General features: G+C 37.6%; 2 protein-coding genes across 2 annotated transcripts; both read left to right on the forward strand.

Moving 5' to 3' along the window:
• Positions 1-7,544: 7,544 nt before the first annotated feature.
• On the forward strand, positions 7,545-37,849 carry ANKUB1 (ankyrin repeat and ubiquitin domain containing 1). The gene is made up of 6 exons (XM_031957783.1): positions 7,545-8,296; positions 16,104-16,247; positions 24,478-24,694; positions 29,620-29,734; positions 34,155-35,093; positions 37,685-37,849. Exons 1-6 carry the CDS (start codon positions 8,207-8,209, stop codon positions 37,785-37,787), a joined length of 1,608 nt encoding a protein of 535 aa, XP_031813643.1. The 5' UTR covers positions 7,545-8,206; the 3' UTR covers positions 37,788-37,849.
• An 11,406-nt stretch (positions 37,850-49,255) lies between these two features.
• Positions 49,256-63,525, forward strand: COMMD2 (COMM domain containing 2). Its single transcript, XM_003766060.4, has 5 exons — positions 49,256-49,472; positions 50,165-50,242; positions 53,666-53,748; positions 55,129-55,302; positions 63,266-63,525. Exons 1-5 carry the CDS (start codon positions 49,406-49,408, stop codon positions 63,461-63,463), a joined length of 600 nt encoding a protein of 199 aa, XP_003766108.1. The 5' UTR covers positions 49,256-49,405; the 3' UTR covers positions 63,464-63,525.
• The last annotated feature ends 8,564 nt before the right edge of the window (positions 63,526-72,089 follow it).

Genomic DNA, 72,089 nt, shown 5'->3' on the forward strand with positions numbered 1-72,089 from the left:
GTTTTAAATCCCTGATGAAAAGGAACTCCCTTGACAAGTAAAAATCAACACTGACTGGTGGACATTTAATAAAAGATAACAGCTTCAACTCTTCCAGCTTGATCGTGAACTCTGCAGTCTCAAAGGCTCTGGATAAGAAGAAGCCAATTTCAATCCACAGCTTTCTGGATAGTTTTCTCCAACCAGAGCTTAGTAGCCCTAAACTCTAAAGGAGGGGATTAAACACAGGGAGTTCCTGCTCTAGGCAAAGGCTGGTCCAAACTGGATTCTGTTTATACTCTAACATAAATTAGATCTCTAATTGGGTGGGGTGCACTCATGTCCATTGTGGGCTAGAAGCAATCTCACCACTCAGCCAATACCCTTCAGAGCTGACTAACCTGTTCTGGATGAAAATAAGAGGAAAAAGGATAGATAATAAATTAATAATTAGTTATCAATATAATAGCATGATATTAATTTCTCTCAAGCATTATATAAATGTGAGCTACCAAGTAACTCAAATGAGATAGTATTGGTAAAGATTTGAGCACAGTCCCCAGCACATCGTAAATGTTTAATAAATACTTGTTCCTTTCTCTTCTCTTGCCCAAAGTTACTGAATTAATAAGTGCCAGAGCCTGGATTGCAAATTCTATGTGAAATGAGCATAAGGAGAATTTTCTATTTAATATCTAAAAGGTTTATATGCGATTTTTAAAGAAAAGCACAACGTTAAACATTTAGAATGCTGAAGGAAAATACTGGTTTAAGTTTTGATATCAAACCAAGCATGATATATTTATGATCTACTCCTATGACCTATAGGAATAAACCAATGTATTTTCCATCATTAAAGAGATATTTTTTTTTGGTCTTTTTCCAATCTTTGGGTACTATGGGAGAAAACAAAAAGCCAAAAGATTGTATATATTTATTTTTACTGTTACCATGTCTTTATTTTTTTAACTCATATTTTAGTAGTATTTTAATTTTCCAAATACATTCAAAGATCATTTTCAACATTTGCCTTTGCAAAACCTAGGATTCTAAATTTTTCTCCTTCTCCCTCTTCCCCCCCTCCTCAAGATAGCAGGCAATACAATATAGGTTAAACATGTGTAGTTCTTCTAACCGTATTTTCATATTTATCATGTTGTACCAAAAAAAATCTGATCAAAACAGAAAAAAACACAAGAAAGGAGAAAAAAAAAGCAAACAACATGATGAAAATGCTATACTTTGAGCCACATTCAATCTCCATAGTTCTCTTTTTTTATGTGGATGGCACTTTCTACCATAAATCTATTGGAAATGACTTCTATCATCTCATTATTACAAAGAACCACTTCCTATAATGCTGGAGAAACTTGAGACAGGGTAGAGATTAGAGAATAATTTGATTATTAATTTATTGGAGAGTAAATCAATTGACTGGATGGGACTCTCCTCTCAAAGTATCTAGCCCTGAATATCAGATAACAAGACTCTTTTATAGGATAACAAGAACAATGACATAATGAGGGAGGTACCTGGATGGGAATAACCTAATGGGAGGAGGCATCTAGGATAACATAATGGAGAGAGGTACTGGAGAGGTTACTGATATTCTAAGGACATCTAAAATGGATAGACCTTTATCCTGTCAGACATTAAGAAAGAATGATTATAGCCTAAAGACCTTTATCTCATTAAACATTAAGAGGGAATGATTACAGCCTGGGGTTTGGGGGCAGAGTAACTGAGGTAGGAGGACCTCAAGGAGACTATGACATAACGGTCCATCACAATTGATCATCTCATAATCTAGTTGTTGCCATATACAATGATCTCCTGGTTCTGCTCATTTCACTTAATAGTAGTTCTCTCCAGGCCTCTCTGAGATCATCCTGCTTGTTGCTTCTTACAGAACATTAATATTCCATAGCATTCAGATACCAACATTTATTCAGTCATTCTCCAACTGTTGGGGTTCCATTCAGTTTCTGGTTTCTTGCCACTACAAAGAGGGCTGCCACAAACATTTTTGCACATGTGGGTCCCTTTCCCTCCTTTAAGATCTCTTTGGGATACAAAACCAGTAGAAACACTGCTGGGATCAAAGAGTATGTGCAATTTGATCGGCTTTTGGGCATAATTCCATTCTCCAGAATGGCTGGATCAATTCACAACTCCAGTAACAATGTATCAGTGTCCCAATTTTCCAACATTCCTCATTCCTCATTATCTTTTCTAGTCATTTTAGCCAATCTGAGAAGTGTGAAGTGGTATCTCAGAGTTGTCTTAATTTTCATTTCTCTAATAAATAGTAATTTAGAGCATTTTTTAATATGAATAAAAATGACTTTAATTTCTTTGTCTGAAAATTGTCTGTTCATATCCTTTGACTAGCAAAAGAACTTTTTAAAATTAGTATAGTGGGGAGCAAGATGTCAGAGTAGATAGGACTTTGTCTCAATTCTTCCTGGCTTCCCTCAGAATCAACACTAGATCGAGCCTCTGGCTAGATTTTGAAGTAACAGAACCCTCAAATATTTGAATTGTAACAAATTTCCAACATAAGATATGTCAGAAAGACTTCAGAAAGATCTATTTCAATGGTGCAAGGGGAGACTCGGCCTAGTAAAAGTACAGCTAAGGATGCCCAGGATGGAGGGATCCTGCCCAGAGATATTCTAGTGGGAGGCTCTTAGCCAAAACACAGCAGCATTTGCTATTCTAGCCTAATTCAGAAAGCCAGTGGGTTAGCAAACTAATTGTGAGACCTCAAGTGCAAGTATAGAAGGCAAATAGTGAGCCCCTAAACCCCAGCATGTATGGCCTACCCAGGACAGTGAGAAAACCTACAGCACTACTGACCTCAGGTCAGTGGAAAGCCTCTCTAGTCCTGTAAAAGAAGCTTGGGAAAATCTCCCCTTGTGTCCTAGAAGCAGAACTCAGTCTTTAAAAATGAACAAAAAAGGCAAAAATTACTCTTTCCATAGATAGCTACTATGGAGACAGGGAAGAACAAAATCCAAACTCTGAGGAAACAAAGGGAAAAATGCCTCCAGATGAAGCCTCAAAGGGCAGTAAAAACTGGTCTCTAACTCAAAAGACTCTTTGAAAAACTCAAGAATCTTAAAAGAGTTAGAAGAAAAATGGAAAAAGGAAATAAGAGCTTTGCAGGAGAGTTTGGAAAAGAAAACACAGAAATTGACTGAAGAAAACAACCCCTTAAAAAAAAAAAAGAACAACTTCTTAAAAAACAGAATTGGTGAAATGAGAAAAAAATTCCAGTGAACAAAACAATTCCTTTCAAAGTACAATTAGCCAAATGCAAAAGGAGGTAAAAAAGCTAACTGAAGAAAATAATTCACTAAAAATTAAAATTGGACAAATGAAAGTGAATGACTCAATGAGACATCAAGAACCATTTAAACAAAACAAAAAAGAAAAAAAATAGCAGAAAATGTAAAATACTTCATTGGAAAAATGACTCTCCTCAAAAACAGATCCAGGAGAGACAATTTATCACCAGAATAATAATACTATGACCAAGTAGGATTTAAAACAGGAATGCAAATCTGATTCAATATCAGAAAAGCTGTTAGCATAATTGACTATATCAATAACCAAACAAATGAAAATATGATTATATCAATAAAGGCAGAAAAAAATTTGACAAAAAGCAGCATCCATTCCTATTAAAAACACAAGAGACCATATGAATAAATGGAGTTTTTCTTAAAATGGTAAGTGGTATCTATCTAAAATCATCAGCAAGCATTATATGTAATAGGAAAAACTAGAAGTATTCACAATAAGAGCAGGGGTGAAATAAGGTTGCCTACTATCTTCATTAGTATTCACTATTGTATTAGAAATATTAGCTTTAATAGTAAGAAAAGAAAAAGAAATTGAAGGAATTAGAGTAGGTAATGAGGAAACAAAATTATCACTTTGTAGATGATATAATGGTATGCTTACAGAATCCTAGAGAATCAACTAAAAAACTACTAGAGATAATTAACAACTTAAGCAAAGTGGAAGGATATAAAATATATGCACATAAATCTTCAGCATTTCTTTGTTACCAAGAAAATCCAACAGCAAGAGACAGAAAGAGAAATTCCATTTAAAATAAATGTTAATAATATAAAATATTTGGGAGCTTACCTGACAAGACAAAGTCAGGAACTATGTATAAACACAATTACAGAATATTTTTAACAAATAAAATTAGATCTAAACAATTGGAAGAATATCAAGTGCTCATGGGTCGACCCAGCTAATATGACAAAGATGACAAGTATACCTAAATTAATCTACTTATTCAGTGCATACTAATCAAACTGCCAAGAAATTACTTTATAGAGCTAGAAAAAATAATAACAAAATTCATCTGAAAGAAGAAAAGGTTAAGAATTTCAAGGGAATTAATGAAAAAAAAAAAATGCAAATGAAGGTGGCCTAGCTGTACCAGATCTAAAACTACATTATAAAGAGATGGTCAGCAAAACCATTTATTGGCTAAGAAATAGAACAGTGGATCAGTGGAACAGGTTAGGTTCACAAGACACAGTAGTCAATGACTATAGTAATCTAATGGTTGATAAACTCAAAGACTAGCTTCTGGGATAAGAACTCACTATTTGTCAAAAATTGCTGGGAAAATTGGGACAATATCATGACAGAACTAATTCAACACCTTATGCCAAGATAAGATTGAAATGGGTTCATGATTTAGACATAAATGGGGATACTATAAGCAAATAAGACCAAGAGATAATCAACTTCTTAGATCTGTGGAGAAGGAAAGCATTTATGGCCAAAGAACTAGAGAACATTATGAAATACAAAATGGATAATTTTTATTATATTTAAAAGTTTTTTTGTACAAACAAAACTAATGCTGCCAAGATTAGAAGAGAAGCAGAAAACTAGGGGAAAAATTTTTTACATCCAAGGTTTCTGATAATGTCTAAATATATTTCTAAAACATATAGAGAATTGACTCAAATTTCCAAAATAGAAAATTGACTCAAATTTATAAGAGTACAAGCCATCCCCAACTGACAAATGGTCAAAGGATATGAAGAGGAAATGTTCAGATGAAGAAATTAAAGCCAATTTTAGTCATATGAAAAAATGCTCTAAGTCACTATTCAATAGAGAAATGTAAACTAAGACAACTCTGCAGTACCACTTTATATCTCTCAGATTGGCCAAGATGACAGGAAAAAATAATATAGTATTGGAGGTGATATAGGAAAACTGAGACACTAATACATTGTTGGTGGAATTGTGAACTGATCCAACCATTCTGAAAAGCAATTTGAAACACAAGGTTTTGCAAAGGTAAACATTGAAAACTATCTTTGCAAAATAAAAAATAAAAAGCTATTATTATAAAAAATTAGTAAAACAATGCATAGATTGTTGGAAACTTTAGGATGATTTTGATGTGGTAAGGTCCCCTGACCTTGGGAGTGATGAAGTTGTTAATGATAAATTTCTTCCCATAGGTCATCTTGTCCCACTTTATTCTAAATGACCAGGATGCTATGGCTACATATATTGTTAGCTGTCAGATAAAGAGCCTGTTGGTTAGTGATAACAGTTACTGAGACTAATGAGAAATAATAATGAGGTGTTTAAAGTTGACACAGGCGCAGAACAAAATTGAGTGTCCACCACTTGACACAGTGACATTTCAGGCCTAAAAACATACCTTCAGTTGGTTTCCTCCTTGAGCTCTGTCAAGAGAATTATGAATATTGCTCCTACAAACAAAGTCAGAACCAGACCACTCCTCAGCTCTATCTCTAAGTCAAAATTAGCATTTCAATGACATGAAGTACCAGGTTTCTCTAACTTTTTTAAACATAATTTTATCTTTTTTGCCCTTGGTTCTTTGCTAACATATTTTGGAATTTAGCACACTTTAATTGGTGTTACAATTATAATAAACTTTGCCCCTTGATTTGGAGATAGGTCCAAGCCTGCAAATTCTTTTGAGACATCTCATGGCATTGGTCTGGAACCCCAACCTTTTTGGGGTCCCCCTTGCCTCCAACAATTTTATCTTCTTTATTGTGACTTTAAGACCCCAAAAGTGAAGTTTCCATCCAGACAATAAATCTATGTATATAATTGTATGCATATGTATCTATGTATATAATATTTATGTATATAATTCTTTTTTAAAAACATATGCATAATTTTCAACATTCATGCTTGCAAAGCTTTGTGTTCACAATTTTTTTTTCTCCCTCCCTTCCCTCCATTCCCTTCCCTCGAGGGCAAGTAATCCAATATATGTTTAAACAGGTGCAATTCTTCTCTACATATTTCCACAATTATTATGCTGCACAAGAAAATCAGATCAAAAAGGGAAAAAATGAGAAAGAAAACAAAATGCAAGTAAACAACAATAAAAAATGAAAACACTATGTTGTGATCCACACTATGTTCCCATAGTCCTCTCTTTGGGTGTAGATGGCTCTCTCCATCACAAGATCATTGGAACTGGCCTGGATCATGTCATTGTTGAAGAGACCCACATCCGTCAGAATTGATCATCGTATAATCTTGTTGTTGCTGTATTATGTATATAATTATTTTTTAAATTAAAGCTTTTTATTTTCAAAACATACGCATGGATAATTTTTCAACATTCACTCTTGCAAAACCTTGTGTTACAAATTTTTTCCCTCCCTTTCCCCCACATTTATTTCCACAATTATTGTGCTGCTATGTAGATAATTCTTAAGAGTAAATTCCCTGTTTCCAACAATGAAATGATTGAGGCCATTTTCAATGATCTTGTGACGAAGAGAACCATCTATACCCAGAGAAACGACTGTGGGAACTGACTGTGGATCACAACATAGCATTTCCCTGTTTTTATTGTTATTGATTTGCATTTTTTTCTTTCTCATTTTCTTTCCTTTTTTGATCTGATCTTTCTTGTGCAGCAAGATGATTGTACAAATATATTTACATATATTAGATTTAACATATAACTTAACATATATAACATATATTGGATTACTTGCCATCTAGAGGAGGGAATGGGAGAAAGGAGGGGAAAATTTGGAACACAGGCTATGAAAAATTATCGGTGCATGTGTTTTGAAAATAAAAGGCTTTAATTAAAAAAAAAAAAAAAAGAGTAAACTCCCTGAAAATAGGCAGCTCTCAAATGATTAATGGACACTACTTATGCACTCCATCCACCTGAGATCCAGATCTCCACTTTCTAACTTTCTCTCAAAATTAACCCTCTCCTTTCCCTCACAGGAATGTGACAGGTCCAAGAGTTAATTCTAACAAATAGTGTTTATTTACTGAATATAAGACTGCAAACTCTCCAACTTTGCTTTGTTTCTTGCTTCTTTATACGAGAGAGTTGAACATACTTTCTATTAACACCACAGCGGGGTTCTGAAGATGAATGAGATAACAATGTTGCTGTGTTCTAAGTCTTATAAATACTGAACCCTCCAGAAAAGAGCCAGAGGAAACAGAGTAATATTGTGTTATTAAATGGCAGCTCCCATTGTGCAGAGATGGGCAGAGGAAACAATAGAATCATTTGCCCACACATTCATCTCCTTGGTGTAAGGCGTCACTGTTCTGCCCTCTGCAAAAAAAACAAGCTTAGAAATGCCATCAGGGAACGAAGTGTGCAAAGTTGTTATGGAAACTAGAATACTTTGGCTCAGAGTTATTAACAGAGCACTTTAAGGATTACCCCAGTCCACAAAATCAACTGAGGATTATCCCGGAGGTGAGCACGTACTCCGGCATCCCGGGGCGTTCTCATCCCCTCTCTGCTGTCCACGAGCTCTGCAGGAGCCAGCGGGAAGCCAAGGCCGAGGAGGGGTCACTTTTTAAAAATATCCGTGAGATCCAGGCTGGCAGAACTCGGGTCTGGGTCCTGGAAGGTAGTTCCGACTTGCGTCGGTTTCCTTCCTGCGAGCCCAGGGCGGTGCGAGCCCGCTCTAGTTGGTCCCCACAGCACAATGTAACTACTGTCTGCAGTCGCCTGGTACTGTGGCACTTTCCCTGGCACATCAGTCCTCCTCCTGGAAGAGAAGCTGGGCTTTGTGGGGAGATATTTATAGCTGCAGCTGGCTAGCGTTTTTGCCCTCGATTGTGCAAATGAGGACTTTTGCAAGTGCGTTTTGTTAGCTCAGCAAGATCTTTTGGAATTTTTTTTTTTTAAACAGGCAATTATAAAATGAAGATTTTTATCTCTTTTGAGGAATCTTTTGAACCTTTTGATGTTTCCCCAGGGGACACAGTAGGAGCTATAAAGCTGATGATAAAGGTAAGTGCTTCATCAGTTGACCAATGAGACACTGATTCATTTGCCTTTTTCTAAGACTCTTAAAGGTGGTCTATGAACATACTCTTAAAAATAAGGACCACTGATGTTTCTACAATACTTTAAAATTTGTAGCTCACTTTACAAGCGTCATCTCATTTCAATTTCTATAAAACCCTGAAAGAGACCCACAATAGAGATGGCCATCATCTCATTTTCAATTTCTCTACACTCCTGAGAGAAATATGCTAGAGATGGCCATCATCTCATTTCAATTTCTATACAATCCTGAGAGAAACATGACAGAGATGGCCATCATCTCATTTTAGCTTCTATACAACCCTGAGAGACCCACATTAAAGATGGTCATGTGAAGAACTAGAAGGGCCCTTACAGACATCCCTGAATCCAACGCTTCTCATTACATACATCAAGAAACTTAAAGAATTTAAGTGACTTGCCCAGAGTTTCACAGCTCATGATGTAGGGAGACAGGATTTTAATTCAGGTCTTCCAGATTCTAATCTCAGCACTCCCATCTATGGTACCACCTAGTTGCCTTCCAAGTTGAAAACATGAGAAATTCAAATTCTCTACTTGCCATATACTTTTCATGACATTCTATTTCTCCTTCCCACATCCCCTTTTGGACTGGACGTGGTCTGAAGGCCAATTGCAATTGCTGGCTGTGGTAAAACTGTTTTGATAGTTCTCCTGGTGTCCATGGGGATACCAAACTGATTATTTCTCATATTGAATCACCCATTTGTTGACATAGCTTATGTTTGTGGAAGCTCCAGTGGGAGGTCCTGACCAGTCAAACTAAGGCTAAGGTGGAAGAAAGGAAATTGCTTGGGTAGAATTCCCCTGCTGCCCAGTTTGAGTACTTAAATCTTGCTGTCACTAAATTGTGGGCAACTAGCTGACTTCAGAGTGCCAGACTGGGAGACAGAAGACTGGAATTAAAATACAGCCTCAGATACTCACTACCTGTGTGATCCTGGTCACTTCACTCTGCCTCAGTTTCCTCATCTGTACAATGAGCTGAAGGAAATGGCAAACCACTCCAGTATCTTTATAAAAACAAAAAAACAAATGGGATCATGAAGGGCCAGGCATGACTGGAACAACTGAAGAACAACAATCAAGTGATGGCCAGGGTGTAGAGTCTCAGTGAAGATAGGCCCAGAGCTGGGAGGAGACAGGGGAAGCTGGTCTCCCAGAGCCCCTCAGAGAAGAGGGGCTGGACTAAAGCTCTCCTGTTCCTGGTCACAGCACAATTCTGAAACCTCCGGCAGCCAGGATTCCATCATAGGTGCTCCTTTCCCCAAACCTGGGGTGGAAAGTTGTGTCCCTAACCTTATTTCCCCCAAAAGCCCGGTGAGTTTTCCTGTGCAGGGTAGCATGATGAAGTGATTTTTAGGAACATGTACGTCGTATCTGCTGAGGCAGAACCGAGGGAAGAGTTCCTTGTTGCTGGGAGGTCTCATGAAAGGTTTCCTTGAAATCAACTCTAAAGAAAGCTGGCTGTTCCAAAAAGGCAGAGGGGAGGAGAGTGCACTCTATGTGCTTGAAAGGATACAGAAGAACAAACACCTAGATTCATTTCCCCACTGCTTTCCTCACATCACCCTCCTGACTCTTTTCTCAGCTCCCTGAATGCTCTAAATTTCCTTTGCTGCCGCTTTTGGCTCAGGATGACCCCCAGATTTAAGGTGTCTCTCTCAGTCTCTCCCCCATCATCAACTTCCTGTTGGGCATCTTGACCAGGATGCTCCCTAAGCCCCTCAAACTCAAAATATCCAAAAGAGAATTTCGCTAACTTTGATCCTAAACCCAGCCTTCTTCCTCACTGTTTACAATTTTTCTAGTTATTCATGTATAATACTCAGAGTCATTCATGACCCTTCCTTCTCCCTGACTTCCATTTACAATTTTGGGGAGGCAAGTGAGGGTAAATGACTTGTCCAGGGTATATAGCTAGTAAGCATCTGAGGCTGGATTTGAATTCAGGTCCTCCTGCCTCTAGGGCTGGTGTCTATGCACTGCTCCATCCTATTTACAGTTATTTACCACATTTTGTCACTTCCACCTTCCCAACATCTCTTCTATCCATTCTTATTTTTGGGGAGGGGGGAAGGGAAGGCAATCAGGGTTAAGTGACTTGCCCAGGTTCACACAAATAGGAAATGCTAAGTGTCTGAGGCCACATTTAAACTCAGGTCCTCCTGATGGTCAGGGCCGGTGCTCTACCCACTGCACCATCTAGCTGCCCCCCTTCCCATCTCTTCTCTGACAATCACTGTTGAATTTGAGGCTCATTTCACTTCTCACCTAAACTATTGCAATTGCCTCCTAACTAGTCTGACTGGCTCCACCTCTCCTTTCTCCCATACATCTTCTACACAGCTAAAATATTGATTGATATTCTTAAAGTACCAGTCAGAACACATTAATGCCCTGCTCAAGGACTTTTGATGGGTTCCTATTTAGCGTCCTTCCTCTCTCTTTACTCCCTCCCCTCTCCTTCTGTTCACCTAGGGAATCATATCTGAATATACATTTTGATTGCTGAAACCTTGTAAGATAGCTTGGGGTTCACAGGCTAGATTTCTTTTTTTAAGAGCCATACCTTAAACCCAAATCACTCTGGCTTTCATTGGCCAACAACAGGTCTCAGCCCAAACTCAACTGGGTCACTGCTTGAGTTCTGATAGCACAAAGTGAAGGGGAATAGCAGTTGTTTTTGTTTTGATCAGAAACCCTGAGTCTTCCCCACCTAGACTGATTTTTTTTTTTAAGCTAGCTAAAAAAGGCCATTTTTTGGACTCATTTCTTACCTAACTTTAATCACTGAATGGGCATTGACTCGGAAGAACTGAGACCTGAGAAAACCTTTAGACCAAGGTCTCCCACTGCAAAAGGGGCCATCTACAGTCATATTCATCTATATCTTGCCACTGGACCTAGATGGCTCTGGAGGAGAGAGTGAGCTAGCCCTATCTCATTTTAATCCTAGTTCACTTGCAAGTCATGATATCACCTTTCTGATGTCATGTACTTCTTTGAGAATGAAGGACCAATAACAACATTCGGCTTCTGGGATTAAATACAAACTCCTCTACTTGACATTTAAAATCCTTCAGTTTATCTTTCTGGAAAATTTTTACATCCTCAAGTTTTCAACTTTCTCAGGCTTACTTGCTCTTCCCTATGTATAATAATTTTCTTCTGCTTCTCACACCTTTGCATAAATTGTTCCAGAAGTATTTTTTCCTCGCCATTACACCTTAAACTCTCTAACTTCTTTCAGGCTTGAATTCAAGTGCCACTTTTATACCTGAGACTTTCTCTGATCTCCATCCACCAGTGTTTTCTCTCTTATATGCAAAGCCTTCCAAAATTTAGTGCTGTTCTCTATCCAACTCTCACAGGTGGATACTTGGCTACTTTGATGGTCTACAATTTCAGTGACTCATCAAATGGAATCACAAGATCTCTGAGTTGGAAAGAATCTCAGAAACCAATCAGTCTAACACATATCTAAATAAAAATCCTCTCTACCATATTCAATGGTCTTCTATTATTTTCTGGAAGCCTTCTTGTAAGGGTTTACTAACTCTCATTTTGGGGAATAATTTTGTTTTACCAAACCAAAATTTTTCTCTTTACACCCACTGCCTGTTGCTACTTACTAGTTATCCTCTCTTTATCAAACAAAAGTTTTTTTTTTTTCCTTTTCCATAGATACTAGAACTGAAGCAAGTCTTTTAAATACTTAAAGAAATAATTCCAATTTCACTCTGATCTTTTTTTTTTACATGTTAAACATCCCCAGTTTCTTCAACTGATCTTTATATGACATAATTTATAGTCTTGTTGCCCTGATCAACCACCTTTGGTTTGTCATTATCTTTTCTAAAATGTGGTGCCTTTAACTGAACTGAAGATGTCAGATGTACTGTAACTGATGCTGAGTGGAGCAGAATTATCCCTCATTCTAAACTTTATACTTCTATTAATGAAGCACAAGATGTCATTAGCTTTTGAAGCCACCATATTGCACAGTCACCTATATGGAGATTATGATCCGTTGAACTCTCCAATATTTTTAGATTGTAATATAGGAGAACTAACTAGAATTTCAAAATAGGTAGTTCAAAGGGTCAAACATTTCTTCTTAGATATAAAAGAGATTTGGACTATGATGATATTTGATCTGGGAGGTGGACTTGAGTCACACCCAAGAGTTTTGAAAAAGGAATTAAGTCTGAAGGAAATGGATACTATGAAAAAGGACCTGGGACTAAATGAGATGACCAGAAGAGATGATGAGAAAGGTAGTGTTTTCACTTGTCTGCCAGTTACCTAATGAGCTGAGCTGAGGAGAAAAATTGTGGTGGAAGAATTATGGGAGATCAAATAGAAAAAGAAGATATCCATTATAAGAAAATGGATTTACATTACAAGGATGTTTTGACATTAAGAAAACAACCAATATAATCATAATAATATAAAATAAATATAAATATAAACAATATTTAAAAATATAGGTACAGGGAGGATTTTTTTAATCATAAAAAAGCCTGAGAGAGGGAAACTGAACTGTGGCAAAGAGGGAAGAGGTAACAATATGTGGTTGGCTTCCTAATTTTAAGATTAGGATTAGGACTGAAGGACTGATAATAAATAAATAATATTAATAAATGCTTATTAGTAAGAAAAAAAGAAAAGAAAAACAATGTTAATAAGCACATAATACTTACTCCTTTCCTTTATAATCATCTCTTAAAGGTCTGAAGATAATTCCAAAATTTAACATGTCCTACCTCTCCATGTTTATCTGATAATAGGAACTGTTATAGATTTTTTTTCCCTCATTTCTTTTCATCCAAACTATTTTCTTCACATTAACTTTGTTTTATGAAAATATTTATGCAACGTCATGAAGGCTTGTATCACATGCTGTCTGGATATTTAACATAATAATATTAGTGCTATTTCCTATCCAACTACTTCAAGTAGACACTTGGCTATTTTGAGGGTTTGCAGTCTCAGTGACTCATCAAATCATGGAATCAAAGGATCTTTCATGAATTGGAAAGAACCTCAGAAATCATAGCATAGCACTTGGTACATAATAAGTACTATATAAATTCTTAATCTTCCCTCCTCTTCTCCCTCCATCCCAGTCTGTGTTGGGAAAGGAAGAATGGAAGAAGCCTGGGAATAGTTAAAAATACATATAATTTAAATAGTAGGTCAGAATGTAGGAATTAGTCTAACTGGGGGTTTTGCAGTATTACAATTCTGTTCATTACTTTTCATTGAATAGGAAAGGAAGGAGCCACATGGACTTTAGGGCCATAATATTGCTCCTAAATTAAAAGCAAACTAATTGTTGTAACATGGTTGGCTGATTAAATCTCCTACCTTGAACTTGAAAGGGGAACTGGGAAGAAAAAGTGATGACCAAAGATAGTCACACCCTGAACTAGCCCTGTGGAAAATATGGGAATGAGCTAGGAGGTATTACTCCAGCTCCTTCCAAAAGAGGTAGAAGGAGCAGAAAGGAGCAAGTACTAAGTGAGCAACTTGACTATTTACAGCCAACATAAATTGGTTATAATATGAAATGTTATTTAGCCCCAAATCCTGCACATGACTGTGCTCATGGAAAGTGCAAATTACACTTCTTCCTGAGAGACAGCATGTTATACTTAGCATAATATTTGGCACATAGTAGGCACAAAATAATATATGTTTATTATATCATGTTATGTGATGGAAATAACAAGGGACTTGAAATAAGGAGACCTGAATAATAATCTCATCTTGGACATCACTATATTAGAGTTGAGTTACAGTATGTCCTCATCTATAAAATGAGCTGGAAAAGGTAACAGCAAATTACTCCAGTATCTCATGACCCCATTTTTCATGACTGAAAAAATAACTGAACAACAGCAGATTATTATGGTCATTTACAATTGTGTATTGTGTATCTACTCTATTCATTCTACTGATTTACCACTCTGTTTCTATTTACAGTACCAAATTGCTTTTGATCATCACCACTTTGCAATATATTTTGAAATCTGGTACTGCCAGGATACATTCCTTCATAATTTAAAAAATCGATTCCCTTGACATTCTTGACATTTTGTTCTTTCAAATAAATTGTTGTTATTTTTTTCTGGCTCTATAAAATAATTCTTTGTAGTTTGATTGATATGACACAAAATAGATAAATTAATTATATGATAGACTTGGCATTTTTATTATATTGCCTCAATCTATCATGAGCAATTAATGTCTCCAGATGTTTAGATCTTTCTTTGTCTGAAAAGTATTTTATGATTGCGTTTAAAGAGTTCCCAGATTTATCTTGGCAAGTAGACTCCAAAGTATTTTCTGTTGTCTTCAGTAAACTTAAATAAAATATCTCTTTCTGTCTCTTCCTACTGGGATTTGTTGGTAACTTATGGAAATGCTGATGATTTATTTGTCAGTAATTTGTGGAAATGCTAATGATTTATATAAATTTATTTTATGTTCTGCAACTTTACTGAAAGTTGTTAATTGTTTGAACTAGTTTTTCACTTGATTCTCTGGATTTCTCTAAATATACCATTTTATCATCTACAGAGTACTAGTTTTCTCCTTGCCTATTCTTATTCCTTTAATTCTTTTTCTTATTCTTTAAAAAGTATTTCTCAAGTGCTTAGACTGCCTCTGGCCTGGTAAATCCTTTGTTTAGCTTTCTAAATACTATACAATCTAGCCCTAATCTATCTTTCCATCACTATTGGATATACTCTCCCTCCCACATTCTGTGATCCAGGTAAGCTGACTTTCTTTTTCCTTATTAAGGTACTTCATTTCTGATCTCTTGAGTCTTTGCACTGACCATCCCTCATGCCCTCCCTCTTTCTCTTACCTATTTTTCTTAAAGTACCTCTCTTATTTTAAGGTCAGTTTAGCCACCATCTTCTGTCTGAAACCTTTGCTACTCACTATAACCACTAGAGACCTCCTCCCCAAACTATCTTGTATTTAACTATGTATGCATCTATATCTGTGTGTACATTTGTATATCTGTATTTGGATTATCAAAACTAATTCTTCTTGAAATTCTCTCAGCATTTTAACACAAGTATTCTGTCATCTTGGGTGGGTGAGGGTCAGAGAATACTGTAGATGCTAAAGATTTGAAAATGAGTATCACATATAAGAGAACTGCAGGGATTCCTGGTGATTGCAAACAGGACATAGCAGATTACAAAACTGGGAATTATGGAAAAAAAACATAATAAAGGATGTTGTCAAGATCATAGCTGAGTAAATAAAGATGATCTGTCAGATAGTGAAAGAGATGAACAGATAGCCTGTGTGGTTTACTGGTACCCTCCCAGGACCAAGAGAAAGTGAGGGAAGTCCAGCACAACGAGGACTTCCTTTTGTCCAATTTATGGACATGGACAAGTCATACAGTGCAAGTAAACATGGATGATTCACTGAAGGAAATAGACATATGAATGGGATTCCAGATCCGCTAGAATATTTGAGTCTAAGTATTAATTCAGAGAAAATATATTTGCTATTTCACATTGCTACAGATTTCACCATAACTATCACAAATTTTGTTTTTCCTAGCTGTAAACTGTCTGAATGATTAAAAAAAAAAAAATCTTTGTTCTATTTAAGGGTTTTTTGTTGTTGTTGTTTAATGTCTATTTTTTACTTAAGATTTTATTAGAAATTTCTTTGAGTGTCCTGTTTTTCACAATCTCTTATTATTCATTTAAAGGATTATTTCCATATTCCACTCTCTGAAGATAAACAAGGCAAGATGTACCTACAACTGATGTATGCTGGTGCTGTGCTAGATGATAACTGGAGTCTTGCTGATGTAGGAATATCACTTGGCTCAAATCTCAAGTGCTTGGTCAAGGTATGCTCAGAGCAGTAGTTATTGAAGTTGTCTGCATTATGGTTTCCCTAAATCACAGCTTATTTGCTTCAGCTAAGCTCAGTGTCAGAATTATTAACTAAATATATCTCCACACCTAGGAGGTACCTAATCATGAGAAAGAATAACAAGGTCATTTGAAAGAAACTCCATGAGTAGAAAAGGCCTTTGAAGAGTTTCTTTGCAAGATAATTGCAAAGTAGAAGGATAAGTTGTTTTTGTTCTAATTTAATTTGGGCAGTTCCTAACTTAGGAAGAGCTTTATAAATGATGGTTAGTTTTATAGGCCAGACCATAAAAATCTTTTCAACAAATGTCCATCTCAATGTTTCAATGATCTGCTATGTCTTTGATGTGAACAATTGGACTGAAAGCCTTTATGCATTTGTAGATGTTTCTGGAGAATTAATATAACTGAAAATTTCATCACCCTGTAACCCAGTGGTCCTCAAACTTCTGTTCTCAATATCTTTATCCTATTAAAAATGATTGAGGATCTGTCCAAAGAGTTTTTATGTGATTTGTAGTTATATATATTGATCACATTAAAAATAAAAACTAATTATGAATTTGTAGACTCTCTGAAAGGATTTCAGAGATTCCCAGGGTGCTCTGGACCAGACTTTGAGAACAACTTTGAGAACCACAGTGTAACCAATTTGGTGATACCCTCTCCAAACTTGGATTATTTATATACAATATGTCACTGGGCCATATTCAAGATCTTTCATTCATGGAAGGGCCTTCCAGAGCTTAGACTTCTCTTGTAGAGCTTTTAAGAACCCAAGTCAATCTTCAACAAAAGGAAGAAATATCAGAGAACTTTAGGGAAAGTTTTAATTAATAATGTACTTGAAATACAATATTACTGATGATGTAGAACTTAATCACCATTGATAGAATGCTTCTTCACAATCTGGGCTCCTTCTCCACCCATGTGAGTGCTCAGAAAAGGTACTCTAAGTTTAAGACATACTATGGGCCTTTTTTATTACTTTTTTACTATTTTTAAAATTTTTATCTTATTTTTTATTTCTTTATTTTTATTTTTTAGATTTTATTTATTTTATTACGATTACCTCATTTTTATTAGCAGACCAGAGGACTGATTAAATCAAAACAAGATATTTAATCACATATCACAGTAAATAAGATGAAAAGAAAAGATAGCCCATGTCCACATGGGACATATTGTCCCCTCCCCACGAGTGGAGAGAGTCATAGAGAACATATTTGATCAGCACATGAGAAACTCACAGACATCTAGAATATCGTATAGTCAAGGAACACATATGGCCAGGGAATGTTGCAACGCCAGTGCTCCAGAGCTGCTGTTGTACTCTGATGGTATCACTTTGTTGCTCCTTGCTGCATTTAGTTAAATATTGTGTTTCTATCCCTCAGCACATTGTCTCTGCCAAGAAGCACTGAGCTAGTCTCTGATACCATCTACTAGTCAATTCCTCAAGGTCACCTTCTGCTCTCTGCCGAGTGGGTCACGGGGAGAGTCCCGAGACACGGAACAGAATGAATGAGTCTCCTGGAATTCCTGCTGCTCTCGGTCATCAGCCTAACCCCAGTTCTGGTTAGACTTGCCCCTAACTAACAAATACTGGTCACCCAACGTTTCAGTCTGGATTGAGCCCTTGCTGAGGCTCTGGAACTACGCAAGCCAGGGCTTGAATGCAGGGAAATCTCACAGATCTGTGGCTGTAGTCCAAGATGGGCAAACAGAAACTACTGCTTCAAAAACAGGACCCACAAACCATCCAGGACTCAGAGAATGCCGCTGTGCCAGCTGCCCGCTGCCTAATCTTCCTCAGGTGACTGGAGGCATTCGCCTTCTCAAGGCCCCTTCTTGCATTGCACAATTGTATGAACAAACATCACCAGAGATCCAAGTGGTATTTACCCAATCAGATATAAGTTCCCCCAGGAGGCTGGTCACACCTTCCAAGATCCCTTCTGAGACTCAGGGAAACAACACTTTCCTGTATTATTATTATTATTATTGGCAGGGCTAGGAATCATTAGGCAGCTGATAAATAAAATATCCTTCTAAGTGCCCCAAATGCTTATGGGTAAGAACCTGTCCTTAGTCCTTTCATTAAATGCTGAATACAGGCAGCAATTAGGTAGTGAGATAGACTTGAAAAACATTCCATTTCGCTTGCCGTCTTTGTTTTCATATTGTGATTGTGTGAAGAACTGGTCAGCCTTTAGACAATTACTTAAAATTAGGTAGTGGTTCTACCAGTTTTACAAGCATTGTTCTATCCCTATAGGTATTGCATGAACAGTTTCAAATATCCTTATTATGAAAGGTACTTTATAAATATGTTGGGCTTTTGTAAAAGCTTTTTTTTTTTTTTTTTTTTGGAAGGGGGGTTGAGTTCCTTTTAAAAAAATATCAATTTTTAAGAAAAGAATTATACTATGCATATATTGGATTTAACATATATTTCTACCATGTTTAACATATATTGGATGACTTGCCAACTAGGGGAGGAAATGGGGGCTGGGGTTTAATGTTGAAAAATTATTCATGCATATGTTTTGAAAATAAAAAGCTTTGAACTAAAAATAAAAAAAGAAAGAAAAGAATCATAGGTCCAGAATCATACATCATCTGATTCTGAAGAAGGGACCCTGAAACTCTAAAACTCCTTGAAGGAGAAATTCTCCTTGAACTCTGCCTCAGTGAGGGACCCTACCCGAGTGAAACAAGATAAACAGCTTCATTCTGTAATCTAGGTGGGATTGGTTCAATCCTGAACTAAAAGAATTCCAATCCAATTGAATTAAAGATTTTCTATTCAATTCAACTCCACCTATCAGTGTCATTGGGAGGAGGAGGAGCAGGCCTCCCTTGCAGCCAAAGACCTCCTTATAAAAATGGCAATTAAAAACTCATTTCTTTGCAGAGGTTCTAAAAATGCCATGCTATGCCAAGGAGGCATCTGCCCACTGGAATAATATTCTTTTCCAGTATCACATTCTCTTTACCCTCAGCTATTTCCCTAAGGAGACTTTATGCTTCTCTGTCAGGATTTCTAACCTTACTTCCCAAATGCCTCCCCACACCCAAACCCCATAATAAACCTCTTTTATCAATCTAGGTTTTGGGGTTTGTAAATTCCTTTACAGAGAACCTCTGTGCCTCCAGAAGAGGGTTCCCTAAAACTCCCTACCCTGGTGCCGAAACCCAAGGGGGTGCAGGGGAGCCAAACCTCTCCATTTGATTCCCTGAACCCCAAACCTGCCACTAGACCTTATCATTTAACTCCCTGACCACTAGAAACCCTAATCTCATTTTGGTTCCCTGACCAGGAACCCTGAAAACTTGACTTTTCCTCATCAATTCCACTCCCTCATTTCTAATAGAAAACAAAAGTGAGATTAGGTGATTTAGCTTGCACAGGCAGAAGGAAGTATCAAGAGGGTTTGAACCCAGATCCTTGATGCTCAAGACTAGCCCATTTTCTTCATTTTCTGTTTATTCTTTTTTTTTTTTTAGAGTAGCCCATTTCCACACTGTCTCTCATAACAATGGTCTATTAACAATGGGGGGGATTCCATAGGAGAAAAATAACAGAAAAAAGGAAAAATAAATGTGATTTTTTGAGGGGATAGGCAAGTACACAATGAGATAGTTTGAGCTATTCTATTCCAGGAAGAATAGGGTTCTTGGGAATTATACTTTTAAATTCATGCTTCTATATCAAGAGACGCCCTAAGGTGAGTGGATAAAGCCAATCTTAGAGTCAGGAAAATCTGCTTCTGCCACATACTTTGTTGTTATTTTCTCTTCCAACTTTCAGTTTATTATTTATTTATTTACTTATTCATTATCCATTGATGACAAATTTTATTTTAGAATTTTGATTTTCAAATTCTTTTCCTCCCTTCCTCATTAAGGTCAGCAATAATGATACCTAATTATACATGTGACACATAATTTTGAAGAGGCAACATGGTACAGTGGAAAGAATGCTGGTTTGGAATCAGAAGTCCAGGTTTAAACACTGCTTCTGCTGCTCTGTATACAGGAAGAAAGAGCCACAGAAGGAAGGTTCAGGGAGAGCTGGCCAGGGAATTGATTCAGTCCCACAAACATTAACTATATTGTTTGTTGAACTTAAGTGACAGGTAAACAGGGATAGGCCATTACTTATGGGGACTTATATAAATGCAGTCAATCTGCAGCCTCCCAGTAGCCAAAGCTTTCCCATCTAGTGCCAAGATAAGCAGAAGACAAGACTAATTGCCCCTTGTCTCTGTTTCAGGAAATGGGCTTAGGTGACCCTCCCCAAAAGAAACTGTTAGCAATTAAAATGGAAAGAATGAATTCCCAGAGGTCTAATTTTTAAATCACTTCTGACACTACCTGGATGAAATTGGTTTGGGAAGGCTTGTGTTAAAAGGAAAATTCTTTTTTCCAGGTTTCTCCTTGATTAGGGAGGCAAAACTCAGAACAAAGAGAATTAAAAGGATTTTATGAGAAGTGTGTCAAGGTATAAAACATTGACGGGCTGATCAATGAAGATCAGCAAGGTTTTCAAGGTGGAGCCAACTTTTGTTCTTTTGGAATCCTTTCATAATGAGATGAAAACAATTGCGACAGATCTGGCCAGATCAGCAAAAGGGGAAAGGCCTCTGCACCCCAGTGCTTCCCCAGTTGCTGGGACTTGCAGGCTAACCAGAAAGCTCCTATGTGATATACAACAGGTGACACATTAATTCTTTCTCTGCAGATGGATAGCGTTTTTCATCATAAGTCCTTCAGAGCTGTCTTATATCACTGTGTGGTTGAGAACAGCTAAATCATTCAGTTGATCATACAATTCTGCTGTTCTATATACAGTATTCTCTTGGTTCTGCTCATTTCACTTTGAATCAGATCATATAAGTGTTTTCAAGTTTTTCTGAGAGCATCCTGGTCCTTTCTTACAGCACACAATCATATACAACAAATACAACAACTTGTTCAGTCATTGCCCAATTGATGGGCAGTCCATCAATTTCTAGTTCTTTGCTACTACTAAAAGAGTTTCTATAGATATATTTTTGTATATTATGGATGCATTTCCTTTTTTTCCCTTTGGGAAACAGATCTAGTAGTGGTATTGCATGGTTTTTAACCCTCTGAACATAGTACCAAATTGCTCTAGAGACTGAACGACATGAGGTGAGATTTTTCAAGACAGCTGTGAAAATTGAGTAAGGCGTCATTTTTTCAAAGTTTGAGTAGGCCTGAAAGACTTTAAGCATTAAGTCAAGGGCACACTTAAGCCCCCTCCCTGCTATGGGCATACTTCTTGTTCTCCTCCTATGACATCAGTGTCTTTCTGTTTAGGTCAAATATGGGCAACTATGTACTTATTGGTCAAGTTCAATTTCTTGGGTAGTTCCCGCATTTAGAATATAAGATCCTCAGCCAATTAGGATGAGGGTCAGTGGTGGGAGGGGGTATTTGCATTAAGGATTAAAAGTGTTGACCCTGCCCCACTATGGAGCTTCTTCCCTTCGTTTGTCTGCTCGATGGGTGGGACACCCAATTCTCTCCATAACGTATGATAAACTTTGCTTTGCTTCTAGAGATCTCTCCAGCTTTTTTTTTTATTAAATGCTTTCTGAACTACACAAGATGGTTTATTCAGTATATGACTTCACCAACAATGCATAACTGGTTCAGTTTTCCCACATTCTCTCCAACATTTGTTATTTTTCTTTTTTGTCTTATTAGCTATTCTGATGGGCAAAGGTGGTAGCTTAAAGTTATTTTAATTTCCATTTTTCTAGTCAATACATTTTTTCATGACAATAGCTTTGACTACTTTTCCTAAAAACTGTCGGTTCATAGCCTGCAACCATTTATCATTTGAGGAATGGCTCTTATTTTATAAATTTGACTATAAATTTGAGAAATGAGGCTTTTATCAGGGAAACTTTAAGCAGGATTTAAGTCTGCAAAGACTGCAGAGGGGATGCAGCAGCCTGCCCCAGCACTGATTTACAAGTAGGAATGAGAATAACAAGTCACTGAGTCAGCATAACTTTCAAAAATTGAACTGGATGACCTCTGAGGTCCTGGCTAGCTCTAGGGTTATTATAGGATCTAGAGTATAAACGATCTGAGAGAACAGAAAAATGATGTCTGCTTTCTGCCATAGCCTTAATAAAAGGACCAGCCTTCTAAGCTTACCCCATTAGATCTCAGTTACAGAGTTGTTCCCTTTTCTCCCCACCGTGTGTGTGTGTGTGTGTGTGTGTGTGTGTGTGTGTGTGTGTGTATTCTTGTGCTGTGAGACTTTTAAGGATAGCTCCAAGCTGCAAGATGCCTAAGGTCATGAGAACATTGATCACTGAAGGATTTGGCAATGTATCATCAAAGCAGGAATAACTCTGCCTCCACATCACCTTCTGAACCCTCCCTATTGCCTATAAAAAGTCACAAGTTCCTCCTCAGCAGAAGTCACAGGACCTTGACAGATTCAATCTTGGATCCTCTGAAATCATCCCCCAACCAAAAATATTTTCCTGAGATCTACTCTTGGGCCTAAAGCTTCTACTATTACCATATTTTAATGGCGTCTTTATTGGACAAAAGACAATATTTTTGTTTTTTGTTATCTCTTAGGGGTAAGAATTAGCTAAGTAGTATTGAAATCAGGGAATTTTTTTTCTGATTAATCTACTACCACCTACTTGTCCTATACTTGAAATCTAGACTGTGATACAAAAGAGGGTTAAATTTTTTATATAGAAGAAAAAGGTCTATAACAGGGAGGAAAGTCAGGGATACAAGGAGATTTTCAGTGCCTAGGAACTATATGAAAACTGCTTTAGGAAGTAGAATATAAAGTAAAGACTTTTTTTTTTTTTTTTTTAAATAGAGATTTTGAAAGGAATTATATATTTGAAGGACAAACTACCTATTTCAAAGTTTTGCCAGAAAACCTTTTCCTTCCAAATATAATTAAAGTGTTTCTACTTTTAGGGAGGTTGAGGGAGATTTACTGATTCCTCCAGGTTTGGTATTCTGTCACAAACCATCATCACTTGAAATAATTTCATATTTATTCCACATACATTTTTGTATTTACTTATTCACTTTTATGTTCTTTTCTCCCTAACAGAATGTAAGCTCCCGAGGGCAGGTTTTTGTTTTAGGTTTTGTTGTTATATCCTCAGCTCATAACACAGTACTTCCATTCACTTTTATGTTCTTTTCTCCCTAACAGAATGTAAGCTCCCGAGGGCAGGTTTTTGTTTTAGGTTTTGTTGTTATATCCTCAGCTCATAACACAGTACTTCCAACATTAGAATATTTATTCAAGTGAAGTGAAATAAACTGAAGGTGACTCACATGATTTGGAAAGTACTGTATTACCATGATGAGAGTAAAATGTTCAATTTTGAGGATTTTGAGGAACTTGTCTTGGGTTCCCCTTTCTTTAAAAAAATCAAATCATAATAGCTTCCTGCTTACTAACTTTAGGAATTTTTAAGGGTGTGTGTGTGTGTGTGTGTGTGTGTGTATGTGTGTATGTTTTATGAGTAAAGAAACTGGGGTAGTTTGCCCCCAAATGTATAGTTTTCCAGTAATCTTTTTTTCTGTTCAAGAACCTTAACTACACTCATATTGTTTTTTTGAAAACAATAGGGAACAAAGCCAGAAATTTTTATGAAACTAAATGAAAGATTAGGAGTAAACAACATTTCCAATCAAACTGGAAAGAAGTAGGGCCATTTCCCAAACAAAATGACACAAAGTTATTTAAGCTCCTTATCCCCTTGGTTCAGCAACAAGTGAAACCTAATTACTCTTAATCCTAAATAAATCACTTAGATGGAATAGTGGAAGGAACATTGTTCGAATCCTTCTTTGTCACTAGAATAACTATGGGCAAATCACTTAACCCCTCTAAGTCTCAACTTTTCTCCTTCCTGAAATGATAGATAGCATCTAGCTCCCTGGATTGTTGGGAAAACCAAATGAGATAACATGTAAAGTTCTTTGTAAAGCTTAAGGTACTACATAAGTATTAGCTATTATCATTATTAAAATTAAAAAGAACAAACATCTCAATGGTGGAACAGACTAGAGTTCAATGGAACTTGAATCTTTTCTTCCCATCCCTGCCTCTTGGACAGCAGCACTAACATACTTTAAGATGAATACTCTCTTTACTTTTTTCTCTCTGCTTAGAAAGAAAACAAACCAACCCTCTACGTTTACAATGCAGTAACTCAAGAAACAATGCCGATAAAGGGAAGCATTTGCCTTCTTGGAAAAAAAGTATCCTATCTGAAAACACTGATAAGTCTGAGATGTGGCTTTCCAGTGAGTATCTTCTGTCTCAGGACTCCTCAAGGAAAGGAGATGTATGACTGCAACACACTGATGGATTATCAAACAGACATAGGTACAGTATATGATTTTATTTTTTTACTTTGGAAATTCTTTCTAAACTTGTCCATCATAGGTTAATTTTCAATACAAAAAACTCTAAGGTTCTGTGTGAATTCTTTTTTGGTTCAGAAATTTGGCTTTAAATTAACGTTAGAAATTATAACTGATTCTTATATAGTAAATGCTAATATCTCCATTTTATGGGTGAGCAAACTGTGGCTTGGAGAAGCAATACTGAATATTGCCTGAAGTAAATTATTTGAGGATTGGAGAAAGAAATTAGAGGGAAGACTTTTAGTTATACTATATAAAGATACTCATTTATAGTACATAGTTATATAGTTATACCTTATAAAGATACTTGTTATAATGAGCTTTGTGCTATGTCTACCATCCACATGGGTAGCTCTTTGCTTCAATTTTTCCTATAGAATTCATATAATAATAACATATTAAGATAGGGAACATTTATAGTTCTTTAAGATCTGCAAAGTGTTTCACAAATATGATTTCATTTTATCCTCACAATAACCCTGGGAGGTAGATGCTATAAATTATCCTCATTTTACAAAAGAGGAAACTCAGACAGAGAGAGATTAAGTGATTTGCTTGGCTCACATTACAAGTAGCTAATATTCGAAGCCAGATTTGATTTTCTCATTCTAAATGTAGCCATTGCATCACATAGCTGTCTCCTATCCAATGAAATCTCCAAACAATTATGAAGACTTAACATTTCTCCTTTCTGTAACTTGTTCTTGTTTCAGGACCTCAAAGTCTTTTGAGATGTATTAATCTAAGTTAACTAAACATCACCAAGCTCTGTAACAAAATTGTTTTGTAACAAGGCAACTGAAAGACAGAGAAGTTACACGATTCGCCTCTTTTCCCTCGATGCATTGTGCAAGTTTTGTTTGCCCAGCATTGTGCTAAATATTAGGAAGCATTAGAAAAGTCATCCAGCTTGCCTTGTGCTAAAGGAACGCACAAGCTGCTTTCTTACACCAAACATGAGAACATCAATAACAAGCCGAGAATAGACCCTGCTCTGCTAGCTTTCAGGTGATCCTCCAGAGAGTTTAATATGACAACTCCTCTCACTACCTGTATAGCAACATTCAAGCAATACACTTTCATTGAATGACTACTGTAATCCTTGCTTTTGTTATGTGGTTGGGAGAAATGTTTCCTAAAAATTGAAAACAAGTATCAGCCAGAGAGGCAAGGAAGAGGCCTTTACGCCTATGAGCAGGTTGAAATATGTTTTTAAAAAATGAGGAATTATTAAGAAATAAAGTACAGATTATTAGGAAGCAGCTAGGTGATTTAGTGGATGGAATTCTGGGCCCAAATTGACTCCAGAGTCAGGAAGACCTTCAGTCTCATATTTACTAGCTGCCTGAATCTATGCAAGTTTGCTTTTATCCACTGGAGAAGGAAATGACAAACTACTACACTATCTTTGCCCAAAAAACTGTTTAAACAATAAAGGGTCTTGGAGAGTTGAACATGCTCAATAATAGAAACAACAGATTATTAACAAAAAAGTTTAAGAGCAAAAGAGATTTCATATTCATGTGGCAAGAAGAGATGATAACCAATGGAAAACCTGTGGACTCATTTGGTGTCCAAGAGAAGTGACTACAAGTGACTTTTTAACATATTGGGGTAGATCCCCTGTGAGGAGCTTATGGGAGGATTTAGATAAGAATGACATGGGAATCCTAAGACTCCTCCATCCTGAGAGGCAACACGATACAGTAGACCAGTGCTGCCCTTTGCAGAGCATGATGGGTATGTCCCCCCATTGTTCTTGCGATCTGTGTTCCCTGCAAGCAGCTTTGGGACCTATCTCTTCAGGGTCTCCTGGTTATCTTATAGGTAATGACTAGAAAGCTTCTCCCTGATGAGGGTAGGTTGACAGGTTTTAGCACCTTAGGTTAGCCAGAAAAAAACCCCCCAAACCACAGCACTCAGTTTCCTCCACAATAACAAGGAGACAATAATAGCACCTCCCTTCCAGGTTGCAGAAGGATCAGATGAGATAATATTTGTAAAGCACTAAGCATAGCACTCTATCAATGCTTGTTATGGTTACACAATTAGTAGGTATCAGAGGTTGAGTCCAAGTTGAGCACTTATCCATTGTCCTATGCTGACCCTCCTGCAAAAGGAAGCAAAACAGCTAATTGGTCTTTATTTTCAAACCAGAAAAAATAGAGAACCATAAAATTTTAGAGGGAAAAAGGACACTGCAAGTCATCTGTTCTACATCAATAGCCAACTTGAGAATTCCCTTCATGTCTTCCCTGGTAGGTGATGATCATAGCCTCTGTAATAGAAAATGCAGACTTTGTTTCTTTAAGATTTTCCTATGTACTGATATTTTCTAATGAGAAAGTCCAAATATCTCACAAAGTGTCTCATTCTGTTTCTGAAACTCAATTATCAAGTTCTTTATATATGAGAATTGCCCTATACACCTAAACCCCAATTAATACAACTGATTAGATACTTCAGCCCAGATACCTTTTTGGTAAAAACTTCTTTTTGATTGATTTACAGAATCTAAATAAACAAAAGAGATAAATTAGGCGTGAATGACCCCTGAACAACTTTATTGAATCAACCAATCAATCAATTTATTACCTAACACTATAAAGTAGATATGACTTGAATAAAAGCTGATGAACCACACAGGAAACATCTTGTAATTGGTTGAAGAGATTCAGTCAACCTGGGGCATGGGTAAAATGGCATGCCAGTTTGAAATCTGGCAATCCAATAGCAGGTCTGCCACATTTTTGAGAGGGAATTATTTGGGAAGAGAATCTCTGTCTCTTTCCCACTTTTTTTTTTTTTTTTTTTTGAGAAGATGATGTCCCTGTGAAATTTGAAAAGTTAGAAAATTTGGATTTCCCATGAGATGTTGGTATCAGTATCCACAAAACAGTAGCATCTGTACTGGCAGTCAAGGACAAACTGAACCCATAGAAGAAGCAGCTTCAGGATTTTACAAAGACTTCAACTTTAAAAGCCTATTAGAGAGCTACAAATCCTAAAGGGAGTCTTCAAGGGATTCTAGAAAAGGAGAGAAAGACTTCCAGAATTGTACCTTTACCACTTGATGTTTCCAGCCAAGAACCCAGAAGAAAGAGCTAACCAGTCAGTGCCTTTCTGTGTGACTAAAACTAGACCTATCCTGGTTTCTCCTGCAGGTTCAGGTGGCAAACAAAAGGATGTAAATAGTACATAGTAATAGGTAGATAATAGGTCTACCACAAATGTTAATGAAAAGCAAAACAGCAATTTATAAAATACAACTTTTATAACAACAAATCAACAGTCTCAGATCTGGGTTCCAGCTGCACTGAGCCCAAGTAGGACAATGGGAAGGGAATGAAGCCCTTCAGTTCTTACACGTTGCCAATAGCAGCCCTACAGCCACTGTAGTGAGAAGCTAGTCTTACATCTTTTCATTTAGCACGTTAGCTTTCCCTTCTTCCTGTGGGATTGGGGAGAGACTACTGCCTGGCAATCACAAAATGGCTGCTGCTGCTCTACTCTGGGTGCACATCTTCTATCCCCTCTTAGTTTCTCCTCCTCTTTGTGGGCTCTCTCAAGTTTCACCCCCTTCCCAATGTACTAATTCCTTGCATAGTGAAAACTCAAAATCCCAGGCAATCTTTGTGGGTCATTTCTCCCCTTGCAGAGGAATTATTACACATAGGAAGGGAATAGAATTAAAATATGTGTAATCTCACAATAAATTAGTATTTTATAGATAATCAAGTATCAGTAAATGAAAAATTTAATTCAGAATAGACTGTTAAAACTCTCCTTTCCTATGCCTTTCTCTAGGGAAATTAAATGTCTTAGAAAAAAAAAAATCAGGAGAATTAGCTGCCCTTTTATAAACAAATTTGAATTTCCAATTATGGAATCTTTGATAAGTGCTTTAGTTAAAATATTATTAAAGAACTGTTGTAAAAGTACATTTTTCTAGATAAGAAATCACCATATATGTCAGGGGACCTTCTTACCATGATGGTAGAGCTGATCTGAGTCAGAGTCAGATCATAGTAAATTGGGACCAGAAACAAAAGCTCAACAGCTATGGAGAAATAAATACAGCAAATAAGAAGGAAGATCAAGGATACTTGATATCTAAACTGGGTATGAAGTCAAGGCAATCTCTGGATATTGTCAAGTTCTGCTAAGCCAAAATCAAGACCACTTGGGAGCAGGACCAGTCACATTAGGTTCAGTCACATAATCTGGAACAATCAGATAGGCTTTATGGGTCTAGTAGGATCCCTTCCTTGCTTATACATTAAGTCCTACATGCTCAGTTGCACGTATTCATTTGAAAAGGGGAAGAAAATGCAAATAGCAAAGAATGAGGAAAAGGGGGGGAAAAAAGGCAAATAACTAAATGGCAAAAGGGAAGAGAAGGCAAGGAGAAAAAAAAATAGAAAATGGAAGATAATGCTTAGGTCAAATGAAAGGTCTCATATAGACTAAAATAGAGCAGTACTTTTTGTTTCTTATATGGTATCAAGCATTCTTGGTCTCCAAGATCAAAAACAGTACAAAAGAGCATTTAAAAAAAATTTTTTTTCATATAGATGTTTATAGTATGCATTTTGTTTTTTTTTGAAAGCTGTTTATGTCCTTTGACTATGCACATGTAAGGGAAACTTAATCAATATTATAGAAGAAGAAAAAGAAATACTCTGAAGTCCAAATAAATGACAGCCAGAAGCAGAATGCCTTCAGACTAATACAGAGGCCAGTTCTACTCTCCTAGCAAAAACGCACTTTCTTGTCACATCCATAATAGCAAGTCACTTTCATTTTGGTCGAGCAAACTTTGTGTACTATAAATCACAGTCAAAGACAAGGGTGATATAAAATGTTATTTTTCCTCACCTACAGGAACAGAACTTCGCTTAGATGTATGGGATGGATGGAAAGAATTTCTGACTGGTTGTCTCCAAGGACAAATGCTTAAAGTCCAACGGTATCTATCAGAAGAGGAACCAGTGCTCAAGTATGGATGCTAAAAATAAATGTTAACTATATTAACAAAGTTTATCTCCCCCCGTCCCCCCACAATACTCATAAGAACAGCTATTCCTTATAATCCTTGACACAGATCTGCAATGCTGCAATAAATGGTGACCCTACTATACTCCATAAAGTGATAGGAAATGCAGAATTGGAAAGAATTGCAGAGGACATTTTTTTTTGCATTTTTAAAAATATCTTTTTATTTACAGGTTATATGTATGGGTAATTTTACAGCATTGATAATTGCAGAACCTTTTGTTCCAATTTTTCCCCTCCGTTCCCCCATCTCCTCCCCCATATGGCAGATAGACCAATACGTGTTAAATATGTTAACGTATAAGTTAAATACAAGTATACATGTCCAAACAGTTATTTTGCTGTACAAAAAGAATAGGACTCTCAAATATTGTACAATTAGCCTGTGAAGGAAATCCAAAATGCAGGCAGACAAAAATATAGGGATTGGGAATTCAATGTAATGGTTCTTGGTCATCTCCCAGAGTTCTTTCGCTGGGTGTAGCTGGTTCAGTTCATTACTGCTCTATTGGAACTGGTTTTATTCATCTCATTGTTGAAGAGGGCCACGTCCATCAGAACTGGTCATCATATAGTATTGTTGTTGAAGTATATAATGATCTCTTGGTCCTGCTCGTTTCACTCAGCATCAGTTCGTGTAAGTCTCTCCAGGCCTTTCTGAAATCCTCCTGCTGGTCATTTCTTACAGAACAATAATATTCCATAATATTTATATACCACAATTTATTCAGCCATTCTCCAATTGATGGACATCCACTCAGTTTCCAGTTTCTGGCCACTACAATCTGCCTAGATTTTTATTGACCTTCTTGGATATCTGCTAGCGCTCCCTCTCAGTGACTTATTCCCCCCAAAAGCTATGTTTTCTCCCTCCAGGTCTGTCGATTGCAACTAGACTCAAGGAAAAGTGAAAGCTGTTCAAGCTCTTCCACTCAGTTGGGCTCCTGGACTCCTCCATTATCCTACTGCCCTCTGCTGGAGCTGTTTTCCATTGCTAGGGCATCTTCCTCAAAGCAAGGGGGCTTATCTTTAGTCATGTCCATAGCCTCGCCAACTAGAACAGAAAAGAACCTCCCTTTTGACTTCCTTATAGCATGTAAGAAAATTCTTCCCAACTCCCATTATGCCCTGGTAGAGAGTGACTAGAGTATGAGCATTATAAAGGCAAATAACAGAATTAGGATGAATGTTGGAAACTCTTTATGTTTTGCAAATTTGAAATTAAAAAGTATTATTTAAAATTTTTTAAAAGTGATGCATTTACACATAAAAAAAGAGTGAAGATTAGCAGATTGGACAGCTTAGATATGGCACTAAAATCCCTTAAGTTTTAAAAATGTAAAAAAAGGTCTTCAGTATTGTCTTTTAAGAGTACATGGACAGGGGCAGCTAGATGGCACAGTGGATAGAGCCCCAGCCCTGAAGTCAGGAGGACCTGAGTTCAAACTGGGCCTTACACTTAATACTTACTGACTGTATGATCCTGGGCAAGTCACCTAATCCCAATTGCCTTAGGGGAAAAAGAGTACATGGACAGAATTATACAGGATCAAACATATAGATAGATTGCTATCTGTACCTGTGAAGGAAGGGAATGCTCACACTGATGAGCTCATCGATTCATTTAAATGCTGGAGTATACTAAATGAATCTCTTGAGGAGTTTTTCCATTAATATAATCCTTATTATATTACTTAACTTTTCCCTTTTTGAATTATTTTTAATTGAAAAGACAAATAATTATCTCCTTTGAATTATCAATAATTAGATAAATAACTACCTTAATAAAACCATGGTCTCAGGAATATGGGTATTCCTTCCAATGATTCAGATTAAATCCTGTCTACTTTGTGCGACTTTCATCTATGTCTTCCCATAAATTTTTCCCAGGGATCTACACAAAGTATTAATAACTATACTTAAATTCTTTAGACGTTGTTGGAGAATACTAGAGCTGTTCATTGGTGTCTCACTCCAATTACAATTATGTAATGGATAATGTACTGAGAATTGGAAATCAAAAACCCAAATTCTGTCTTAGATACTTATTTGTTTGTTTGGGCCAAGGCAATCAGGGTTAAGTGAGTTCCCCAGGGTCACACAGCTAGAAAACATTAAATGTTTGAGGTTACATTTTATGAGGGATGTAGAAGACCCTTACCCAAAATGACTACTCAGAGATTACTCAGTAGAAAGCAGAAAAGTTGTTTATTGAAAACCTCCAGAGGATGAGCCATCCCATCACGAGATAAGAAAGAGAAAGCTCTCAGTAGGAGGGATAAAGAAGTAGTAAAGATACATAGCTTTTATACAAGAAATTACATCACAAGTAAGAGGGGATTGAGAAGGGGAGGGGAAGGCATCTAATTGGTTGTTGCTATTTGGGGAGATTGGAATGGAAGGTTTCTGTTTCCCCGAAATCTCCTGATTTCAAAGAAACAGAAAGTCAGGCCTTCAGGCTTAATCAAGCAGATAGTGGTCCAGCTAATAGATTAAATATCGATAAATGTCAAATACCAATAAATGGCATCAGCTCAGGTTAAGTAAATATGCTCAAGTAGATATGAGCCTGCACATATTATACAAGTCGTAGGGGAAACAGAAATAATAAAATACAGAAAAAGAATTCATACATTCCTAAGTTCTGCACCTTATCTATTCCCCACAATTTGAACTCAAGTTCTCTTGACAAACATATATTAGCTGTGTGACTAAGAAAATCTTGCCACCTCTTTGTCTCAGTTTCCTTATCCATAAAAATGAAGGAATTCCATGTCCTTAAAGGTCCATCCTGACCCTAAATCTATGATTCTAGGATCCTTTTTATTGTTCCTGTATTTCCCTGAGGAGCTTCTTTAAACTCCTTTTCCTGTATAATACCTTATTTATATTTTGCCTTCTCTTGTATCCAATATATTGACTTTGGAGCTATATAATATCACTGAAAGAACATTGTGCATAGTATAATATTTACAAATGGGTCTTGTATGAGTCAAATGACCCATTACTACTCATTTTACCAATAGTTGCTATAGTACTTAAGAGAAATATTTTTGGCACACTTCTACCTAGCAAAGGGAAAGAACCACAATACAATATCTAATAATGTGCTTGAGTAACTAATGTTATCAGTTTTTTTTTTTATTTCACTATATTTTAGACACAAGATTTTATTTATTTGTGCAAGATATAAAATATAAACATAGCAAAATAAATAGTAAAACAACTGATGCAGGATCCCATTTCATGCTCATGATCCCATTAAAAAATTATTATTATTATTATTGTTTGCTGAGGCAACTGGGGTTAAGTGACTTGCCCAGGGTCACACAACTAGGAAGTGTCAAGTATCTGAGATCACATTTGAACTCAGGTCCTCCTGACTTCAGGGCTAGTGTTCTATCCACTGCACCACCTAGCTGCCCCTAAAGAATTATTTTCTAAAATCCATTCAGTTGCAAATTCAAGTGCAAAAGCATGATGGTGAATATCTATTATTCAAGTAACATAAATAATATTGATAATACAAATAAACTATTTAAAAGGTGGTAATTTTTCCAATTTTACAAAATGTACATTATATTTCAATTTAATATGTGATATATTGATAGTTCTATAGGTTCATTTTAGTTCTCTGTAATGCAGAGCCTTGCATTTTCATTCAGTTGGAAAGGAAATGACTGCACACCATCAGCATAGGTCAGCACCATCAGTTGGAGGTTATGTCACTTCCAAAGCTACTTGTTTCTGCAATTACATTTTTTTATTTTTTAATTTATTATTATAGCTTTTTATTTACAAAACATATGCATGGGTAATTTTTCAACATTGACCTTTGCAAAAACTTCTGTTCCAACTTTTCCCCTCCTTCCCCCCAACCCCTCCCCTAGATGGCAGGTAGTCCCATATATATTAAATATGTTAAAGTATCTGTCAAATACAATAGATGTATACATATTTATATAGTTATCTTGTTGCACAAGAAAAATAGGCTTTAGAAAGAAGGTAAAAAATAACCTGGGAAGAAAAACAAAAATTCTGCAATTACATTTAAGCCCAATCCTTCTGACTGATGGTTCTTCTCTCTGGCTATGATGCTGATGGTACTGCTAGGAGCTACCTTTGTCACTCTGTCCATCCTGGCAGCAATTGGCAAGTTTTAAGGCTGTTGGCAATAGAGCGGAAATCCTTGTATTGATATGCACATCGACTGGAGAAACAACACTGACATTGTTGAGGTGTATTTCTCAGGCAGGAATTGTTCCTATGAATCAGTCTCTGAGGGCTGCTGGTGCACTACACTGGGACTGAATGGTTTCCTTACAAGTTGTCTGTTCACTTTCCTATTTTATGCATTTATTCAGGTACCAAAAGAGAGTAGCACTTTATATGGCTGCATTTTATGGATATATTGAACTCACAGAGTGGACTCTACAACAAGGAGTAAGGCCCAACGAAGCAGTTGGGGTACATCCCTATCGAGAATGGTGTCAAGAAACGTATCATCCAGATATCATTAAATGTCCCATTCATGCAGCCTCCGAAACAGGACAATTATTGATCCTTAAGGCCTTCATCAATTACAATGTCTTATGTCTAGACTGTAAAAATGCAGTGGGACAAATACCACTGACAATCGCCCTTAAACACAGGCATAAAGACTGTGTATTATACTTGGTGGCTAAAATGTGGTCCATGGTTTCTTATTCTAAAATTTCAATCCCCATGAAGATCTATATTAAAATCAAACAATGGCTTCTCAGAGCTCAGCGTCACATCCGTCAGAGAAGACGCCACACAGGGACACGGAGGTTCAGAACGCGAGTTGGAGATTTTGTCATGGTGGATGGCTTCACCCAGCCAAAAATGACCTCCAGAGAATGGAGTAAAGCTGGGAACAAGAGTATAAAAAACAAACTTTCCAAACTGCCAAATTTCCACGAAAAAACCCAGAGCAGGAAAACTCTGGATCCTTTAACAGTTTCACAACAGCAGAAATGTCTAAGCAGCATAAAATTGCCTCCAATAAAAGAAACAAATGGGTTCTCAAGATTACAAGAGTATCATCCAAACAATCAGAAAAAAAAGACAGCAACATCTAGGAAGAAGGAATTGATGACAACAAATCTGTACTCAGCCCAAGTTCCTCTTCCTTCACTTGCTGCTGGGGGCTATTCACATCCTCCTTTTTACTATGTGACCCCTAAGGCAGCCTGTTTCCTCACTTCATCCCTTCAGTCTTTTTTGGAATACAGTGGGAAGACTACAAGAGAGAATGCAATCTACTGCTTAGCTACCGCAAGGTATTTTTTTCTTTTATCATTCATGTAAGCCAATATTAAATTGTACATCCTGAGTCAAAAATTTTCATCACTATCATTAGTAGTATATGCTCTGAGACATTTATGATTAAATTATTAATTTAATTTTTATTTTAATAAATTGATATTAAATATAATAATATATTATATAATAATATAAAAATAAATTAATTTAATAATTAATGATTAAATAAATGAAAAATTAAATCTGAGACATTATGATTAAAAGTGTTTCTGCAAATGAGAACAGAGCAAAGACTTTGAAAAATAAGGGGAAGAAAATATATTTAAAAAGCACAGGTCTGGAGTAAACTATAACCCTGGGCCAAATAATCCAGAAACTGCCTACTTTTGTATAGCCGAAAACTAAGATGGTTTTTTCATTTTAAGATATATTTTTTTTTGTATTTTAAAATGTAAAAATTATTAGCTTGAGGGGCATGTAAAACAGGATACAAAGGACTGTGTTTTGCCAACTCTTGGAATCATTAATTGGACAATGCTGAAAATGGAAGTAAATAGGTAAGTAATTGAGTAATAAAGTAAGCCAAAATGAATTAAGAGATGAAGCTCTTGGAGATAAAGATTGGACAGGATAAGAAAGCTGAAATGAAATCGATAGTAATTTGGGATAAGTAAAATTATTTGAACCATCTGCTTCTGACACATTTATTATCTTTTTAAAAATTATTATAGCTTTTTATTTACAAGATATATGCATGGGTAATTTTTCAGCATTGACAATTGCAAATCCTTTTGTTCCAACTTTTTCCCTCCTTTTCCCCACCCCCTCCCCCAGATGGCAGGTAGACCAATACATGTTAAATATGTTAAAGTATATGTTAAACATAATATATGTATACATGTCCATATAGTTATTTTGCTGCACAAGAAAAACAGGACTTAGACATAAGGTAAAAATAACCTGAGAAGGAAATTAAAAATTCAGGTGGACAAAAACAGAGGGATTGGAGATGCTATGTTGCGGTTCATACTCATTTCCCAAAGTTCTTTCTCTGGGTGTAGCTGGTTCTATTCATTATTGAACAAATGGAGCTGATTTGGTTCATCTCACTGCTGAAGAGGGCCACTTCCATCAAAATTGATCATCATATCGTATTGTTGTTGAAGTATATAATGACTGACACATTTATTATCATAAATACTCACCATTGGTGACATACTAGGATTCTGTCAGTTCCATGTCATGTAACATTTTGTGCACCCACTTTATCACATTTGATTTTTTGAGGACCTGCTCCTTCCTTACTATTTGGCAAACTGCTACCACCTAGTGGTGGCAATCTGGGCATCTACTGGACAAAATTGAGGATAACCTAGTGACATTAATAATTCATTGGGTCACAAGTTGTAGAGTTGAAAGAACCTTAAAGAGTAGATGCCTGTTAGTTGGAGAAAGGCTGAATTAGTTGTATTTGGATAGAATGGAACACTATGGTTCCACAAGAAATGATGAACAGGTGGATTTCAGAAAAACCTGGAAAGACTTCCATGGCAAGCTGAGTGAAGTAAGCAGAACCAGGAGAACATAGTGCACAATAGCAACAAGATTATGTGATGATCCACTATAACAGACTTAGCTCTTCTCAGCAATACAGTGATCTGAGACTTCCAATTCCAATTAGATTTGGGATGGAAAATGCCTTCTGCATCCAGAGGAAGACCTAAAGAGACTGAATGCAGATCAAAGTATACTATTTTCATTTTTTTTTTTCTTTCTTCTGGTTTTCCCCTTTGGTTCTGATTTTTCTTTCACAACATGACTTTTTTTTTTAATCTTTCTTACTGCTTTCATTTAATTATCTTCAGGCTTCAACAAGCTTTAAAGTTAGCATATTAATATTTAAAGCTTTTTTTTTTTAATAATAACTTTTTATTGACAGAACTCATGCCAGGGTAATTTTTTACAACACTATCCCTTGCACTCACTTCTGTTCCGATTTTTCCCCTCCCTCCCTCCAACCCCTCCCCCAGATGGCAAGCAGTCCTATATATGTTAAATATGTCCCAGTATTTCCTAGATACAATATTTGTGTGCAGAACCAAACAGATCTCTTGTTGCACAGGAAGAATTGGATTCAGAAGGTAGAAATAACCTGGGAAGAAAAACAAAAATGCATACAGTTTACATTCATTTCCCAGTGTTCTTTCTTTGGGTGTAGCTGCTTCTGTCCATCATTGATCAGCACAACATGACTAATACAGAAATATGCTTAAAATGATTGTGCATGTATAACCTCTATCAGATTGCTTATTGTCTTAGGGAGGGAGGGAAAAAATGAATGTTGAAAACTATCTTTACATATAATTGGAAAAAATAAAATACTAATAAATAAAAAAATAACAAAAACAAAAACATAAAAACAATAAAGGACTTAAAGATGATCATCTATTCCAGCCTTTTGTTTTATAGATGAGGAAACTGAGGCTCAGACATTTCAGTAATTTATCCCAGACTAATGGATAGCTAAAAGTGCAGAATGATGAATGTCCCCAGATCTAAACAGGAAAAAATTAGGTTTTAAGATAAATTATTTGTTATTTTCTTGCAGTGCATTTAAAGAAAAACGGTGGCTTCAGCAATTAGAAATTGCAAAGGCTATGGCAAAGAAGAGCATTTATAATCTAACTACAGAAGGCCCGACTTCAAAATGAAGATATCTTCAGGAGGCTTTCCTTTGATTTCCTCTTTGCTTTATTTATTTATTTTGCAAGACACTCGGAGTTAAGTGACTTGCTCAGGATCACACACCTAGGAAGTATTAAATGTCTAAGGTGGTTCCAGGGCCAGTGCTCTATCCACTTTGCCATCTAACTACCCTGAGTCTTTCTTTGAGAAGGCAAGACCCCCATTCATTTGTGACTAACAAAGTGCAGACATAATTTCTCATTTCTAATGTCAACAATCCTCATATACCAGCAGGAAGGAAGGGCTCATAAATGGACTTTAACACTGAGTTTTGTGATCTCTAAATGTTAGCAATTTGGATCACCAAGTCGCCGACTGTCAGAGGTAGAGAGGACCTGAGAAGCCTTCTTAATTCAACCAATTGAACAAAATCTCCAATTATTGCCAGACAGACTGTTCAGTCTAAAGAATTTCAGAAACAAGGAATTCACTAGTCTCTGAATCAATTCCACTTTTAGCTATCTCTTGTTAACAAGTTTTTTTTTTTTCTTATGTTAAGCTCAAATCTGTCTCTTTACTCCTTCAAATAATTGTTATATAGTTCTGACTTCTGAAACAAAATAGAGAAAATGTAGTCCCTTTTCCACATTATATTCTTTTAATACTTGAAGACAGCTATCATCCCTCCAGTCTTTTCAATTAATAGTTTTTTTTTTAATTATAGCTTTTTATTTACAAGATATATGCATGGGTAATTTTTCAACATTGACCCTTGCAAAATCTTTTGTTCCAATTTTTCCCCTCCTTCCCCCCACTCCTTCCCCCAGATGGCAGGTAAACCAATACATGTTAAATATATTAAAGTATATGTTCAATTAATAGTTATATGCAGCTGATTTTGCCTGACTCCAGAGCTAAGAATTACCTGAAAAAATTAAAAGAGGAACATCAAACTCGTTTAAAAAAAGAAAATCGAATGCAGAAGTCAGAAGCGACTACCTGACTTTAATCCCAACTGACCCAGTGACAAGTAGATTCAAACAGGTTTCACCCATTGATGCACCAGGAGCCTGAGCTAGCAATTCTGACCAGATTTCACACCTCCACCTGTCTTTCTGCCCTAACTCATGAATTTTTGTTATGCAAAACAATTTATTAATAGCTTCTTAGGGCTGAGCCCCCCCCCCCAGCCCTCTCTGTACCCCAATTTGGGCACTCCAATACTCTGGTATTATGTAGTAATCCCAAATTGCAATACCTTGTCTCTATTAAAGAGTTTAGTTTTTGCTGTTTTAGTAATCTTATTTCAGGTTGATATATTTGGTGCCAGGAAATGGAATTTGAAGATTCCTGCCCAGATGACCACTGTTTTTAACCTCAGAAACCTGGTACTAGCCTGGACTCCTTGTGTTTCAGGCCAGATTTGATTCAGTGTTTCAGCCTGGGCAAGTCTTTCAAATTTCTGAATTCCTGTCTTTTTGGTTGAGTTCTTGACTCTTTAATCAAGTTTTTGTTAAAAAACAAAACAAAACAAAACAAAAAGAAGACCTATGGGTGGGGGCAAGGAAAGGAGAAAATAACAAAATAAAATTGCACAGCAGAAAACAAAAGAAAATCTAGAAGGAACACAGAAAAGCTGAATAGTTCTGAAAACAATATGTAAGCTTTATTACATAGATTTTTGTGAAATGTTAATTTATTGTTTTGTATTAAATCTCTTATGATGTGCTATATATATAAAAAAAAAAGTTTTTTTTTCCTTTCCTCATTTTGTATTTAAGTTTCAAATGAATTTTTTAAATTAAAAGGAAAAACTTCAAAACAAGGCTTAAAAAAAAGCCCATGGACAATTTGGGTTCCCTTTCAGCAGGTTCCCCTAAAAAGGAAGAGCTGCTAGGTTTGTAATTATGGATCATGTGTGTCTATTCTGACAGATCTGCCTAAAAGGAGAGCTTCTGGCTATGTATTTTGTACTTTTGTTTTTCTTTGTGGAATACCAAATGTGCCATTGTGCGTGTATGTATGTGTCCTTCAGTAAAAAGCTACATTTTTTCCTTCTTTTTGATTGGAGTACTAGAGAAGGGAAAGAATGCAGTCATAACTTACTGTACACTTGTTTTTGTTTCTAGATGTAGTGGAAACTGAAAAATTTAAGCCCAGGTTACCTATAGAATTTTTACAGATAATCAGAGCCAAAGTAGCAAAAACAGCAATGAGAAGAAAAAAAAGTTTGAAACAAGCATTAGATGGCTTTTTCAGGGAATTACAGGAGAAAGATTCTCCTCCTTCACCAATTAATTTGAACAATTCCCTTTCTTTTGACAATGTGAGCTTTCTGCCACAGAAAGCAGAATTGACCAAAAGATAATATTGGCAGAGATGCAGTTAGAGAGTTATTTTTCCCCTTGTTTTTAAGTAATTTATTTCTAACTAATAAAAACTTATTTGGGAATTGAATAATAGAAATTATAAATGCAGGTTTAATTAAACCCTGAAATTAAGGTTTGTAAATTATGTTTAATTTTAATCTGGTTTCTCCCTCATCACACTTGAGTATTAACTCATAGAAAAGAGAAAAGTTTGTGTGAATTGGAGATCAACCAAAAGAGAGAATTTGATTAGAATATCTAATTAGATACTTGATTGTTGAAGTAGAAATCAACTTAGAAATAATTTTTGAATTGATGTGAGTTTTGAACTTAGAAATTTTGCTGTGATTGTGAGACTCTTACCCACTTTTATAATAGACTATTGAGTTTTTGAATTTCGGTTTACTTCTTGCTCCCCAAAAGAAAAAGTTATTTAAGAAAACAATTTGAAATTTACATGGAATTTTTTAGGATAATTGCTTTAGGTTACTTCTCTGAATAATATACCAGAACTTAATTGCTACTTGAATAGACCAACTTTTTGTAAGTTTTTATCATTGCTAAAAACATCTTAAAGTATTTTTGCTGCTTCCATTTCTTAGAGAATAACAGATTTGTAACTAATTAGATTCTAAGTAAAAGTCTTTAATAAAGTCATTGGTTTTGAGGGAATTCAGTAAAGATTAGAGAATAATGTTTAGTCATTTTTCAGTTGTGTCTGAATTTTCCTGACCTCATCTGGGGTTTTCTTGACAAAGCTACTGGAATGGTTTGCCATTTCTCTTTCCAGCTTATTTTACAGATGAAGAAACTGAGGCAAACAGGATTAAGTTACTTCCCCAGGGTTATAAAGCTAGTAAGTTTCTGAGGCCAGATTTGAACTCAGAAGGTTGAGTTTTTCTGACTCCGGGCCTAATACTCTATCCACTGTGCCTAGTCTGAAATGTTGTTTGAATAAATAAGAAAGGCATGGGATTTCATACTACAGGAGAAAAGTATACACAAGAAAAGGTTGAACGAAAGATTTGAAGGATGTTATGACTTAAAATGGGAAAATTATGTGACCATTTGGGAAATAATTCAACTATAACTGAATTTATTCCCCTCTCATTTTAAGTGAAATATGTCTCCTCTAATAAGATGCTTTTTGCTAAGTCAGAATTTATTATACCATTTAGTATTAAGACAAAGTATTTTAAAAAATACATGGACCTAGAAATGTGTCAATTGTGTGATCCTAAAACAAGTTACCTCAGTTTACAAATCTGTAATATGATTTAAGAAAATAGCTCACATTGATTTGATAGTTCTTTGTATTAGGACTATTGGTAAAATGGAAAATTCTTTTTAGACCAGTATTCTTTTTGATTTTATATATATATATATATATATATATATATATATATACGCACACATATACATAAATTACTATATACTTTGGATAGTAGTTTCAATTGTTATAAATTCAATTGCTAAACAAATGCTGTTATATATATTTTTAAATGTTCATTGAGAAGTGCAATAGGTACTTGTAATGTTTTTTAATTTTGGTTGAGAACTAGAAATTACAAAAGGAAAAAATTCTCATGCTTTGACTTATTAGCTTGTTATTAGTAAGGTCAGATAAATTTCTAGTAGAGTTTAAAGTAGAGAAGTAGAATAAGCTGCAGAAAAGGATGTTGTGGGACTTTTGGAAAGATAAGCACTTTTTCCTTGCAAGCTAATTTGTTATAACAATGTGAGAGTCATTTATGTCCAGCCCTAAGAACGCTTAGTAAAACTTGCTGTTTAAGGTGAAATTTTAGGGGATTATAATTAATGTTCCTCTAAGTTTGATTACAGGTACAATCATAAGGAAATGCTACTGAGCCAATGATCTAGAATACCAGAAGCCCTACAGGGGGTGACATCTGGGAACTGTTGGTGGAGTTATGTCTAATGAGAAATCTGGGAGAGCCACTTTTGTCATGAGCTGATTCAGTTTCCCCAGAATGATATTTCCTCTTTATTGGAAAAATTTCCCACCTAGCTTATTCTAATCCCAGCTATGACATTCTGTCAATGCCATTGGTTGCTTATATTATTCTTGCCTGGAAGCAACATCAAGCTAGGGGAGCTTTTTATTTTCCCTACTAATTATGTCCTTTTTTTCTTTTATGACAACTTTCTATAACCATGGTAGATAATCAATAAAAGATATGAACACAATGCTGAATCTTTATGGACTAAGATGGGAACATACCTAAGTTAGCATAACAAGATGTAAGTATGTTAGATCATAGCTATTCAACTTGCAATTACAGTTCTTTCTATAACCCCAAACAACTGAGTAGATAAGTACTTGGGCTTGTCATCTGCCCTGCTGGTTGTTCTGTATTTTTGTGTAAAATAAGATCAAATATCTTACATTGGTAAGGGAAAAATTAGACAATGATGTAAGAATTTGCAAAACCAGGATATAATTGTGTTATTTAGTGAGATTGATATAAATGTTTTCTGTTCTGTATTAGAGAAAAGAATTTCAACTCAATTGGTTAAATTGGAAGAGAGTGAGTTATGGTTTATCTTAAGTTGCCTCAAAGAGACATTAAATTTTGCTTAGATTTTTTAATATGAAATTCACACACATATGACGTATTCTATAAAATGAAAGCAAATTACAAGATTGAAGAGGATTTGTGTGTTTTGGCCTATATGGCTGTGTTATCCATTTCATCTGAAGATGACATTTTTTCATCTTTTAAATAAATTCATATATCTGCTCATTAAACTTACTCAAAGGTTAGCTACTTGCAAAGAGTGTTGTTATCTATGTGACCATATATAGCATTAGATCTTTAGTAGCAATTTACCCTCCTAAGGGGGAAATGAGCAGTGTAAAAGTAAATAACTAGTGTATATAAATGTTTTTAAAAGGGACACAAAATCTTGAAGATTTTTAAAAACAAGTTGTAAAAAATTGTTAGAATTTTCTGATTTCTCAGTTATTATTTGGATTTCCTGAATATATCAGCATAACAATTTGCCAATTTACATCACAAGTAATCATCATAATAGATCATAAGTAATAAACTGAAATTCTTCCCTTTCTGGAACTTAAATCCGAGGTAAAGAATGAAATACATGAAAACCAGAAGTTAAATGATAAGAGAGTTACTGTCACTTTTTAAAGTACTTTTAAACCTTATCTAACTAACATCAAAGAGTATGGAAAAAATGTAAATTTTTGGTCTAGAAGTTCCTAATTTGATGTTCTTATTAGAGCTATAAGGTTTGAGCTAGTTCTTAACAAATGACCTAGTTATTGGCAAAGCATATTTAAAATGAGATCTATTTTGTAAGAAATTTTAACAGAAAGGGGATCTTTACAAGTGACCTTAACAAGAAAAGCAGATCTGCTAGAATAAGCAGCTCTCAGAACTCACCTATTTTAGAATGCTTAGGAAGGGTGATTTTCTGAGATCAGATGACCGCAGCAGTACATGACCTCAGAAACCAAACAACTGCCGACTTCTGAGCCCCAAGTTGTAAGAGCCTGAAGAAATGTACAGTGGGAGTGGGTTACTCTTCCCTTTTACTTCTTCCCCATGGACCATTGTTTTTTGTAAGGCTTGCTTCCCTTAATGGTGATTGCCCCCAATAGCTCCCGTCAATGCATTGGTCAATCTCTTTTACTCTTTACCTAAGACTATCATGGTAAGTCTCATAGTTAAAAACCCTTGATAAAGTGCTTAATACCTTATGATCTTGTATACCCTGGTGAATCTGATTCTCTCCTACATCTTTGTGGACCTTTTTAGTTGGCTCCCTTTTCACTTTGGGGATGTTGTATGCCCTCTCTCACAGAGCTCTTCTTGTGGCTATCTTGCTCCTTTGGCAGGGGAGGTAGGATTAAGTGTTGCCTACATGTCCCTTCTCATATTGGGATGTTTTTACTGATATCATCTTGGCCCATTAGCTCATAGAACTTTTTGATGCTTCCCTTGGTCAGCAATGGAATTTATCTTGACCGAGAAGGTGGAATGTTGAATATAACTGACATTGTATGATGGATAAAAAGTTTGAGAGACATAGTTTCAGGGTAGTTAATAATTTTATAAATTATGGCTAACTCATAAGGAAAAAAAAGGAGTCATTTGGCTTTTTCTTATAAACCAAAGATAAATCATGGAGGCTGCTCATGTTTATATACCTTTGGAAGAATGGGTGTTCACAACAGATGGAAATGAACTCTGCTTGGTTAACAATGAGAGAATAAATATTATGAGAGGTGGACATATTCTAATGAAGAGCTGAGGGGTCCTGACTTTGATTATATCACTCTTCTCTCTATTCCAACCACCTCAGGTAGACTAGATAAAGGGATCCACCTCAAACTCAAATGGGCTGGAATTGACAGAAATTAGATTCTCTTTGAAAGGTTTTCTAGTTCGGTAGGATAAGAATTCCACCTAAATAAGATGATCTAAGTGGGGTAAATTTTTTGAGCAAGATCAGAAATCTCCTTGAGAGATTAGACTTTGAATAAGGAAATAGGAAAGAAAAAAAAATCTGATTTGCACTCCCCTCCATATTAATTGGTTCTTAATATGATAGAAATAATCATTGCCCAACCCCAGTGCAATGAATTTCCTTTTTTTTTTTTTTAATTTTATTTTTTTTTATTTAATAGCCTTTTATTTACAGGTTATATGCATGGGTAACTTTACAGCATTAACAATTACCAAACCTCTTGTTCCAATTTTTCACCTCTTACCCCTCACCCCCTCCCCCAGATGGCAAGATGACCAGTAGATGTTAAATACATTAAAATATAAATTAGGTACACAATAAGTATACATGACCAAAACGTTATTTTGCTGTACAAAAAGAATCAGACTCTGAAATATTGTACAATTATATTGTACAATTAGCTTGTGAAGGAAATCAAAAATGCAGGTGGGCAATCCCAATAGGGATTGGGAGTTCAATGTAATGGTTTTTAGTCATCTCCCAGAGTTCTTTCTCTGGGCGTAGCTGGTTCAGTTCATTACTGCTCCATTGGAAATGATTTGGTTGATCTCGTTGCTGAGGATGGCCAGGTCCATCAGAACTGGTCATCATATAGTATTGTTGTTGAAGTATATAATGATCTCCTGGTCCTGCTCATTTCACTCAGCATCAGTTCGTGTAAGTCTCTCCAGGCCTTTCTGAAATCATCCTGTTGGTCATTTCTTACAGAACAGTAATATTCCATAATATTCATATACCACAATTTATTCAGCCATTCTCCAACTGATGGACGGACATTCATTCAGTTTCCAGTTTCTGGCCACTACAAAAAGGGCTGCCACAAACATTCGTGCACATACAGGTCCCTTTCCCTTCTTTACGATCTCTTTGGGATATAATCCCAGTAGTAACACTGCTGGATCAAAGGGTATAGTGCAATGAATTTCCTAAGAACAATTGAAAGCATTTAAAAGAGGTCTATTAAGACAGCTTTAAAAAATGTTGATAACCCAGAAGGGATTACTTGACTTTGATCCCAACTGACCCAGTGACTTGAAGAGATCCAAAATGGTTTCTTCCTTATTAAAATGTATCTAATCCTGCCCCTTCCTACACTTCTCGGGCACTCTTGTACCTGGGTTTGCATGGTGATGTTGAATTGAAATTCCTTTGCCTCAATTAAAGATTCACATTTTTGCTACTTTGGCAGTCTTCTCAATTTCAGGTTGACACACAATCCTATAATGATAGGGTTTTTTTTTAAATTTTTGTTTTTTAGCTCTTTCATGATCCTAGATGCTATCTTAAAAATTCAAATAAGATGTGGATATCATCTCTTTTTATTACTAAAAATTTTCCCAGTATTTTTCTTTCCTTTCCAGAGCCATGCCATTTACAAGTAATATATTTTTAAAAACAAAAAAGGGGGAAAAAACCCAGTATAATTAATATTTCAAAAAAACCTAAAAATATGTGCATGTACTATACTTTTAGACTTTTAACCTCTCTAAAAGGATGTAGTGGGAGTGCTGCTCTCCTTTTAATGCTCTCTAGCTTGTGAAGGTTCTTTCTAAATTGTGGTTCCAAGAATTGAAGACAGGACTTCAGATATGATTTGATAGAGACAAAATATAGCAGAAATTACCTTATTTTGGACACCATGTTTATTTTAGTCTCAGATTATATTGGTTTTTTTGCTCTCATACTGTCTTCTAGACTTGCAGGGCCCTAAAGCACTTAGAACTTTTTCATCCTATGTAGCCAAACTTTGCTTATTTGATACTTATAAAGTTTCTTTTTGTAGACCACATAGTATCATTTTAACAAGCCTGTGTAGGTCTTGATTCCAATGTAGACATTCTTTGTGCTCTGATATGCCTGTCATCTATAACGACATTTAAATCATTGATAAAAATGGTAAATTAAACACCTATGGTATGAACAAAAATCTTCCAAAACATATTTTTACATAGGAAATTCATATGATAGCTTGAAAAATAACTTGCAAGGCTGATACCCCACATAACTGACTGATACCCAGTCAGTTAACCTTGGCAGTGGGATAGAAGCTTTTACAAGGAAAAACAGGAATTGATACCTACAAACCTCAAGTCCATCAATACTTCTCTAATTTTTCATTTAAGCAACAAATACTTAAGTTACCATATGTAGAGCATTAAAGCAGTTGGATACAAAGAAGCATATCACATAGTTCCTGCCCATAGCTAATAGTTATAGGGAAGTAACATAATAAATAATTAAATGATGAAAATTCAATGAAGCAAGTGAAAGTCACATAAATGGCAGAGAGTGATTTTAGAGGGAGAAGAGGGATAGTCAGGAAAGAGTGGAGGATTAAAAGGATGAGGTAGAACATCTAGAGTTCAGGGATGGCAATCTGTGCCAGGGGAGATTGCACCCTCACTTGTTATGGGCCAGAACTCTGAACTTGAAACAAAGGATTCTTACAAGGTATTAAGTCAGTGGAATTGATAGAAACAGTAGTTATCTAATTTAACATGGTTCAGTATGATTGATTTAATCCTACAAGGAGATGTTATGGCACGAATTTAGGGTTAGGGTTAGTTCTGACTTGAAACAAGGTACTAAATGGAATTGAGGAGACAATGGTTAAATCTAGTTTAGCATTGATTTAATCCTACAACAAATAATGGTTTCCTAATGATATAATGATTGGTTTGTATTCAATATGTAGCATATAAGCTAGAAACCTTAGCCAGGGAGATTCAGAGAGTCAGAGACAAGCAGACAGAAGGCTGGAGGCTGGAGGCTGGAGGCTGAAGGCTGAAGGCTGGAGGCTGGAGCCTGGAGCACAAGCCCTTGGACTCAGACAGATTCGTCCCATCTCACACCACCTTGGTGGCAGGCTCTCCTCCTTCACTTCTCTACTGAAACCAAGCCTCCGGAAGGCCCCCAGAAAACTACCCGAGCCCCAAGTGAAGAAAATAAGACTTTGAAGGAGGCAATGAAGGATTTGGACTTTAATCCCTGGCTACTTCTGTGGTGATTACTGAATTACTGAAACATAGGCTGCTCCCAGAGACCCCAAGAAAACCTCAACAGAGAACATTACATTTTTTTTTTTTTTAATTAATAGCCTTTTATTTACAGGATATATACATGGGTAACTTTACAGCATTAACAATTGCCAAACCTCTTGTTCCAATTTTTCACCTCTTACCCCCCCCACCCCCTCCCCTAAATGGCAGGATGACCAGTAGATGTTAAATATATTAAAATATAACTTAGATACACAATAAGTATACATGACCAAAACATTATTTTGCTGTACAAAAAGAATCAGACTCTGAATTATTGTACAATTAGCTTGTGAAGGAAATCAAAAATGCAGGTGTGCATAAATATAGGGATTGGGAATTCAATGTAATGGTTTTTAGTCATCTCCCAGAGGAGAACATTACATTTTAGAGAGAACACTAAGTGTTATAATTATTTTTTTTGCAAATGCTCAAATGACATCCACTGAAATACAGGATGATCAAGTGTCCTCTGAAATGATGCTTCATGTTGTCTTTGGATGCCAAATACCAGCAGCTACATCTATCTTTACACTTCTCTAGGACAAACCTATGAGCCATCCTGCCATTAGCTGCAACTTCCATCTTCTGATTTTGAGGGTGTCTGCATACATCAAAGGCAATACACAAGTTCTCCAGTAACATATGTTGATCTTTGGATGAGCATTTCCCATTTAATGTACCAATAGCTACATAAAGTTCATAAAAAATGCAAAAACCAGATGACTTTAAACGTGCTCTACCCCCTTTGCACACTACTAAAATCGGAGGAATTGAGGAATAATCTTAATTTTTTTATTTCTTGAGTTGCCATGGCCAAAGAATTTCATCAGGTGGTAACTTGATACATCCATAAGTTTTTGATGAACTTACTATGTGTCACTCATTGTATTAAATGCTAAAGATACAAAGAAAGTCAAAAAGATGAGACGCTACACTTAACGAACCTACATTCCAATAGAGACCAGGCTAATGATGAAGGATGATGCAAATCTTGACGAGTTGAGACTGGCCGCAGATCAGACCCAATCTGTTCCTGGAACTCTTCAGCTTTCACTATGGTGTTTGCTGTTTTCGGGCCCGTCCAAAAAGTAGGAGGAGGCCAGAGGGAAGAGCTACTCCCCAAGGCTACACTTAAGGAGCCCCCAGCCAGCTGCTTCCCTTGGGGCGTCTCCGAGATTTGTTGGGCCTTTCCCTTGTCTGTGCCAGCTTTCTCTGTTAGACTATTTGCTTCCTCCAGGCAGAGGTTCTCATTTTCATATTTATGTGCCCGGTGCTTAGCAGCGCCTGGGACGTGGCCGGTGGCTAATCAGCGCTCGCTGACTGATGGAGAAAACAACTTCCAAGCAATGAAAGAATCGTGACCAAAAATGTAATTGTGAATATTGTTCTTATTCTAACGCAATTTAAGATGATGTTTATGAAACGCGGCCCGGGCTAAATAGAATCTCTTAAAGATTACATTAACACATAAAGAAAACCCCTAATCAATGGCATTCTATTTTAAAGCTCGTTTCCGGGAGGGAGCTGGGAGAAGACTGGGTTTGGGGAGGGGGCGGGGCCGGGAACGCCAACGGCCGGAACCCCCACTTCGGGAGGACGCGGCTTCGCCGGAGCGGTCCGCGACGGACTCGGCAGGCGGAAGTGTTCTGTAAGAGAAGGCAGGCCTTCCGCCGCCGCCGCTGCCGCTGCCGAGGTCCGGCCCGAGGAGGGAGGGTTAGAAAGATGCTTCTGGAGCTGTCCGAGGAGCACCGCGAGCACCTGAGCTTCCTCCCGAAGGTGGACTACGCCGGTCAGTGCGCGCGCCCGCTCTTGTGCGTGCGCGAGGAGGGAGGCAAGCGGGGAGGGGGCCCCCTCCCACCCAGTTCACGTGCCCTCTCATTGCGCGTGCGCGCGACTTCTCTCCCTTGGTGCGCCCCCTGTCGGCTCTACTATCTGCCCCCGGTGCCTCTGTTTCTTCCCAGTCTTAGTTCGCTCTCAAATGCCCTTCCCTTTCTTTTTCTTCTCTCCCCTTCACTCCCGCCTCCTGAAATGCTCTCGCATCTTTTCCCGCCCCCTCGCTCCAGTCCCGTGCCCACTTCTGTCTAGTTCTCGCGACCACGCCCAACTTCACGCGCCCCTCACCCCTCCGTTTCTTCTCTCTGCTTCCGCCCTCCTTTCATCACCCACTGAGCTTTCCCCCTTTTCTCTCCCCTGGCTTTGCTTGCGCTTGCGTGTTTCAAACTTCAAGCGCCCCCTATTGTTAGTTCCCCGTTCTAACTTCTGTTCCCTGAAGCGCCACGTCCTATCCGCTCCCGTCCCAGCTTCGCGCACCACGCCCATCTCTTTCGCGCTTGCGCACTCCCGCTCAGGGCCTCGCTCCGGGTTCGCTCTGCTACCTCAGCCTCGCACCCCCCTTGCGCTCCATTCTCTTACCCTGGCGCGCCCCTTCCCCCCGCCTGGGCCTGGTTCTCACGGCCATTCCTCTTGTCTTGTCTCCCACAGTGGTCGCCGAATTCGGCCGGATCGCTCTGGAATTCCTGAGGAAAGGGTCCAACCCGAAAGTGTATGAAGGAGCCGCCAGTAAGGAGCGCTTCCGGAGGCGCTCTCCCTCCTCCCGCTTCATTGGGGGGAAACTGAGGCTCGGGGGTGCGGGAGGCGCGCAGATCAGATCATAACCACGGACTGGGCATCCTGCCTCCACGTGCACGGGAGATAGTCTCGTGCCCAGTAAACACTTAATGCGTGCCCGGCAGCCCCGCCCCTCCGGCACCCCAGTCACTCTCCTGGGTGGGGGCGATTTGTTGGCCTCCGGTCCCTTGGGCTTTTCCAGGGTCTGACTGGGACTTGGACTGGAGTTTGGTCTTGTATAAAACGGGAAGGTGCGAGGTAGAGAAAAGGGCTCAGGGTCCTGCGGCAGAAAGCCCGGGAAAGGACTGTCCCAAACAGGAAAGAGAAAGGCAGCGGGGACCCCGATCTGCGGGCGTGACCCCCCGCTGCGCTCGCGGAGAGGGCGGGAGATGGGCGCTCTCCCTTCCCTAGGCTGGCGCAGCGGTGCCCGCCCGGGCAATAACGTCCTTTTATAAATGGGATCTCTAAGTGAAGCCTCGGTTGGGTGACCCCGGGCATGCCCCGTTGTGCGCTCCCACACGGTGGGAGGAGGGAAGGGCCCAGCACACTCCGGGGGGTCTCGCCGTTGGGCGGGGCTGATCCGGCCAAACGGGAGAGGACCCCCGTGGGACCCCCAGGGTCGGCAGTCAAGGGGTTCTGAGGCCACTTAGATGAGCCCCCCGATGGTCGGCAGCTCCAGGCAAAGCGGGGTGGGCACCGCCCCCTCAGCCACGAGCCCCTGCAGAGCTCGGCCCAGCACAGGGTTTCTGCTTGCGCCTGAGGCTGAGGGCGGTGCCCAGGAAGGGGGGGGCGGGTCTGAAAGGTGAGGCGGAAGCCCCGGACTTTGGCAGTGCAACCTGGGGCTAAGGAAGTGCCTACGGCGGAAGTGACCGAGTCCTGGTGGAAATAGAGGCAGATGAGAGCCCAGGTTTTGAGTTCAGGATGGCAGCGGGTGATTGATAGGTCCTGACCACCCGCACCCCGGAGTGCTGACGTCACTTTCCCCCACGTCCGCAGGGGTTGGCCCTCGCCCTCTCCCATTCCCGGCTCACTCACTGCTCTGGCTTACGCTGCTTACAGAGCATTGAAAGGCGCAGTGAGAAAAGGAAAAGGGCGCAGGGCCGGACTCCCCACGCGGAGGGCGGGACTCCCCACGCGGAGGGCGGGATGCGCGGGACGCACCGACGGAAACTGAGCAGTCGTTGAGGCCGGGGCAAGGCGGGGAAGGGAGCGGCGCCCCCACCCAGAGCGGGGAGTGTCTGCAAAAAGGGGCCGGGCGATGTGGCCGCTTGAGACCGCTGGCAGCCTCGGGGAGCGCGGTTCCAGTCGGGTGGCGAGGCTGGAAGCCAGATTACCAGGGGTGTGGAAGTGAGAAAAAAGCGGGTGTTGGCAACTTTCGGGGGCCCCAGAAAAGGTGGCGAGATGCGGCCTGTTAGTGGGAGGGGGCGGTCACGCGTAGGGCGGTATTTAAGCGCTGGAAATACAGGCAACTCAAGGGTAAGGGAGCCCGGGGAAAGACTGGAGGTTCTTGAATCTGCTGGAGAAGACGGAGTGAAATAACACACATACTAAATGTCACTTTAAAGTTCTTTACACGCGCTTCACTTTCACAACTTGAGGAGATGGGGGATCTGACTCCCATTTTATAGACGGGAAAAGGAAGGCTGAGAGAGAGTGAGTGATCTGCCTAGGAGTGCCCAGCCGGAGCAGGGTTAGAGTTCCTCTTCCTGATTCCAGAGACGCGCTCTCGGTTGGACCATCCAGTTAAAGCTGAGGGCAGTGTTACCTTTGCCAGGAGGAGGGCCGCCTCACTGTCAGAAACCGGGAGAAAGGGGAAGCCTGGAAGCTAACGCTGAGGAGGAGGAAAGAAGGAAGGGTGAGGCTTGGGGGGGAGGAAGAGGAAGTCCGGAACAGCGGCTCCGGACGCGGAACAAAGAATCCTTTTGGAAAGAGTGACAGGGCTGCCTTGCTGCAGTGAGGGCCCAGCTGGGTTTGGATAACGCGTCCACTTCGCACGTTTGTGAGGCTCTGCAATCTGGTCCAGAAGCTTGGGCGCCAGGGCTGAGGGCCGGCGGGCGGAGCCGAGCTTTGGCAAGAGAAGAGTCTCAGCAAGTCCGAGCGTCGAGAGCGCAGGGCCAGGGAGACGGCTGCGTCCTGGGCCGGTGCGGGAGGGGACACTGAAGTCAGTGCTGGGGGCTGGCAGCGGGGGAGAGAGACCGAATGACAGGTTATGGCGGGTAAGAGAATGTGGACATGGCTAACCTGGAAAATGAACATTCTTCGGTCATGCGGACTCGTAGTGGGCTGCCTCCCTGTGTGTGGCTGAGAGAGGGTGAGGGGGCAGGCCATGGGATTTAAGGAGTCTGAGGCCGCCCAAGTGCCCGCTTTAAATCCTTTTGTATAAGGGCAGCATTTGGGCAGGAGAGGAAGATGCTAAACCAGGCAGGGAACTCTTTGAGAAGGCAGGAAGAACAAGCAGTAAAGGCTCCTTATTAGCCGCCCGGAGGTGGATTTTGTTAGGAAAACTTTGGTTGGAGTGGGCTTCCACGGAGCCCGGGTTGTTGAGTACAGAGATTAGAGAGGAGGCGCTGGAAGTGCCCGGGGGCTCCTCCAGGATCAGTGGTCGAGGGTGAAAGAGAAGGTCCAGCTACTAGTGGAGAGGAGAGTATGGATTGAAAAGCCGGAAGTCGGAGAGGTGTTAGGCCTGGGGCAGGGAGGCCCATGAAGGTTCCACTGCAATAGGCCTGGTGAGAGGCCCCAGCAAGGGAGGAGAGCGGACGGGATGGATGTGAGTGAGAGGGGCCTTAGGGAAGGAGCAGGGGGAGACAGGGGGACCCCACGTGACAAGAAGGAGGGTGTGAGAGGGGCTGGTGTTTGAGAGAGGAAGAGCAGTTAATGATACAGCAGCACCAGAGCTTGAGGAGAGGTGGGGACTGGATGCCCAGGCATGGGAGCTGACGAGATCACTGCCCGGGAGGACCTGGGATGAGGGCCGGATATGGGCAGTGGTCCAGGAAAGGGCACTGGGTAGGTAGGTAAGAGGAGACCCAAGAGAGAGCTATAGGGGAAAATTCACCATGGAGAGAGTAGTGACTCAGTAATATCAAATCGCTGAAAGCTCGAGAAGCATAAAGATTTATTTTGAAAGGTTACTAGTAACTTTGAGGGAGTAGTTTTATTTGAGTGATGGTCTAGGAAACCAGATTGCAGTAGTTTAAAGAGGGAGAGGAAATGTAGGCACTTTGGCTTAGCTTTCTAAAAGCCTTTTTGCAATTTTTATCTTAATTGAAGTGAGTGTAAAATTCAGGGCCTTGGATAATAGATATATGACTGTAAAAGGAAATGTTTTTCAGGAAAATAACTTTACTGTACTGTGGTTTCCTTCTCTGTCCTCAGGAAAACTCAATGTTAGCAGTAACACAGTCCAACATGGAGTTGAAGGATTAACATACCTACTCACTGAGAGCTCCAAACTCATGGTAAGCTTTAGTTGGTAAGGTTGAGAACCATTTAAGAACTATTCAGATTCTCCATCACGGAAGGTCAAGAACCATTCATATTCTTTATTGGGGAAATGGAAATGTCTCTTGTAAAATATTCCTTTCAAGTATATGTAGAAGTTGGAGAGGTAGATTATTGGTTGGTAAATAGTTTAGTGTACTATGAAAAGAAATGTTTGAATCCTAATGGAGAAGATTGTCACCCTGGAACACCTTATCAATCCTACTGCAAAGTGGTGTGGCTGTCATATTCTCCAAGTAATTTGGGACAAAGTGCTGGCTTTGGATCTCTCTGAGCCCAAATGTGATAATGAAGCAGTAAGAATGAGGTGGGTTCTGGAAAAAAGGCTGACCTATTTTTGTTAATTTAAAATTATCCCAATTGAGAATTTTTCTGAAACAAAATCTCAATAGTATATTTAAGAGGAGGCAGCCATTGAATTGATTTAAATTTCTTTCTAAATCAGTAATATGTGTGGTATATGAATGTTATGGAATATTATTGTTCGGTAAGAAATGACCAACAGGATGATTTCAGAAAGGCCTGGAGAGACTTACACGAACTGATGCTGAGTGAAATGAGCAGGACCAGGAGATCATTATATACTTCAACAATACTATATGATGATCAGTTCTGATGGACCAGGCCATCCTCAGCAACGAGATCAACCAAATCAGTTCCAATAGAGAAGTAATGAACTGAACCAGCTACGCCCAGAGAAAGAACTCTGGGGGATGACTAAAAACCATTACATTGAATTTCCAATCCCTATATTTTTGTCCGCCTGCACATTTGATTTCCTTCACAGGCTAATTATACACTATTTCAAAGTCCAATTCTTTTTGTACAGCAAAATAATTGTTAGGACATATATGCTTTAACATACTTAACATGTATTGGTCAACCCGCTATCTGGGGGAGGGGATGGAGGGAAGGAAGGGAAACATTGGAACAAAAGGTTTGGCAATTATCAATGCTGTAAAATTACCCATGCATATATCTTAAAAATAAAAAGCTATAATTAAAAAAAAAAAAAGAAAGAAAGAAAAATAAATCAGTAATATGTAAAACTGTAGAGAGAACTTTTCATTGTGGAACATATCTTAGTATCTGTAGAATTCTTTCCTCTTCAAATTCAAAAAGTACTGTCATTCATTCAGCTTTTGTAAGGATGGTCAGGAATTGTGATTATCACTAGATGGGGGAATTTTGATTATTATTAGGTGGGTTTTTGATTGAACACAGATTATTTATTAGATAAAAAGAAGCTAAAGAGATTATATCTACTATTATACTTTTAAATTTGATATATGCTAATTTTTTGTTACTACATAATGCTTCCTATTATATTCTTCCAGATTTCTGAACTGGATTTCCAAGATTCGGTGCTTGTTTTGGGATTCAGTGAAGACTTAAATAAATTGTTGCTTCAGCTTTATCTTGACCACAGAAAAGAAATCAGAACAATTCTGAGTGAATTGGCACCAGTGTTCCCTAGTTACCACAATCTTGAATGGAGATTAGATGTACAGGTAGGATTATTTACAGTGTGTTGGAGAATTTACTGTTATATTAGGCTTATCTTCCTTTGCTTCACTCTTTAAATATCTTTCCTATATTTAAAACAAAAGTGTTTTGTCATGTTTTTTGTAAGGTTAATTTGTAACTAATTAATTGGTAAATAGTGGCTTCAATTTTAGGTTAACTTTTTTGGTGTATTCAAATCAGGGAAACTGACTAATATGAAAGGAGGTAATTGCAAAGATTTTTAAAGTTAGCCTTAAAAAACATATTTTATGACTGTCTAAAAATTATTTTGAAGACAGTTGGAGATATTTTGTTAGAAGGTAAAACTTTAATCAGTAAAATACTTATTTTATGGTACCAATCCAGTAAAGACTGATTAATTGTTAATTGTTTAATTCATAGAAAAAGAAGTAAAGTTACAAGGAGTATCTTTTGTAATACCATGTATTTAATGTGTTTAAGAGCATTATTTTGATTTTGGTGTGGTGGCTTGTGTCCATGATTCTAGCTAATGGACAAACTGAGGTCAGAAGTTCTGTGAACAGTACAGACTGGGGAGGCAGCTGCGTAGTTCAGTGGATAGAGCACTTGACCTGGAATCAGGAAGATCTGAGTTCAAATGCAGCCTCAGATAGTTACTAGCTGTGTGACTGTGAGCAAGTAACTTAACCTCTTTTTCCCTCAGTCTTGCCTTTGTCCAGATGGTATTGGAGTATGCTGCTCCAGGGGTCAAAGAATTACATCCAAGTGAATGACTAAACAATGCCGGCGGGAAGCCCCTGCGAACAGGAGGGCCACTGGGTTGCTTTGGGAGGGACAAACAAGCTTTGGTTACAAACCAAGAGCAGGTCAAACTCTTGTCCATTAGTAGTGAGGTCAGACCCATGGCTAGTCTCTGCATGTCCAACCTGGACAAGATCGAGAAACGCAGTCTCAAAGTAAAAAACCATTACTCGGAGAAGGGGGCCCCTAAGTTTCACCAGATTGCCAGAGACACAAGGCCAGTTAAGAACCAGTGGTTTCAGTTCTAGAAAGTCAGCCTTGTGCTTGACCTTGACAAGAGGTAGTCCCTGGCATGATATGATGAAGGTCATGGTGGCGCACTTGGCAGGAGGGCCCCGAAGGAGCAAAGTGAAGGGTCCGAGGCCTCCCCAGCCCTTGGGCTTCCCTGTCTGCTTTCAGGTTGGGGGCAGTGGGCATGGGGAAGAAATCGCAACAGAGCCTTGTCGATGACGACTCCAGAGGTAGAATAGAGGGAGCATAGTCTTGTTTTACTAGAATAGAGGCAGGGTGAGGAGGAGGAGAATATACCTGGGTTCAGGTCTCTAGATCCATTCAGTCAAGGATAAGGCAAAGGCCTTCTGTTTGAGGGCAGCAGGTGGTAAGGTCCTGGAAGGATGCCAGCTTTAACTTTAATGGTAGAGAGGGCAGAGTTAAATAAAGGATTTGGGGTTCAAATGAAAGGGCTAGGAGGGAAAAGCTTTCCTATATTTGGCCTAATAATGCTGTTTCTTTATACCTTTGACCCTTAAAGTTATCTAATTCTTTAGATAAATGCCATGATGGAGTGGAAGGAGCATGGTTTTGTGAGTCAAAGGACTTTGGGTATCAGTTTTATTCCACTTTCACAGTCTGACCTGGATATGTCCTCCTACTTCTTGGAGCCTCCTTTCAAAGGTCAAGTGAGAAGGTTTGGACCACAGTTAGTTAACGGTCCCTTTCAACTCCAATCATATTACTCCTAAATTTCATCTTTTATTTAAAACCTTAATTTTACACTTAAATGGAATTGGGGAAATTTTTACCATTAAGCACATTCATATCTCTCTAATAAAATGATCTTCCTTTCTTTATTTCTGTCCTTTGTACAGATAAGAGTAACTTTTGAGTATTTTTAAAAATTGATTACTAAATGAATATGCCTTTAGCAACCAGCGTGATAATAATTCCAATTAATCAACCAATATTTAGGAAGTAATTGCTAGATGCCAACCCTGCAGGCTACATGTTGATTTAGAAAACCACAATTTAACATTATTTTTATTTTTTATATTTTAATTTATTTTGTTAAACTTTTCCCAGTTAAATTTTATTCTTGTTCAAGCAGTACTGGGAACTTCTGTGGGCAGTGAATTTGACACCTTTGACGGACAGAGAACTAACTTTAGAAAGACCTAGGATCAAGCCTTGCCTCTGACACAAACTGCCTGTCTGACCCTGAACAAATCACTTGGTGTTCTTGAGAACTCTTAAGATGAACTTGTGGAGAAATTACTGATCTGTGTTGGGAAAGGGAGACTCCTCACTAGATAGTCAGTCCCTAGTTCAGTGAAATCATAAGATCTAGTCTTTATCTCTGTCTTATGAGCCAGGTACTGTTTGAGGTGTCATCATTACAAAGACAAAAAAGCAAAAAGCATCTGAAATGAAGATAAATGCATAGCTGATTAAATAAAACCCGGCTCAGGATGATATAAAATGCATTTCAAGATTGGAAATCTGCTGTAATGATTTTTACTTTTTAATGTTAAAATGTTTCAAAGAAATAATTGCGTTTTTCTTTAATTTACTTAGTTCAAACCCTTACTGAGGGTTTTGAGCTGAAATAAATTCTTCCACTGAAGTAGATGGAAAGAAATGTGTCCAGTGAAGACCAAGTAGGTCAAAAGATTAGTAACAAGAAACAGCCTTTCATTTCTGAGTAACTGACTTGGCTCCACTCAAGTTGGTAATGAGTAAACTTTTACTATTTAATTAATGTGCAGTAGCTTATGTGGAACGAGGTAATGGTCAGCCTAGTTTCTAGTGGAAAGATGCCCAGAATAAATCAAGAGTACAATTTATGCCTTTGTTAATAACTGAATTGAATGTTTCAGACTGAGCTTCCCTGTTACTTCAGGGGTGGTCAGCATTAGACTGCAGAATGAGAACATATTACTGTTGTTTAAATTTAACTCTGTGCTGTGTCTGTGGTTTAATAGAACACTTAGTATTCCAGAGCTTTTAATGTCTGCTATCTTTCATAAGCTAATCCAAGAAAAGTTAAGTGTCAAATAAGATTTTTTTTTCTCTTTTATATTCCTTATCGGATTACCAACCCCTTCTAACTTTATGTATAGCCCTGAAAATGCAAATACATTTCTAAAGTTGTTCCTCAGGCATTTAATTTTACTTTAAAATTTTTTTCTAATTATGAGAAAGTGTTGTGGGGAGGAGCAAAATAAATTTTCCTTTTAGAAAAACAAGATCAAATAATAATATTATGTGCTATTAACAATTCTTTGCTTTTTTCCTGTATTCCATAAATATAGGTAGGATTGAGCTTTTTTCTCAGAATACATAATAAGTTAAAGATATAAAAATAAAAAGATAAAAAATAAAAATGATTAAAAAATGTATTTGATTCTCAAAGTTTACCAAAGAAAGTAATGAAACAGTATAATTATAGAAGGGACATTGGAGTTGTAGCGCTTGAATTCAAATCTTGGATCTCTTGTTTACTATTTGTGTGGCCTTTAACAGTTACCTTGTCGTGGGACTTCATCTTTTGCTCAGGAGGTTTACTTAAATGATCTTTGAACTTGTTTACTAGCATTAAATCTTACAATCATAAAGACCAGGTTAGGTACATATCAACTCAGTCAGAATTTTCCAGCCAATTCAAATCATGGTGAATGTTGTATATTTGTCCCCAAGTCATTCTCTTCTCTCAGAGTTCAGCACCTGGCCCTCTCCGCAGTTCCTGCCCTTGTTCTTGGAGATTTCATAATGATGATGCTTGTTTCATTTCATCTCAGCCACACTTAGGAACTGTCACAAACCGTTACCCATAAATGCACCACTTCCTTGGTTAGAAACTGATAGTCCTCTATCTGAAAATAACCTCTTAGTCCATTTTTCAAATGTCTCATCCTCCTTATGTCTGTTCTCCATCATCAAGCTATCTGGTTCTCTTATTGCCCTGAAGCACTTTCTCGGGATGTGACCCCGACTCCAACTTCACTTTTCTCCCTTTGTAGTCTGGACCCTTTGTAGTCATTTCAGTTCTGTGCTGAACTCTCTCAGGAAATCCCTGCCCCTTGGTCTTGCTACTGATAATCTCTTGCCCCGTGCTTCAATTCTGGATTACTCTCTGCATTGTGAGTCTCGTCTAATAACACTAACAGGCTATTGAATGGAGCCAGAAAAAAGATTCTGCTGACTGGGAACATTCTCAACTCACATTTAGCAATTGGGCCTTCTTAAGAGAGCAGCCCTTTTAGTCCTCCCCCATCAGTTTCCCGTTTCACTCTCCACAGAAGCTATTCAAACCCTGCCCTTTTCTCAGACCACCGGTACTCTGCTCTTCTCCTGTCTTAGATGAGGAGAAAATTGAGACCTCTTGTGTGAGCTCCTGCTTCTCACATTCCCTTCATCTCAGAATGCCCTAATGTTACTCCTTCACGTGTTCCCTTCCTCTGTCTCTGATGATAAGTCCTTTCCTGCATAGGATTTGATCCCATCCTCTTGCACTTTCTCAGATGGCCTCCTCAGATGCCCCGGCTTTCTCAGACCTTCACCTTCTCTTCTTTTTTGGTGCCTTCTCTATAGCCTTCAAACATCCAGGTCTCACCCATCCTTAAAAAATTATCACTAGACTTATCATCCCCTCCAGCTGAAAGCTTCTCTCTCCTCTTTTTTGGCCAGACTTCCTGAAAAAAGCTCTCTCCCCACTTGGAGCTTTCTTCTCACTCTTCTCCTCATGCTGACCTGAATGTCCCTTCCAGAGTCAGTGGTGCCTGTCCTTCCCATTCGGCCCACTGCCTTTGACCTCTCTCTCCTCCTGGCCCTCCGTGTTCTTGTCCCACTGCTGCTCCTGCTCATCTTCCTCCACAGGCCCTCTGCTGGCTGCTCACTCACATCATGCCCCACAACCGGGAGGCTCCCCAGAGTCTAGCACAGCCTCTCTACATTCCGTTCCATTAGTCTGTCACTTACACAAATGGGTTATAGAGCCCTTTGTCCAGGCCCTGGGTCTCCCCTGACTTCAGCCCTCATCACCAAGCGTCTCTTGGATGTGCCATCGAATTTCAGTATGTCCAACCCTGACCTCGTATCTTCTCTCCCACTTCCCAAACCGGCCCCCCTTTCAGACTTCCTGATTTCTGTCAGCTGCCACCATCCTTCCTGCCTCCCAGATTCATTACCTGAGCATCATCCTTTAGTCTTCATTGCCCCCTCACTCCACATATCCAGTAATTTGCCAGATCTTGTTATTTCTATCTCCCCCACATCTCTTACATCTGACTCCTCATCACTCACATAGCTTTCACATTAATTCAAGACCTCATGACCTCTAGCCTAATTTGTTTTTTGTTTGTTTGTTTTAGTTTTTTTTTAGCCTAAATGGTTGATAGATTTTTATTAACTGGTTCCAAGAAAGAGAGAATAGTGTTAAGGGATATGGTGTATGTTTAAAGATGTGACAGAGAATGAATGGAAATTACAAAGTCAGATTTCATTACCTGATTTGTGGAACCATATAAAAAATATTGGATCTCTGATTTTTTAATTATGATTAAAAACTCAGAGAAATTATGTTATTAAAAAATTGTTGCAATGAGTAATAATTTAATAGCCTTTTAATATATGCAATAGTTAGTCTTATAGTTAAGATGTTAAAATTTTTGAACACAGTCAGTATGGGAATATGATATTGCTTGGTTATGCATATAAATAGAATTTTGTTTTTCTTTTGTTTTTTTGAGGGGAGGGGTATTAAGAAAGGCAGATTTGGAGAGGAAAAAACAGATGCTTGATTATTGAAAAAATTCTTAAAATTGTTAAAAATGTTAGTCTGCCTAAGGAGTTAGTTATTCTGGGAATTCCCAAATCTTTAGCCTCTCTTCAACACCTCCTGAACAAAATCCAAGTTCTTTATTTAAAACTTCTTTTAGCCAACCTTGCCAGCTCTTCAGTATCTTAAATAATACTTTCAAATCATCTTCACTAAGGCCCATATTATATTATCATTACCGTATTTATTGCATACTTGTTATGTGTAGAACTAAGTGCTAAGTGTTAGGGATATCATAAAATGGTATAGGATATCATCTGCCCTCTAAATTGTTTGAAGAGATGATAGACAAAAAAAATATGATGATCCAAAGCATGGTGTATTCTGAATGAATCAGAACCTTTTACCAGCTAAAAGAAATTTAGATTTGTGAGTCATCCTGGATTAATTCCCCTTCTTTCAATGTTTAGTGAGCTGAGGCTCTGAGAGCTTGTGCCAACACCAAGATGATAAAATCAAACTGTTTCTGATTGTTGTAGCATAGAGTTTGTACTGAGTATTTATGTTGTGCTAGTCTGCTGTAGATTAGGACCAGTAAATAAAAAAGATAATGCCAAGGGGCTTAAGAACTATTAGAGGAAAAGAAAAAGGGAAAGATAACAGTTGATCCCGTGTCTTTTAGGGAAGAGATAGGGAAAAAAATGTAAATTAATAATTTATAAATAATTAAAAAATTAATAATTTATAAGATGATCTTAAATCATCAGTGATATTCTTAAGAATGAAATCAAATTGGGGTTTGCTCGCTGGTAGAATGGATAGAGAACTAGCTCTGGAATTAAGAAGCCCTAAGTTCAAATCCAGCCTCGGACCCTTGATAATTAACTAGCTGAGGCAAGTCACTTAACTCCAATTGCCTTGTTTAAAAAAACAAATAACAAATAAATAATACATTTCTTTGGGGAAAAAACTTAAGATGTGATATTTTGAAGAAAGATTTCAATTACCTGGAAATTTAGCTTTGCATATACAAAATGAGGGAAGCATTTTTAGAACACAATTCATCTGAAAAAGATCCAGCCAGCTTAATGGACTTCAGACTCCTGAATAGTCAGCAGTGACAACCAAGAAAGCTAATGTGATTCTAGCTTGTTTTAAGAGAGGCAAAGCATTTAGAAGCAAGGAGACATAGAACCTTAGTACTTCTCTGGCCAGATTACAATTTAGGAAAACACTGAGAAGTGGGACAAATGTCCTCAGGAGGACAGCCAGGAAGGGGAGGGACCTTGCATTCATGCCATGAAGTAATTGTTTAAAGAAATGGGGAAGACCTGGGAAGTGAAAGAAAGATTAGACTTAGCCACCTCAGCCTCAGGAGGACAGAACTAGGAGCCACTGATGGAAGATTTAAAAGAGGTAAATTGAGGCAGTTAGCAGTAGCCCTTCAGTAATAGAATGGTTCTCCTCAGCTCAGGCCTTGTGGAGTTCTCTTCTGGGGGTCGTGTTGTAGGGCAGAGGCATCAGACAGTTGGTTGACAAGAAAATTGGCCAGTTTCTTTATGTATGGTTCAGTGACCCCATTTCTCTGAGTTTGACATAACTAGTGTAGAGTAACAGGTAACATTTGAATTTGATGACTTCTAATCTAATCTTTCTTCCAACTCTGAAATAATCTGTTTCTGCTTCAAGACCTTGAGAGCAAAGAATCCTCAGAGTCTTTTGATGTTCTACTACAACATTTTATCTGCTGTTTTCTCCATGTCTGACCTCAAATTTATCTGTTTTAGTTTAAGCCAGTTTTCTCTTGTTTAGTTCTGTACAAAAATGGAATAAAAGAGATTGACAGCCCTTGTTTAAAAAAAAAAAAAAAAAGCAACCTTTCATAAATTTGAAGGACAATATTGTTGCCTTTTACTTTTCTTTTCCTAGACTAAACCTGTACCACCACTTCATTCCCAACAATGAATGTATACCACTCATTAAATTGATTGTTTTTACTCTTTTTTATTCATTTTTGGTTTATAGGGTACTTTATGGACTAAGGGTTGTTGGCAGGATCAACAATATATTTTAAAATGTTGATTTTAAATACTTAGAAGTTAAAAGATTTCTAAATTTTGTATATGTGTGTTTGCATTAATTTTACTGTGTATGAATGTTTAACTCTGTTTCCTTTCCATTTAAATATCTAGCTTGCGAGCAGATGTCTAAGACAGCAGATTAAACCAGCAATGACTCTAAAGCTGCATCTAAGTCAGGATGGAGAGCATAGCAACCAGGTTTTGCAGACTGACCCAGCTACCTTGCTCCACTTGATTCAGCAACTGGAACAAGCATTAGGAGAAATGAAAACAAACCATTGCAGGAGAATTGTTCGAAATATCAAATAATATTGAATTTGGGTTGTAAATCTATTCAGATGACTTATGAAGCAATGTTAAAGGACTAAGCATAGGTTGGAATCCTTTTTCTTGTAATTAAAAGGGTTAGTTATCTGAATTAGATGGATTTTGTTTTTTCTGCCATAACATTGATAAATTAATTAGATGCTGATGTTTCTTTCATGGGGTTTCTTATGCCTCATTTCTTAATGCTATAAAATGAATTTTGTTTTATATAAACGCATGTGTATGTATGATGATAGTTCAACTGGAAATTAATTTATGTTTGTTTTCTGTATATATTAATATCTTTTAGAATATGTTGATTTTTTTTAAACTTATACTTGTTTTTTATTATTTTCTTTATGCTTGATATCTAAAAATTATATTTGAATTATACCTAAAATAAAAAATACAATGTGATACCTTAATTATTCAGAATTAAAATTTTCTTTTAAAGAAACTCCTAATGTTGACTTGATGTTAAGTTTCAGAATATTGTAGATTGATGAAAGTTCCTGGGTAGCTTCTATAGAAGGGTGATACTACTTTCCCTTGTTTGCAGCATATTTGTAAAATGAAAATAGCATTGCTGTAGCATCATTATGATCTTGAATTCATTATGTATCATTTGATTATATTTCAAATTCTTTTTTTATTTTATTTTATTTTTTATTATAATAACTTTTTATTGACAGAACCCATGCCAGGATAATTTTTTACAACATTGTCCCTTGCACTCACTTCTATTCCGATTTTTCCCCCCTCTCCCTCCATCCCCTCCCCTAGATGGCAAGCAGTCCTATATATGTTGTTTAAATTCTTATAAGTACTTAGGAATAGCTTTAAAAGTGAATGAACTGAATGTTAATGGAACACATGTGGCCAGAAAAACTTGATGGGTTCAAGTCCTAGCTTTGACATTCAGTAGCCATATCATGAGTGAAAGTCATGTCTCTCTGAACTCCATTTTCTGTAGTGTGATTCTAACCATCACACAAAGGTATTGCTTCTTTTGCATTTGATTTACAAATGACCATCCTCAGAACAATTTTGTGAGACAGGTAATATAACTCATATTTCACAGTCTCAAATAGGTGCCCAGGGTGGCGCACAAGCATCAGAATTGGATTCATGACTACTTTCAACCATATCAGGGTACTGCCTCTCGTGTAATTCACATTTGGGTAATGCTTTAGTAATGCTTTAAAATTTTAAAAAGTACCTTCCAAGCAATAACCCTATGAGGTAAGTATTGCAAACATTACTGCCCCATTTTACACATAAAAATGCTAAGTGTGCACCCTTTTGTGGTGGTATGAGGTGCACTGGTCTTATACTGTATGTGGTGATTGTTTGCATTTTTTCAATGTATAGATCAGTTGTGCTGATTTTTTTTTGCCCTCTTAAAAAATTCACTTGTTATACGGGATTAGCTCTGTAGAAGGGAGCAAGGATACTTGGGATAGCTGTGATGATGTAAGGAACAGAAGATATCAATAAAACCTTAAAAGAATTATAAAGTACTTTTTAGACTACAGAGACTCAGGATTTCAAGGTCAATACATGAGGACTTTGAAGTATTGATTCTTTGGTGTTGGTAGACAGTATCCCCACAAGCAATGCAATTCCTTTATGCTTTAGACTGAATTCTGTGGCTAGCCTTCTGGGATTCAACCTCTGAAGGCTGAATGCTTGGTGCTCTGGTTGTTGGATGACATAAATGCAGTTTTTTACTAGGCTTCAGTCACTTTCAACATAAGACGCAGGAGTAGGATGACTGAGTCTTATTTATTTTCATGAATAGTCAGTGGCAAATAGTTTTTCTTTCACGCTTATAAAATATGCTTATTTCCACTGTCAGTTTGTACCCAGAAAATGTATGTTTATTTTGATACTAGTTTAACCATTGTGAATAAAAATCATTAAAATGCAGGGAGTATTTGATAGATAATTTAACAACAGAGTTTCTGAATGACAGTAAGCTTTGTTTGAAAAATAACTTATAATAATAGTCTGGTTGAGTTGTGGAAAACAAAAAGAACTCCCATGTGCAGCTTGTATACGTACACCTCCAGTTGAATTTCAGCAGGACCAGTCCTATGCAAAATTTCTCTCCAGTTTCTTCATTTGTCTTTTTATTATCTAGCCCCTTCCTGCTGTCCAAACCAGAAAGCATCTGTTCAGTTTCATTTCTATTGTCTCTCCGCATCTTCTTCTCCACTTCAGTTATGGCTTCTTTGGCACCTTCAAGTACTCTTACTAGGTGGAGAAATGAATGTGTCCTTTTGCACCGGAGTGTTTTAGCACTTTAAATGTCATTGCCTAGATCATCATCAGGCCACACTTCTACCTACCTACCCATTGGGCAGTAGGATGCCTTTTCCATCTCTCTGTGTCCCAAGTTCCTTTTAGCAATGTAACATTTAAGTTAATGTTTCGAGTTTTCGCATCATCCTTCCTCTTTATTTGTGTCTTATAAATTACTGCCTCCTAGCTTTATAGTGAGCTTTGACAAAGAAGTATGGTATTGGAATCCCTCCTTGCTACAGTTTTACTGTACTGCAAAACCATCTTGCTGATGAGAGGTCAGTCCTAAAAGCCTAATCCAGTCAGGGCTGGGACAGAAAGGATACCTTGGGGTTCATGACTAGGCTACTATTCTAGGGAGTGATGCTCAAACTTAGTTAAGGAGTACCTTTGAAATCAAACACAATCTCAGCTCTTAGGTTTGAAGTTGACATTTGTCGACATACACTATGATACACATCATTTTCCTTTTCATGGAAACCTTAAGAACCCATCTGCCGTTCCACTCTGTTGTAACATTTGTAATAGCCATCTGTTATCTATCATGTTTTTAAATCTCCAAAGCAGAGTCTAAAAGATCTCAGAATATTTCACAATCGTTCAATTTTTATGTTCAAAAAGTTTCTCCTGTCATCTAACCAATAGCCCTATATAATAATGTAAGTTCATATCTTAGCCCTTTTGTTTGGGATATCCCTATATGTATTAAAATCTCTATTCAGATTATTCATTTTAAAGTTGAATAATCTCAACTTCTTTAATCTTTATTCCTTTGTATATAATACAGCAACACATTTCTCTCAAGTATTTCCTCCTTTAGGAAAACCTTATTTGAATTCCTGCCATTACAGAAGCACTGAGGCTAGAAACTGGAAATTGAAAGGATGCCCACCAATTGGAGAATGGCTGAATAAATTGTGGTATATGAATGTTATGGAATATTATTGTTCGGTAAAAAATGATCAGCAGGGTGAATACAGAGAGGCTTGGAGAGACTTATATGAACTGATGCTAAGTGAGATGACCAGAACCAGGAGATCATTATACACTTCAACAACAATACTATATGACAATCAATTCTGATGGACGTGACTCTCTTCAACAATGAGAGGATCCAAATCAGTTCCAATTGATTTGTAATGAACAGAGCCAGCTATACCCAGAGAAAGAACACTGGGAAATGAGTGGAGCACAACATAGCATTTGCACTTTCTGTTAATTTGCTTGCATTTTTGTTTTTTTCTTCTCAGGTTATTTTTACATGCTTTCTAAATCTAATGTTTCCTGTGCAACAAGATAACTATGAATGCATATACATATATTGTATTTAACATATGCTTTAACATATTTAACGTGTATGGGACTATCTGCCATCTAGGGGAGACGATTGGGGGATGGAGGGGAAAAGTTGCAAAAGAAGGTTTTGCAAGAATCGGTGTTGAAAAATTACCCATGCATATGTTTTCTATATAAAAAGCTATAATAAAAAATAAAATTTAAAAAATTTAAAAGTAGAAAAATTTTTTTTAAAAATACAGAAGCACTGAGTGGAATTGAGTCTTGAGCTTGAGCTTGAGAATTTGGGTAGGGCTAAACTGATTCCCTCTCTCTTTAAACTATTTAACATGTAATATTTCATTCACTTTCTTTCCAAAAGAGGATGTTTACTTTAATAGCACATACACTTTAAGAAAATTTTAAAAGTCCACTCATGGCCAGCTGTATTGGTTAAGTCTAGGAGGCCAGTGATAACTGAGTATAGCCTTTTTTCCCCTAGTCTTTATAAGGATTATACAATATGCTTATGAGCAGAATCAAGAGAAAATGGTGATAAAACTTAATAAGAAGAAACAAGAGAGCCAGGTTTGTAAATTTTGTTATTATATTTTTGCACTGCTTTTCTTCCAAGGAACCCAAAAGAACTTATGTTTGATAATTACTAGTCTGGGAGACTCTACGTGGCATAAAAATAAAAATAGGAAAAAGTAGTTTAATTTCCATTATGGGTTTATTGCTGGAGAATACAAACATCTGTACAAACAAAAACTTAGGTTTAGCCCTGTCTGGGCTTTTTTAATCTTATACTTAGACTTTTGGCATTTTAAACCAAAGCAATTGTTTCTGACTGGTAGGATAAAAGGTGATGAATTTCCAACAGTTACAGCACAAATGGTGTTGCTATAATTAGGAATGTAACTAGCTATAGTCTTTTACATGGTCATTAGTGATCGAGGGCACATTCCTTCATTCATGCTGGAGCCTTGCATAACGTTTTTTTCTTGGAAAGACTAGACCATTATTTATTTCCATTTCTTGCAGTTATACACAGAGCAGTCCCTACAACAACTAACCAGAGGGAAAAAATGGAGAAGAGGCTCTTTGGCTCTTTCACCAACCATAAAAGGCCTTTCTTTTTGATTCACTGACAAGGCCATCATCCAGCCATCCCTGTTTCATTATGTTGACAAAAAAGCAAATTTGAAAAGACTTTTCCTGATGTGAAGATTCATTTGTAAAAAACAATTAGTAAGAGAGCATTTGGGCGACTAAATGCCCTACAGAATAAAGGATGAAGTCCTTACCTTTTGGGGGTTTCCAGGCTTTGAGCCAGACCAATAGTCTTAACAATTTAGTCTAAAGGGAATGTGATTGCAGAAAAAGCCTTTTGCCCAAAGAGAATTCCTGTACTCTCATATCAGCCAGAGCTGTTTTTCTTCCAAGTCCAGTCCTGCAAGGCTTTTCATATCTCTTCCAGGGCTTAAATACTCTTGTGATTGAGTGTCCAGACTTGTGCAAATGTGGAGAGGTCATATAAGAACTACAATGTATTTCACACTTACTATGAAAGAACATGATTGTTTTTATATTTTTTTAATATAATTTATATTGCAGTGAGGTACCCTAAGGTAACCAGAGTTGTGATGGGAAAAGCAAATTGTGTTCTCATTTACCTGCATGCCAGTATTGTGATTGTCACAACTCCAATGAGAAGTGCATGCCTGTGGTTATAAAGGAATGTGCTTAGTTTACAGAACCCAAAGGTTTCCCAGTTAACTAAAAGACTAAAGACAACCTGATTAAAATTCAGAGAATGAGGAAGAGAATCTACCATAAGCCAATGAACCTGACTGGGGATAAGTGTGAGTGGTTCACATATAAAACAGTTTTACAGTTTATACGACAGACTTATGGTCAATGTTATGGAATAATTAAATGACCTATAATCAATCTTTTCATTTGATGTGTTGTTTGGTTTTGTAGAACATAACTGTTTCTTTTAAAATTTTTGTTATGAGACAAAATATGCTAGATTGGGGAAGGAAAGGAAGGCTGTATTTAGAAGATTAAAATTAAAACTTTAAAAATGTATTAAATGGGATTAATTGCTTTTAGAGATTCATAACCCATTTTTAAGAAATTAGTGGGAGAAAGAAGGCAGGGAGGATCATGAGTAATAATTCTCTGCTACTCAAGGAAAAATAATGTTCTTGAACATTAGGGAGGTAATGTTCTGTGTCAAGAGTACTGATCCCAAAGGAAGAGGACCTAGTTTCAAATGCTGCCCTTCATATTACCTTTATGTCCTTGTGATACCCTTAACCTCCCAGGCCATAATTTCCTGATCTGCAAAATGAATGATTTGGATGAAATGGCCCCTGAGGTTCCTTTCAGCTCTTAGCTCTGGTCCTGTGATTTTTCAGACTAAAATGGTTTTGTTTTACTTTGGTGTGGTAACAAGAAATCTGAAACAGATTGATAATTTAAGCTTTCAAGTCTCATTAAAAAAAATTCCTGTTTCTATTGTTTCCTTTTTTTGATCTTCCTTTAGACAATATCAAATTCCATGACTTTTTCCTGGATGCTCTTTTCTTAAAGTTCTCTGCCAATCTCTTTCTTATAAAGCCTTTTCTCTTTATGAAATCAGTGATTTGTTCTTATTTTTGATATTGCTTTGGAATCGCTCTCGTGCATCTTTAGAAAGCTGAAAAGTAAATCTTTTAGTAGATTCCCTTTGAAGAACTTCATAAAGCATTTCCAATGATAAAATTTTATTATTCTCTTCCCAGATAAATGTTAGAAAAGACAAAGCACAGTTTCTGTCTCTTAGGTAAGCTATAAGGCAAAGTTATTCTCCAGTTGGCTGAATATTTTGTTTTTTACCCAATTCAAACATTATACTAGGCAACATGCCAATCAAATTTCATTATTGGAACAGACTTAGATGAAACCAGCTCCAAAGAAAATGAGATTAGTATCATATCCATCTGACTATGCTTTAACTTTCCAGAATCCATCCTTTAACTAGCCTTTGGAACATTATTTTTCTAACAGATTACATAAAACAATGCAGTAGTTTATACCTCCAAGCTTTATCTGGTTTATTTTTTTTAAATAGACAAACTATTTTCTTTTTTCTTTTCTTTTTTTTTTTTAGTTTCAGTTTCCATATCCAAAAAGTCTGCCAGTAAAAATAGAGTGATTCTGGGGTCATTTGGAAAGAAGAGAACAAAAGGCCAGTTAATAGGGCTTTTTTTTTTCTTTACATGTTCTATTACTGTGTTAAAAATGCTGTGATGTAGTGGAGAGCTAGTCTCAAAAAGCAGGAAAATCTGGCTTAAGGTTCTGACTGTAGGACTCTGGGTAAATCCCTTCCATTTCTCAGTAGCCTAACTTTATAATACTAAATTGCTGAGAAAGTTATTTCTTACTCATGAGTCCCCTACAGCAATGAAATCATAGATCTCATCCCTATTCCAAAGCTATTGTTTTGGTAAAATCTGTATTAAATTTGATTAGCATTATAGAGAAACAAAGATTGAAAATTGACTTTTGCTCAAAATGCCTCAAAATCAAAAAGTGATTTTCAATCCTGAGTGGCTTTAAATTTACATGTACATAGTAACACTGGATGAATTTATTCATGTTTTATAAATAAGCTACATATAGGGAAGAATACTGCTGAGATTCACAGAGGAACCATCTCACAAGATTATCTTCCCTAACCCTAGAAGTCCCCAGCTAGAAGCAGGTTTAGAAGCAATACAAGTTAAGGGATGAGTTAGCTGTTCCCTATCCTTGAAATAAAAACTTTGCTAGGTTGATTGATGCCACAAAATCTCCCAGATTTTGTTTTCCAGTGAGGGTACAGAACCTACTAATGATTTAAGCAACTTTTTTTTTTCAAAGCATTTGACATTAATTGAGTCACCTAAGATCATACAGTTAATAACCATTTAGGGTCTAAGGCTGGTTTTGAACTCAGGTCCTCCTTATTCCAGGACTGATGCTCTGTCCACTGCATCTGTATCTAGCTGCCCTGATTCAAACCATTCTTAATTGATGATGGAATGGAATGGTTGAATGAGAAAATGTCATTGAGAGTAAAATGACTGAATTTTAGTCAAGAATCTTGCTAATTCAATTTACAGAGCAGTAATTAAATACTCTTTAAGTGACAATCACTACTCTAGGACTTAAGAGTTTCAGAGAGAACAGAATAACCCCTTTTTTCTTTCTTTCTTTTTTTTTTTTTGATTGACTTTTTTTTATTTTTTTGTTTTTAATAGCTTTTTATTTACAGCTTATATGTATGGGTAACTTTACAGCATTGACAATTGCCAAACCTCTTGTTCCAATTTTCCCCCTCCTTCCCCCCACCCCCTCCCCAGATGGCAGGATGACCAGTAGATATTAAATATATTAAAATATAAATTATATACACAATAAGCATACATGATCAAACCATTATTTTGCTGTACAAAAAGAATCAGACTCTGCAATATTGTACAATTAGCCTGTGAAGGAAATCAAAAATGTAGGCAGGCAAAAATACAGGGATTGGGAATTCAATGTAATGGTTCTTAGTCATCTCCCAGAGTTCTTTCACTGGGCGTCACTGGTTCAGTTCATTACTGCTCCATTGGAACTGATTTGGTTCATCTCATTTTTGAGGATGGCCAGGTCCACCAGAACTGGTCATCATATAGTATCGTTGTTGAAGTATATAATGATCTCCTGGTTCTGCTCATTTCACTCAGCATCAGTTCATGTAAGTGTCTCCAGACCTTTCTGAAATCATCCTGTTGGTCATTTCTTACCGAACAATAATATTCCATAACATTCATATACCACAATTTATTCAGCCATTCTCCAATTGATGGGCATCCATTCAATTTCCAGTTTCTGGCCACTACAAAGAGGGCTGCCACAAACATTTATGCACATATAGGTTCCTTTCCCTTCTTTAGTATCTCTTTGGGGTATAAGCCCAGTAGTAACACTGCTGGATCAAAGGGTATGCACAGTTTGATAGCTTTTTGAGCAT

The sequence above is a fragment of the Sarcophilus harrisii genome, chromosome 3, assembly GCF_902635505.1.
Source record: "Sarcophilus harrisii chromosome 3, mSarHar1.11, whole genome shotgun sequence".
NCBI classification, from domain to species: domain Eukaryota; kingdom Metazoa; phylum Chordata; class Mammalia; order Dasyuromorphia; family Dasyuridae; genus Sarcophilus; species Sarcophilus harrisii.

What these genes read in the sequence shown, in the direction of transcription:
- ANKUB1 (XM_031957783.1), top strand. Translation starts at nt 8,207, where the DNA reads ATGAAGATTTTTATCTCTTTTGAGGAATCTTTTGAACCTTTTGATGTT. An exon ending in CTATAAAGCTGATGATAAAG is followed by an intron (nt 8,297 to 16,103) that starts GTAAGTGCTTCA and finishes ATTCATTTAAAG; the next exon opens with GATTATTTCCATATTCCACT. An exon ending in ATCTCAAGTGCTTGGTCAAG is followed by an intron (nt 16,248 to 24,477) that starts GTATGCTCAGAG and finishes CTCTCTGCTTAG; the next exon opens with AAAGAAAACAAACCAACCCT.
- COMMD2 (XM_003766060.4), top strand. Translation starts at nt 49,406, where the DNA reads ATGCTTCTGGAGCTGTCCGAGGAGCACCGCGAGCACCTGAGCTTCCTC. An exon ending in CTGAGAGCTCCAAACTCATG is followed by an intron (nt 53,749 to 55,128) that starts GTAAGCTTTAGT and finishes ATATTCTTCCAG; the next exon opens with ATTTCTGAACTGGATTTCCA. An exon ending in AATGGAGATTAGATGTACAG is followed by an intron (nt 55,303 to 63,265) that starts GTAGGATTATTT and finishes TTAAATATCTAG; the next exon opens with CTTGCGAGCAGATGTCTAAG.